General features: G+C 48.2%; 4 protein-coding genes and 1 pseudogene across 4 annotated transcripts in view; all 5 read right to left on the bottom strand.

The window, feature by feature from the left end:
- Positions 1–45,064: 45,064 nt before the first annotated feature.
- LOC100827261 lies at positions 45,065–47,226 on the bottom strand (annotated as a pseudogene).
- A 3,196-nt stretch (positions 47,227–50,422) lies between these two features.
- On the bottom strand, positions 50,423–55,651 carry LOC100826958 (protein CHROMATIN REMODELING 35). The gene is made up of 5 exons (XM_024458771.1): positions 55,605–55,651; positions 54,596–54,662; positions 52,922–53,182; positions 52,485–52,656; positions 50,423–52,182 (listed from the first exon to the last, which is right to left on the bottom strand). Exons 1-5 carry the CDS (start codon positions 55,649–55,651, stop codon positions 50,423–50,425), a joined length of 2,307 nt encoding a protein of 768 aa, XP_024314539.1.
- Positions 55,652–57,167: 1,516 nt separating this feature from the next.
- On the bottom strand, positions 57,168–58,942 carry LOC104581296 (inner centromere protein-like). The gene is made up of 2 exons (XM_010232928.2): positions 58,368–58,942; positions 57,168–57,489 (listed from the first exon to the last, which is right to left on the bottom strand). Exons 1-2 carry the CDS (start codon positions 58,755–58,757, stop codon positions 57,364–57,366), a joined length of 516 nt encoding a protein of 171 aa, XP_010231230.1. The 5' UTR covers positions 58,758–58,942; the 3' UTR covers positions 57,168–57,363.
- A 3-nt stretch (positions 58,943–58,945) lies between these two features.
- Positions 58,946–65,426, bottom strand: LOC100826644. The gene is made up of 10 exons (XM_010234881.1): positions 65,372–65,426; positions 64,835–64,908; positions 64,551–64,619; positions 60,667–60,824; positions 60,434–60,569; positions 60,090–60,349; positions 59,799–60,002; positions 59,619–59,711; positions 59,437–59,538; positions 58,946–59,287 (listed from the first exon to the last, which is right to left on the bottom strand). The coding sequence occupies exons 3-10, from the start codon at positions 64,558–64,560 to the stop codon at positions 58,946–58,948; spliced, it is 1,305 nt and encodes a 434-aa protein (XP_010233183.1). The 5' UTR covers positions 64,561–64,619; positions 64,835–64,908; positions 65,372–65,426.
- A 3,933-nt stretch (positions 65,427–69,359) lies between these two features.
- The window catches only part of LOC100837253 (SNF1-related protein kinase regulatory subunit beta-1), a 3,129-nt gene continuing 1,714 nt past the window's right edge, over positions 69,360–70,774 (bottom strand). The window contains exons 2-4 of the mRNA XM_003568158.4: positions 70,388–70,572; positions 70,134–70,296; positions 69,360–69,969 (exon numbers count right to left, since the gene is read on the bottom strand). Coding sequence (XP_003568206.1) covers positions 69,643–69,969; positions 70,134–70,296; positions 70,388–70,572 — 675 coding nt within the window. The 3' untranslated portion in view covers positions 69,360–69,642. The remainder of the gene's footprint in view (positions 69,970–70,133; positions 70,297–70,387; positions 70,573–70,774) is intronic.

The raw sequence follows: 70,774 nt of genomic DNA, 5'->3' as shown, positions 1-70,774 counted from the left end.
GTGGTCGAGTTCATCAACCAGTTCAATAGCCTCGCCCACTATGCGCCGGACGAGGTGAACACAGATGCTAAGCGCCGAGAGAGATTCTTGGACGCACTGAACGATGAACTCTCCGTTCAGTTGGCTGTTGCTTACACTCCTACCTACCAGTCGCTCGTTGACAAGGCGATTGTGTTGGAGAACAAGCTCCACCAGATGGAGAGCCGCAAGAGGAGACTCCATCAAGGAGTCTCTCACGCCGGGCCACATCAGAAGCCGCGCATCACCCAGGACGGCAGTGGCAGTTCGTCTGTGCACAGGGCCGGGGGCCACAACGACAGACGCAGTGGCGGGTATGGTCATCTGAACCGCCATACCGGAAACAACAACAGCAACAGCAGCAGCGCCCAGGGCACCACAATGGAGGTGGAAACCAGAATGGCAATCGAAAGGGGCACACCAACGGCAATGGAGCCAGACAGAACCGCAACCCTAGCAGGGACATGAGCCAGGTGGAGTGTTTCAAGTGCCACAAGATGGGGCACTACTCCAGCAATTTCCCAGAGAAGAATGGAGGGAATGGGATTAAGCCAAACCCGTTCCAGAAAGGCAACGTGAACCACATCGACGTGGAAGAGATCACCGAGGAGCAAGGTATAGTCATCGGTACCTTTAGCATCAATTCATTTAAAGCTTTAGTACTGTTTGATACCGGTGCATCTCATTCATTCATCTCAAGAGGATTTGTGCGTCAAAATGGATTACCTATTAGCACACTAGCAAACCCCATGAAGGTAAATTCACCAGGGGGAGAATTGATAGCCGCCTATGACAGCCGCGGGCTAAGTATAGAAATAGGGAAACACACCTTCCCTATGGACCTAATAATAATAGGGTCCAAGGGTTTGGATGTCATCCTAGGAATGGATTGGCTGGCCTAAGTATGAGGGACTCATAGATTGTGTCAGAGGAACCATCACCCTCACCACCCCAGAGAATAAGAGAATCCGTTTCAAGTCTGCTTTTGAACTTAAGAGACCTAAGGTCAATTCTCTTAAGGGGGTTAGCCTGGACGAGGTTCCAATAGTGAATGAGTATCCGGATGTTTTCCCGGAGGAGTTGCCAGGTATGCCACCAGACCGTGATGTAGAGTTTCTTATCGAATTGATGCCTAGAAGTCGACCCATAGCCAAGAGACCATATAAGATGGCTGTGGATCAGTTAAAGGAATTGAAGAAGCAGCTAGCTGAACAGTTAGCAAAAGGTTTCATCCGCCCCAGTTCATCACCATGGGGAGCACCTGTCTTGTTTGTGGAGAAGAAGGACAAAAGCCAACGGATGTGTATCGATTATCGGTCACTAAATGAGGTGACAATAAAGAATAAATATCCCTTGCTTATCATCAACGATCTTTTCGACCAGTTGGAAGGAGCCTGGGTGTTCTCAAAGATCGATCTGCGATCAGGGTATTTTCAGCTGAAAATCCGAGAGATGGATATACCCAAGACGGCATTCACCACTAGGTATGGACAGTATGAGTATACCGTGATGCCATTTTGATTGACCAATGCACCAGCATACTTCATGAACATGATGAACAAAGTGTTCATGGAATTCTTGGACAAGTTTGTCGTGGTGTTCATCGATGACATTTTGATCTATTCCAAGAGCAAGGAAGAGCATGAGCAGCATCTGCGCATGGTTTTAGAGAAGCTGAGAGCGCACAAGTTGTACGCCAAGTTCAGCAAGTGTGACTTTTGGTTGTCAGAAGTCAGTTTCCTCGGACACATCGTGTCAGGAGCAAGAGTAGCTGTCGACCCAGCTAAGGTGACCGCTGTTACAGAATAGGAGTCACCCAAGAACGTTGGAGATATCTACAGTTTCCTAGGACTCGCGGGATATATCGGAGATTCATTGAGAACTTCTCCAAGATCGCTAAACCTATGACTGAACTATTAAAGAAAGAGAAGAAGTTTGCCTGGAAGGAAAAATGTGAAGAGAGTTTCCAGGAGTTAAAGAAGAGATTAGTGTCCGCACCTATTCTTGTGTTGCCAAACCTGCAAGAGGACTTTCAAGTTTATTGCGACGCTTCACGTCAAGGTTTGGGAGGAGTATTGATGCAGAACGGGAGAGTTGTAGCATACGCTTCGCGGCAACTGAAGAGCCACGAAGGCAACTACCCCACGCATGATTTGAAGCTAGCATCAGTAGTGCACACCTTGAAGACTTGGAGACACTACCTGATGGGGAAGCACTGTGAGTTGTTCACAGATCATAAGAGCCTGAAGTATATATTCACCCAGAAGGAGTTGAATCTGAGACAGCGGAGATGGTTAGAACTGATAAAGGATTATGACCTGAGTCTGCAATACCATCCCGGCAAGGCTAATGTCGTAGCCGATGCATTGAGCCGCAAGGGCTATATAAATGGACTGACAGCTGGAGAGTTACCGCCAGAGCTGTGCAAACAGTTCAAGGACCTGAGACTTGAGATTGTGCCTGAAGGATATCTGGCCACATTGGAAGTACAGCCCACTCTACTGGATGGGATCAGAAAAGCACAGAAGGGCGACTCAGAAATAAATGAGATAAAAGAAAATATGGTTGCCGAGAAAGCAAAGGATTTTCGTGAAGATGACCAAGGAACCATATGGTTCGGTAAACGCATTTGTGTACAGCAGGATCCGGAAATCAGAAGGCTGATTTTACAAGAAGCTCATGATTCACCGTACTCAATCCACCCTGGAAACACGAAGATGTACATGGACTTAAAGGAAACATTTTGGTGGTCGGGATTGAAGCGAGACATCGCAGAGTTCATTGCCTTGTGTGATGTGTGCAGCAGTGTTAAAGCTGAACATCAGAAGCCAGCAGGATTGCTAAGACCGCTGCCTATACCAGACTGGAAATGGGATAAAGTAGGCATGGACTTTATCACTGGTTTGCCAAGGACCAAATCAGGGTATGATTACATTTGGGTAGTGGTTGATCGTTTGAACAAGGTTGCACACTTCATACCAGTGAAGACCACATACACCAGCGCACAGTTAGCGAAACTCTACATATCCAGAATAGTGTGTTTACACGGAGTACCCAAGGAAATAGTTTCAAACAGAGGTACCCAATTCACCTCAAGATTTTGGGGACAACTACATGAGTCTTTTGGAACGAGACTGGAGTTCAGCACAGCTTTTCATCCGCAGACGGATGGACAGACCGAGAGAGTAAATCAGATCCTTGAAGATATGTTGAGAGCCTGTGCTCTAGATTATGGATCCAGTTGGGATGACAACCTGCCGTATGCAGAATTTTCATACAACAACAACTTCCAAGCCAGCATAGGAATGTCACCATTTGAAGCTTTGTATGGAAGGAAGTGGAGAACACCATTGTTATGGGATGGTGTAGGAGACCGTAGCCTATTCGGCCCGGATATGATAAAGGATGCCGAGGAAAAGGTTAGACTCATCCGAGACCGACTGAAAGTACCCCAGTCAAGGCAAAAAAGCTACGCAGATTCTAAACGTAGGGAAGTTACCTACGAGGCTGAAGATAGAGCGTACCTCAGAGTTTCACCGATACGCGGGGTAAAGAGATTTGGTATAAAAGGAAAGTTAGCAACCCGATTTATTGGACCTTTCAAGATCCTGTCACGACAACGAGAGGTAGCCTACAAGTTGGATTTACCGGAAGCACTATCCAATGTCCACAAAAACTTCCATGTATTGCAACTGAAGAAGTGTCATCCTGAGATGGCCATCACACCACTAAGGGATACAATACCTCTAGAGGAAGTCCAACTGCAAAGTGACCTCACCTATGAGGAGAAACCTATCAGAATCTTGGATACAGCTGAGAGACAAACCCGATCCAAGACCATCAGGTTTTGCAAAGTTCAGTGGGAGCATCACACTGAAGAGGAAGCCATTTGGAAACGCGAAGATGATCTTCGAGAAGACCACCCATACCTCTTTGCTAGCCACACCGAATCTCGAGGACGAGATTCATCTTAAGGGGGTTAGGTCTGTAACATCCCAAAAATTCAAATTCTTACATGTGCATTGCATCCATGAGCATCATGCCACAATTGCATATTTGAATTCAAATTTGAATCTCAAAAGGCTTTGGAAAGATTTAATTTCAATTTAAACCCTAGGGTTTTCACCCATTTGAGCTTTGGATCTTCAAACCAACAAGGTTTATTTATAAAAGGGGTTTCATTGCATAAATGAGCTATCCCATAATTTTTGGATAATTTTTGGAGTTGAAAAACTATTTTATTTAAATAGTTATTTAGCCCTAAAGGCATTTATAGGGCAAATGTATTTTTGTATATTTTATTTTGAGGGGAAACTACTCCCAAAAGTTGAATCATAATAAAACATGATTTTACAAATTTTTTGGAATTTATTTGCACCAATTTGGAGATCAAAATCAAACGATATCAAAGAAATAAGAAAAAGGGAAAAAGAAAAGGCTAAAAGAAAGAAAAAGGGGAAGCGCAGAGAAAGAAATATTTTGAATCAAATTGTTTTGCAGATGCAAATAAAACCTTATTTTAGGGTTTTAAACCTTTTGTATTTGCCTTCTGAATAAAACCCTAATGCATTATTTTTTTTAATTGCCAATGCTTAGGACTAGTTGGTCACCCAAATAAAATCAACCCAATCATGTCACATCGTTGCATTGCATCATAGCATATATTCTTTTGTCATGATTGAATTGTGTGTTTATGTGTGTGTGTATTGTTTGTTACGTATAGTTTCTCGGAGAGCGAACCTTGTGATTGTGACGAGTGTTTGAACTCCAACTGCTACCAAGGCAAGTTCACTTTGATCATTATCCTATTATTATTGTTTTTAAAATACTTATGCATTAGTGTTGCTTGGAGAAATGCATTGATAGGATTATTACTCGTACTTATGCTAGCTATGATTGACCTACTAGCAATAGGGTTATCTTTGCCATGAATCCTCCACCAATAGCCATCGTGATTAGTATTGCTTAGCCACGCTATGTTAGTAAACGTGGGAGGGAGTCTCAATCACTGTGAAACTGATTATGTGGAGTAATTTTGGAAACTTGGCAAAAACAACCCTAATGAACCATCCTGCGCGGGCTGCTTTGAGGATTTGAGATGTTATGCGACGTCATGTCCATTTCTATGGGTCCGTCTGAGTCAAGTCCCCGTGGATTCGGGGGCGGATCGTCCATGGACGTCTCCCCGTGGATTCGGGGAGCGCTTGCGTGGCAAATGTAGAATGCCACCCGGGGTAACCAGAGACTGGACTAATTTTAGTGTTTAGTAGCTTTCAGTACAACCACATGCTAAATGGGCTCTGGCAGCATGGATGTAAGAAATATGAACCCGGATCCGAGGATGACATCGGTATGTGGCCGTGTAGGTGGGAGCGCGTCCCTCAGGTGGTCTGGGGAATTATGTTCTGAAAATTCTGGTAATCGATGCCGCCGCTACTCTACCTTGAGGACAGCAAGGCATTAACACGTCGATTTCTTGTGGGTAAAGTGTACCACCTCTCGAGAGTGTCAAACTAAGTACTTAGCCGTGTCCCCGGTTACGGACAATTATGACTAACTAGATTTGGGGGCTGTAAGGAAAGTCTCACTCATTCCAACTTCTTAAATAAAATGAATGGTTTGAACTTGAGTTTAGGAGCATTGATGTTTCTACTCGATGTCCTTAGATTAATAGGAGCATCGGTGTTTCTACCCGCTGTCCAGTAGTTAACAATATTGTAACATTCAATTGTAGTAGGATAAACTATATTTTGCTACCACGCCATAAAGCCTGAACCCCACTATACCTCAATTGCATATACTTGGTAGGATCTGTTATAACTTCCAGGTGAACTTGCCAATACATTCAATGTATTGACCACGTAGTGGCTGCAATTAATAATGCAGGTGAATCTGACGAAGAGTGAGGTTCGTCGATGTCTTTTGGGTCATGTGCTTACATTCCAACATGCTCTCTCCTCTTGGAGTAGTTGAGGCCATTTGCTCCACTTTTTCCGCTGCAGTTTGAGAAACAATATTTTGTTATCTTGGAACTTTATTTGTTATGCTGACCCAAGGGGTCATGCAAATTTGTAAGTACAATTAATTCTGGATGATACGATGTAATAAAGTACTTTGGACCTTTGTATCTTGGTATTACAGCTTGAAACTGTGTGTGCTAGTGAGTCGATCCAGGGACTAGCACAAATAAGCACAGAGATCGAACCTTGTAAGGGGAAAGATCGCTTCAGATTAGCACGCTCTTACTTCCAGTTGCAATAAGAGGTGCCTTGCAGCCATGGGTCAGAGAGACGGTCATGAAGCTTTGTGACTTCTTTGACACAATCGGGCAAAAATCCATCACGGTGGAACGCTGCCTCTAGCTGAAGGATTCAATGATACAAATTTTGTGTGAATGTGAGATGTTCTTCCCTCCAACATTCTTCGATATCATGGTACATCTGATGGTCCATATCACCGACGAGATAATCCTACTAGGGCCCTCATTTCTGCACAACATGTATGGGCCCGAACGATACAACGGGGTGCTGAAGCGGTATGTTCGTAACAGAGGGCATCCGGAAGGTAGCATCATGCAAGGATACCATGCAGAAGAGTGTGTGGAGTACGCCACTGATTGGTTGGCGGATCGCAAACCCATAGGAGTACCTGAATCACGACATAAGGGCAAACTAGAAGGTGAAGGTGGGCTTGGCGGGTAGGTTCCGGATGTGTATTCATCGGGGAGAGAGGACGACTATATGAGACGACATACAATGGTGCTGCAACATATGTACGAGGTCCATCCTTTCATCGACATGCATGTGGAAGAACTTGAAAACCGGTACCCTAACAGGAGTGCTGAGTGGACACACAAGACCCACAATACAACATTCGCCATGTGGCTCAAGAGTTTTTGCTATGCCAGGGTGGCGGCAAATGAAGAAGAAAGGACCGCTCAAAAGTTCTCGCGGCTACCCGACGGCTGCGTAGTGACTTACCAGTCGTACGCAATGAACGGGTATACGTACTACACCAAGGATCAAGATCGTAAGAGCAGTTACCAAAATAGCGGTATAGTGTTGGTTGCTGAGACTAGTTCTGATAACCAAGGCACTACAGAATCGTACTATGGCGTGATCGAAGAGATCTGGGAGCTTGACTACACCTTCACCACCATCCCCATGTTCCGTGTCAGATGGGCACGTGATGTCAGACAAGAAGATCATAGATTCACAACAATGACCCTGCCTCGTGAGGTTCCTCGTCATAAAGTGGACGTGAAGAAAATCCCGGCAAGATGGGAACCATGGCAGTTTGCTTCAAAATGCAAACAAGTTTTCTTCATCGATGACCTGACAAGCAAGAACCGTGTTCTCGTAAGGAGAGGGAAAAGAAGCATAGTTGGCGTCGACGGAGTTACTTCACAACAAGACTATGAAGGTTTTCCTGATCCAACGTCAAAGCAAGAAGAAGAAGAAGCATCACGAACAACCCAGACAAGGAAGAAGTCAAGACCTGAGGCAAGAGAGGAGGCATACGCTAGAAGCGGCCACATCGAGACCCTAACATATAAGAGGAAGGAGAAGACCAGAAAGAAGAAGAAGGACAAGATTGTGGAATAGTTGAATATTTGTGTATCTTTTCGTAGTTGATGTTTAACGATGCTTTTGAATGGAAAATTGTAACTTGTATTATGTCAAATTTGAAATCAAAAGTCTTAAATATGTTCGGAATTTGAAATAACTTGTTCAAATTTGAAATCAAAAATATGTTCTGAATTTGAAATATCTTGTTCAAATTTGATAGCAAAATGTCTTAAATAACTTGTTCAAATTTGAAATCAAAAATACGTGCAGAATTTGAAATAACTTGTTCAAATTTGATAGCAAAATGTCTTAAATAAATTGTTCAAATTTCAAATCAAGTGTCTTCTTGTTCAAATTTCAAATAAAATGTCTTAAATATGTTCTAAATTTGAAATAAATTGTTCAAATTTGAAACCAAATGTTTTAAATATTTTCTGAACTTCAAAATAACGTGATCAAATTTCATGGAAAAAAATTACCCCACCTAGTCAACACGGCTTTTCGGGTTCGGGTTCAGGCCCAGTTCGGTAAACCAGGGAGCTGCCTACTACCTACTAATGCCGGTTTGACCGGGCACATAGGGCTTTGACCGAGCCCACGAAGTACAATCGGACCGACAACCGGGCCCACAGGCCAGGAATAGAGCACAACCGGGCCCACATGCCAGGAACAGAGCAGAGTACTACGGGGAATTGAATCGGAAGTGACGACCGAGTTGAAGATTCCTATTTATGATGGTCGAAACGGCTGTAAACAAGCGAGGTGAGACTAAACTCCCAACTCGCTTCGTGGAAGCTCGCGCTGAGGAGCACTAGTGGCGGTGAAAACGGAAGAACCGCCACTAGTGTGGAGCACTGGTGGCGGTGCAGTGAACGGAACCGCCACTCGTACTGAGCACTAGTGGCGGTGCGGGCAACTACAACAGCCACTGGTATGATTTTTCTTTTCTCGCCTATTTTTCTATCATTTTTCTTTATGCTATTCTTTTCTTTTTATTTCAATAATAGGAAGTTTGAGAGAGAATTTTGGTATAAATTCGTAAGCCGCTGATACGCTTTAACCACTAGTGGCGGTGAGTGCGCGGCAAACCGCCACCGCTATCGAGCACTTGCAGCTACACCCGCCACTGGTATTATTCGTAGGATCATTAGAGACCCTAAGTTTGTGTACCACCTATCAATGGCGGTTCTCACGGCAAAAACCGCCACTGGTGATGAATTTCCAATAAGCTATTAAATTCATATTATATTCTCTGGGTTTTAAATAAATACACCACCTCTTATTTTATGTGTATAATAAGATTGTTTATCCTCAATAAACTTTTGAATCATAAATTCAAATGTTATATACCCTAATTTCTATGATTAAGTGTCATTATGTGTGGCTCTTGTGCTATACAAATTCTATAAAATTCATTTTTTCTCAAAAAATTGTCAAATTTGGTGTGGACACTTCCCTATTGCTATAGAACACCCATAAAAAAAATTCAAGTTCAAACAAAAAAAAACATGTCACATTTGGTTCATGGGGTTGAATGGCTTCTGAGAGATCTACCCTAGATGGTTCCAAACCGATAAACGAAAGTGAAAAAAAAATGTCATACTAGTGGCCCACGGGGTCCCACTGATACGGGACGCGTGGGTTGCCAGTGACGAAGCCCCGTCAGGAAGGCACCCGGGAAGCGGCGAGTCCGGGAAGCCTGCCTCAAGGAGGCAGCCTTTGGCGAAGTTAAACCTAAGGGCTGAGTACAAGATACTCTCAGGAGCCCCGGTCCCGGGAAGCCGAAGGAACGCCTCCCGGCAACTAGCAGGTGCGCTAGCCGAGAGGGTGCGCCCCAGCATTCCCGAGTGATTAGAACATGGCACAGCATTCACCTAAGTAGCCAACCCGGGAACTCCCCGGGTGATCTGTACGCACTCAAACTTGTGAATACAACTCAAAAAAGGACGTAGGGTATTACACCTCCGGGTGGCCCGAACCTGGGTAAAACTCTTTGTCTACACTTCGTGTCTATCGCCACGCCGGGTGATCTGTACGCACTCAAACTTGTGAATACAACTCAGAAAAGGACGTAGGGTATTACACCTCCGGGTGGCCCGAACCTGGGTAAAACTCTTTGTCTACACTTGCGGACTTCCTCCATGTACGGTGCCATCTACGGGCAGTCGTAGTCCTTGTTAACCTGGTTGATCACGAGTTGGGAGTCCCCGCGAACAACTAGGCGCTTGATGTCGAGGGCGATCGCTGCCCGCAACCCGGTGAGCAAACCCTCGTACTCCGCCGTGTTGTTGGTGGAGTTCGGGAAATCGAGTTGGATAGCGAACCTCAACTGATCCCCCGTCGGTGACTCGATGATGACCCCGGCGCCAGCTCCCTGGAGACTGAACGCGCCGTCGAAGTAGAGGACCCAGTGGCCTTTATCTAGCCTGCCTGGCAGGCTGGTCTCCACACTTCCTCCCCTACACTCGTCGACATCCACTCGGCGACGAAGTCCGCTAGGGCCGCACTCTTAACGCTCTTGGAGTTGGTGAAGCGCAGATCGAACTCAGACAGCTCCATCCTCCGCTCGGCCACCCTCCCAGTGGCCTCACGGTTGGTGAGGGCTCGCTCGAGGCAGAACCCTGACACCACCGTGACGCGGTGCGCCTGAAAGTAGTGGCGCAGCTTGTGGGACGCAAGCAGAATCCCCAGGAGGAGCTTCTGCACTTGCGGCTCGGGCGTGGAGGCGGGCGGCGTACGGGGGGACCTCGGGCGTCGGGGAGGACGCGGGTGCGCGCGGCACGGCACGGCAGTGCTGGTGGCGCGGTCGGCGTGGGCTTGAGCGGTCGGAGTCCTCGCCTAGGTCGAAGACGAGTGGGTGGCGTGGGCTCGGGCGGTCGGAGGCCTCGCCTAGGTCGAAGACGAGTGGGCGGCGCGGGCGGCCGACTCCGGCGAGCTCGGGCGGTGGTTGGCGGGGCGCAAAACGAAGGGAAAAGCGCATCATAAGATGCACGAGAGAGAGGGAAGGAGAGGGAGGGCGGTGGCGTCGAAGATGGTTCACCGGCGTGGTTTGGCGCGGCGCGAGAGTGGCGGCGGCGGCGAAGCTCTTCGGCGAAGAATCGGGGCGGCCTGGCGACGTGATAGCGAGGGGGAGCAGAGGGGAAGAAGTGAGGGGGTCGCGGGCCTTAAAAGAACGCGAGCGGCTCGGTTTGGGAAGGTCGGGAGGGGCGGATCCCGGTGATGGCACGCGGCGGTCACGCGCGGGGACGGCGGCGCGATTTCGGGCGCTTGCCCGAGGTAGGGGACGACCCCGACAGGTGGGCCCCACCTGTCGGTGGCTCGGGCGCGCGCGCGCGGGCGGCTCGGTCGGTCGGGCTGGTTCGGCCGGTTCGGCCCAAGCGGTCGGACCGGTCCGGTTCACCCTTTTTTTTCTTTTCTTTTTCCCTTTTCCTATTTCTTTGATAACTTTTGATTTTGAACTCCAAATTGGTCCAAATAAATCCCAGAAAATTTGTAAAATCATGTTCCACCATGATACAACTTTTGGGAGTATTTTCCCCTCAAAATAAAATATAGAAAAATACATTTGCCCTATAAATGCCTTTAGGGCTATATATCCATTTAAATAAAATACTTTTTCAACTCCAAATAACTAACCAAAAATTATGGGATGGCTTATATGTGCATTAAGCCCCTTTTATACATAAAACCTATTGGTTTGAAAATCCAAAGCTCATATGGGTGTAAACCCTAGGGTTTAAAATGAAATAAAGAATCTTTCCAAAGACTTTTGAGATTCAAAATTTGAATTCGAATATGCAATTGTGGCATGATGCTCATGGATGCAATGCACATGTAAAAGTTTGAATCTTGCAGAACTTGATAGTCTTGGATCGGGTCTGTCTCTCAGCTGTTTCCAAGATCCTGACCAGTTTCTCCTCATAGGTGAGGTCACTCTATAACTGGACTTCCTCGAGTGGAATTGTATCCCTCAGGGGTGTGTCGGCCATCTCGGAGTGACACTTCTTCAGTTGCGATACATGGAAGACATTGTGGACATTGGACAGTGCTTCCGGTAAATCCAACTTGTAAGCCACTTCTCCTTGGCGGGACAAGATCTTGAAAGGCCCAATGAAACGGGGTGCTAGTTTTCCTTTTATACCAAATCTCTTTACCCCGCGTATCGGTGAAACTCTGAGATACGCTCTATCTTCGGCTTCGTAGATGACTTCCCTACGTTTAGAATCCGCGTAGCTTTTCTGCCTTGACTGGGCTACTTTCAACCGGTCTCGGATGAGTCTAACCTTTTCTTCGGCATCCTTTATCATATCTGGGCCGAATAGACTACGATCTCCTACACCATCCCATAACAATGGTGTTCGGCACTTCCTTCCATACAAAGCTTCAAACTGTGACATTCCAATGCTGGCTTGGAAGCTGTTGTTGTATGAGAATTCTGCATATGCAGATTGTCATCCCAACTGGATCCATAGTCTAGAGCGTAGGCTCTCAACATATCCTCAAGGATCTGATTAACCCTCTCGGTTTGTCCATCCGTCTGCGGATGAAATGCTGTACTGAATTCCAGTTTCGTTCCTAGAGACTCATGTAGTTGTCCCCAAAATCTTGAGGTAAATTGGGTACCTCTGTCTGAAACTATTTCTTTGGGCACTCCGTGTAAACACACTATTCTGGATATGTAGCGTTTTGCTAACTGTGCGCTAGTGTAAGTAGTCTTCACAGGTATAAAATGGGCAACCTTGGTCAAACAGTTAACCACTACCCAAATGGAATCATATCCTTATCCGGTCCTTGGTAACCCGATGATAAAATCCATGCCTACTTTATCCCATTTCCAATCCGGTATAGGCAATGGTCTCAGCAATCCTGCTCGCTTTTGGTGTTCTGCCTTAACTCTGCTGCACACATCACACAAGGCAATAAACTCTGCTATGTCACGCTTCAATCCGGACCACCAAAATGTTTCCTTGAGGTCCATGTACATCTTTGTGTTTCCAGGGTGGATTGAGTACGGTGAATCGTGGGCTTCTTGCAAAATCAACTTTCTGATTTTCAGATCTTGCGGTACGCAAATGCGTTTTCCGAACCATATGGTACCGTGGTCGTCCTCACGAAAATCTTTGGCCTTTCCGTTAAGCATATTCTCTTTTATTTCCTTTATTTCTGAGTCATCTTTCTATGCTTCTCTAATCTTATCTAGCAGTGTGGGTTGCACTTCCAAAGTGGGTAAATAACCTTCCGGTACTATTTCCAGTCTGAGGTCTTTGAACTGTTCGCACAACTCTTGTGGTAATTCTCCAGCTGTTAGTCCATTTATATAGCCCTTGCGGCTCAATGCATCGGCTACTACATTAGCCTTGCCTGGATGGTATTGTAAATTCAGGTCATTATCTTTTATCAGTTCTAACCATCTTCTCTGCCTCAAATTCAACTCCTTCTGAGTGAAAATGTACTTTAGACTCTTGTGGTTAGTAAACAGCTCACAATGCTTTCCCATCACATAGTGCCTCTGAAGCGACCGCCCCCATACAAGGGTTCGATCTCTGTGCTTTAGTGCTAGTCCCTGGATCGACTCACTAGCACACACAGTTTCAAGATGTAATATCATAGAACAAAGGTCTCAATATTACAACGTTTCATCCAGAATATAAGAGGGTACTTACAACTCGCATAACCTCACGGGTTAGCTGGAAATAAAACAACTGTTTAGCAGCGGAAAGCGAAAGATACAAGGGCACATCAACACCACGGTGAGAGCGTGTTGGAATGTAGGCCCGTAACCCAAACAAGTAGAACGCACATCTTACTCGTCGTCGGAGCTTCCTGCATCATTAAAAGATGCAGCCACTAGGGTCAATACATTGAATGTATTGGCAAGATTCACTAGGAGTTATATCAGAACCTACCAAGTATATGCAGTATTTGGCAAGGTAGAGTTCAGGCTGTTTGCGTGGAAGCAGAACATAAATTACCCTACTACAAAGGAATGTTATAATAATGTTAACTAATGGACACGGGGTAGACACACCCATGCTCCTATTAACCTAGAGTACATTGAAGTGGATTCTTCAAGTGCTCCTACCCTGTTCAAACCATTCATTTTATTTAAGAAGTTGGAATGAGTGAGACTTTCCTTACAGCTCCACATCTAGTTGCTCAAATTGTCCGTTGCCGGGGACACGGCTAAGTACTTAGTTTTGACGCTCTTGAGAGTTTGTACACATTCCCCACAAGAAACCGACGTGTTAATCCCTTGCTGTCCTCAGGGTAGAGTAGCAACGGCATCGATTACGAGATTTTCAGAGGTAATTCCCTAAACCACGAGAGAATCACGCTCCCCCTACACGGCTACCTCAGTACAATTCCTCGGGTCTAGGTTCATACAACTTACTCTTGTCTCGCCAGAGCCCATATAGCATTGTGGTTGTACTAGAAGCTTCTAAATAGGAAACTAGTCCAGTCTCAGTTACCCCAGGTGGCATTCCACATTTGCAACGTAGGCGCTCCCCGAATCCACGGGAGAGACGTCCATGGACGATCCATTCCTGAATCCACAGGAACTCGACTCAGAGGGACCCATAGAAATGGACCTGACGCCGCTAATCCTCAAAATCCTCAAAGCAGCCCACCCAGGATGGTTCATTTAATTAGTTGTTTTGCCTTACATCTAACAAAAACATTTCATATAGCCAAAGGCATAACAATATCATAATGTAGTTATTTCCCCCACGATACTACCATAGCTTAGCATTCAACTACAATCGCTGGCAATTTGGTAGCAAGGTAATGGCGAGGGTAAACTATACTACCTGGGATTTATAGCTAGCATAGAGGTACGAGTAATAGTCCTATCAATGCATCTCTACCAACAACACTAATGCATAAGTCTTTTAAAACAACAATAATAATGGGATATAATCAAAGTGAACTTGCCTTGTCCAAGGTTGTGGTAGTTCTCGCACTCTTCGCAACAACAATGATTACACTCCACACAATCTAAAATAAAAGGAACACACACAATAAACACAACATTCAATACAAAAACCATGCCATGATGCACATGCTATGCTGATGCACACAAAGGTTACTTCTAACGTACAAAGTTTTGTTTCTGTTTTGAAAGGCTCTCAAAAGATTTGGACAGATTATACAACATCAAAGTGGTAATTAATATGCAAGAAACATGGATAGGGTTTAAAACAAAAGATTGTGCGGCTTTTGTAACATAGAGCAATATTTAACTTGCATGCCATGATTATACACAAAATAATTTCTTCTCTGGTCCTAATGGATAGAGAACAACTTTAAATAATTTTACAGCAAGATAACATGCTCAAAACTATTTTGAAACAATTCATTTGAAATTTGAACCATATTCAACCCTTCTGTAAATAGCTACTGTCTAAGTTCTTCAAAACTGAAAATAAACCGTGCCAAAATATTCTACACGTTACGACGATTCCAGAAAGGTGCGGAACACAAATTTTGGACAAACGGTTTGAAAGATATAAAGGTTTGAAGTTGTAGGGTCTTTTCTGCAAAAGTGCATTATCCACTTCGGCCGAAAATAAAATAAATAAAAAACCCTGCCACGTGGCAGCGCGGGACTGGCCGGTTTCTAGGGTTCCGGCCGGCGGCTAGCTCGCCGGCGTCGGCGCGGGGCGGCGCTGGCAGGGGCGGCGCGGGCGAGCGGCAGGGGCGGCGCGCGCACGGCGGCGGCGGGCGGCGCGGGGCAGCGGGTCGCGCGGGCTGTGCGGAGGCGGCGCGCGGGCGGAGCGGGGTGGCGCAGGCGGCTGCGCGGGCACGGACAGCGCGCGGAGGGCGGCGGGCGGCGCGGTGCACGGGCGCGGGCAAGGGTGCGGCCGGCGCTGAGGAAGATGACCGGCGCGGCGGCCGGAGGCGGCGGCGGCGGCCAAACGCCAAGGCGAGCGCGTCACGACGTTCGGGACGGGGAGAGGAGAGAGGCTAGGGGAGTGGCGCGGGAAGAACCTCATCGGAACGGCGGAGAAACGCGAAGAATGGCGGTGGCAGCAACAAACTCCGGCGAGCAATTACTTTCTAACCGGTGCGAAATTGAACGTGGGGTTTGGGGGAAGTGGAGGAGAAAAGTGAGGCCTTCGGGGTGACGCGCAAGGATTTGGAGAAAACGGCCTGAGCGCGGAGAAATCGGAGGTGGAGTCATGGGCAATTCGCGGGCGTGCGTGGCCGGATTTCTCGGACGGAGGTTGAAGATGACGCGTGGGTCCCACCGGTCAGTGAGAGCGGGCGGCTCGGGCGGGGCGGAGCCGGTCCGGTCCGGTCCGGTCCGGTTTGACCTGGTCGGTCCGGTTCGGCCGGTTTTCCCCGGTTTTTCCTTTTCTTTTATCTATTTTCTGTTTTTGAACCTCAAAATTGATTCGAAGCTTCAAATCACTCCAAATAAAATGCAACAAAATTTGTAAAATCATATTTTCATATGATCTAACTTTTGGAACAAGAATTTTTTCAAAATAAAATATTTAAAAATACATTTGCCTATAAAATGGCTTTTAGGCCTCTTAGGCTATCGAAACAAATTATCTTTCAAAATACTTTCAAAAGCCAATCTATGGGATAGCTTTATATATGCATTAAATCCCTTTTTACCACAATACCCTATTGGGTTAAAATGCAAATACTCAAAAGCAAGATCAAAGCCCAAAATCAGATAAAAGCATTTTTTGCAAAATGGTTTTCTGGGCAAACTTTAGGGTTTTGAAAGTGATCAAATGCAAGGGTGACATGATGCTTATGATATGCAATGCATATGACGAATTTTGAAAATTGGGATGTTACAGAACTAACCCCCTTAAGATGAATCTCGTCCTCGAGATTCCTGTTGGTTAGCAAAAAGGTGTGGGTGGTCTTCTCGAAGATCATCCTCACGTTCCCACGTAGCTTCTTCTTCGCTGTGATGATTCCACTGAACCTTGCAAAACTTGATTGTCTTGGAACGGGTATGTCTTTCAGCTGTTTCCAAGATCCTGGTTGGTTTCTCTTCATATGTGAGATCGCTTTGAATCTCAACTTTGTCAAGTGAAACTGTATCCCTTAGTAGCGTATCGGCCATTTCTGGGTGGCACTTCTTTAATTGCGACACATGGAATACGTCGTGGACACTTGTCAACTTTTCAGGTAACTCCAACTTGTAAGCAACCTCTCCTTGGCGTGCTAAAACCTTGTAGGGTCCAATATAGCGTGGCGCTAGTTTTTCCTTTAATCCCAAATCTCTTAACTCGGCGTATCGGAGAAACTCTGAGATACGCTCTGTCACCAACCTTACAGGTGACCTCCCTTCGTTTGGAAATGGCATAACTCTTTTGTCTGGATTGAGCTATCTTGAGCCTGTCTCGAATCAGTCTGACCTTCTCTTCAGCATCCTTTATCATGTCGGGTCCGAATAGACTGCGGTCTCCTACACCATCCCATAGCAATGGTGTCCTACACTTCTTGCCATACAACGCTTCGAACGGTGCCATTCCAATACTCGCTTGGAAACTGTTGTTGTATGAGAACTCTGCATATGGTAGATTCTCGTCCCAGCTAGAACCATAGTCCAGAGCGCAAGCTCTTAACATATCTTCAAGAATTTGGTTCACTCTTTCTGTTTGTCCATCTGTCTGTGGATGAAACGCTGTGCTAAACTCTAGTCTCGTGCCTAGAGACTCGTGCAATTGCCCCCAAAATCTTGAGGTAAATTGGGTACCTCTGTCTGAAACGATCTCTTTAGGGACTCCATGTAGGCATACAATCCTAGACATGTATCGTTTGGCCAACTGTGCACTTGTATAGGTAGTCTTTACTGGTATGAAATGAGCAACTTTGGTCAAACGGTCGACTACTACCCATATTGAATCATATCCTGATCTCGTCCTTGGTAAGCCGGTGATGAAGTCCATGCCTACCTTATCCCATTTCCAGTCTGGCACTGGCAATGGTCGTAGTAATTCAGCTGGTTTCTGATGTTCAGCCTTGACTCTGCTACAAACATCACACAGAGCGATATACTCAGCGATGTCTCGTTTCAATCCCGTCCACCAAAACTTTTCTTTCAAGTCCATGTACATCTTTGTATTACCGGGGTGGATTGAGTACGGTGAATCATGAGCTTCCTGAAGTATTAGCTTTCTGATCCCGGGGTCTTGTGGTACACAAATACGCTTCTCAAACCATACGGTACCTTGATCATCCTCAACGAATCCTTTTGCTTTCTCAACAGCCATATTATCCTTTATCGTTCTTATTTCTGAGTCTTCTTTCTGGGCTTCTCTAATTCTGTCCAGTAGAGTGGGTTGTACTTCCATGTTGGCTAAGTAACCTTCTTGAACTAACTCCAATCTGAGGTCCTTGAATTGCTCACACAATTCAGCAGGTAACTCTCCAGCTGTAAGTCCATTAACATATTCCTCTGGTAGGTCAGGCAAAACAAGGATGGGTGCCGACACTAGTCTTTTCTTCAATTCCTTGAAACTTTCTTCACAAAATTCATTTCAGGCAAACTTCTTCTCTTTCTTTAAAAGTTTTGTCATGGGTTTCACTATTTTGGAGAAATTCTCAATGAATCTCCGATAGTAACCAGCAAGTCCAAGGAAGCTGCATTCTTCTCCGACATTCTTCGGTGCCTCCCATTCCGTAACTGTTGCAACCTTAGCTGGGTCAACGGCTACTCCGGCTCCTGACACTATGTGTCCAAGAAAGCTGACTTCTGATAACCAAAATTCACACTTGCTAAATTTGGCGTACAGCTGGTGTGCTCTCAACTTCTCCAAAATCTTGCGCAGATGCTGCTCATGCTCTTCCTTGCTCTTGGAATAGATTAGTATGTCATCGATGAATACTGCTACAAACTTGTCCAAGAATTCCATGAACACCTTGTTCATCATGTTGATGAAGTATGCAGGTGCATTGGTCAAACCGAATGGCATCACGGTGTACTCGTACAGTCCATACCTCGTGGTGAATGCCGTCTTGGGTATATCCATCTCTCAAATTTTCAGTTGAAAATATCCTGATCGCAGATCGATCTTTGAGAACACACAGGCTCCCTTCAGTTGATCGAATAGATCATTGATTATGGGCAAGGGATACTAATTCTTTATCGTCACCTCATTTAGTGAACGATAGTCAATGCACATCTGTTGGCTCTTGTCCTTTTCTACAAACAGGACAGGTGCTCCCCATGGAGATGAACTGGGGCGGATGAAACCTTTCGCTAACTATTCAGCTAGCTGCTTCTTCAATTCCTTTAATTTCATCCACGGCCATCTTATATGGTCTCTTGGCTACGGGTCCACTTCCTGGCACTAACTCAATAAGAAACTCCACATCACGGTCCGGTGGCATGCCTGGTAATTCCTCTGGAAATACGTCTGGGTATTCCTTCACTATTGGTACATCGTCCATGCTAACCCCCTTAAGAGCATAAATCTTGGGTTTCTTAAGCTCATGGGTGGACTTGTACCGGATGCGTCTCTTGTCTGGGGTTGTGAGTGTGACAGTCCTCTGGGCACAGTCTACTAATCCTTCATATAAGGTCAACCAGTCCATTCCCAAGATTAGGTCCAGTCCTGGGGAATCTATAATTATGAGATCAGAGGGAAAATTGTGTCTCCCAATACTTAGGGGTAGCTGGCGACAGTGTCGGGTTGCTAGTATTGTTCCACCCGGTGAGTTCACTTTCATGGGTCTAGCCATGGTCTTAGAGGGTAATTTGCCTCTTTCTACTAATACTCTTGAAACGAATGAATGCGATGCTCCAGTATCAAACAGAACTATTACTTCAAAAGCATTAATGTGGAAGGTGCCAAGTATGATACCTGGTTCCTCGGTGATTTCTTCCACATCCACGTGATTCACATGGCCCTTCTGGAATGGATTGGGCTTGTTCCCAGTACCATCTTGGTTGTCCGGGCAGTTGGAGCCATAGTGTCCCATCTTGTGACACTTGTAGCACTCCACCTTGCTCATGTCCTTATTGGCGTTGTGGTTCTGACCATTGTTGTTCTGGCCATTGCCGTTGTTCCTGCCATTCCCGTTGCCATTGATGGGCCTTGGGCGAGCGAACTGGTGCTGTTGCTGATGCTGGTGCTGCTGATGGTGCCGGTTCACATTGCCACCCTAATGGTGGTGTCCTTGGCTTCCCTGGCGGTGGTGGTGACTATTTCTTCCACTGCGGTGGTTGTTCTGGTTCCCGTTCCTGCTCAAGGAGGAACTGCCACTTCCATCATAGGAGGTGCGCTGCTTCTGGTGCGGGCCAGTGTGAGAGCCTCCTTGGTGAAATCTCTTCTTGCGGTTTTCCAACTGAGTGAGCTTACTCTCCAGAATGATGGCCTTGTCAATCAAAGACTGGTAGGTGGGGGTGTAAGCAATAGCAAGTTGAACTGACAGTTCGTCGTTCAGACCGTCCAAAAACTTCTCCCTGCACTTGGCTTCGGTGTTCACATCATCCGGTGCATAGCGGGACAGTTGGTTGAAAACATCTATATATTCTGACATAGAGCGGCTTCCCTGTCGCAGCCTGTGAAATTCTTTCTTCTTCAGGCTGAGCACTCCCGCAAAGATGTGGGCGGTGCGGAAGGCTTCCTGGAACATGTCCCAGGTGACATCCTCGATGGGGGTGGTGATCTGAAAATTTTCCCACCACGACGCTGCGGCTCCTTCTAGCAGATGAGCTGCAAACTGCACTTTCTCTTCCTCAGTGCAGTTGATGGTGACCAAATTCTTATTGACTGAACGAAGCCAATCGTCAGCCATAATAGGCTCAGTGGAGCTGGAAAAAGTGGGCGGGCGCAAACGTAGAAATCTGGTCAGCATAAACACTTGGGGTGGGTGGTGCTGCTGGTTGTTGTTGTTGTTGTTGTTGGCCAACTGTTGGGTGATCATCTGGAAGAATTGGGTCTGGGCAGCCAATAACTGCTGCATGATGGCAGCATTCCCTTCTGCGTCGGCGTTGTTGGCAGGGTTCCGGCGTCTCGGAGGCATCTGTTTAGGGTAGCATAGATGAGGAAACAGATAGAATAGAGTTAAGGATAACTAAACCCCCAAACAAGATATAACTCAAGCATATATCAATCATCCACTCATCAATCATAAAAGGTTTTGAAAAAAAAAAAACTTGTTTATGGTGGGACATTGCCTATAAAGAAAAGAGTACGAGGAAAAAAGCAATCTACCTACATTGCCATACACATAGATTGTATGGTCAATGACTAACTCGCAACACTGATAACAAAAAGAAAAGATAAATCTGGTAGGCATCAACAGAACTAGGGGAGTGTGGCTGTCGGTGTGGTCCCGTTCGCCTTCATCTTGGAGCGGGTGTTTGTAGCAGGGGTATCCATCTCGTGGACCTCCTGGGGCTCCTCCTCCTCAGTCGGTTCCTCCTCCTGAGGCTCCATGTCCTGATCCTGTGGTGGAGGTTGGACCTGGACAGGCGCCGGTGCTGCAATTGGTGCGGCTGCGGCTGCAGCTGCGATGAATGCCTGGAACTGCTCGCAGTAGTAGCGAGCCTGGTCCCTCTCATACTGCAGCTCCTCGATGGCGTCTCCCATGTTGAGGACAGTGTTCTCCAACACGGCCTTGTCCTCCAGCCACTGGGTCTTTGAACCGATCTCTGTGCTTACTGTGCTAGTCCCTGGATCGACTCACTAGCACACACAGTTTCATGATGAAATATACAGAAGCAAAAGTCAAAGTACTTTATTACATCGCATCATCCAGAATTTAATAGTACTTACAACCTCGCATGACCTCTGGGGCCAGCATAAAACAAATACTGTTTCAACATCATAAAACAATGTTTCAAAATACTGCAGCGGAAAAGGGTAGAACATAAGGGCCACACTACTCCAAGGTGAGAGCATGTTGGAATGTAAGCACATGACCCATGACAAAACGACGAACCTCACTCATCATCGGATCCACCTGCATTGTTAATTGCAGCCACTACGTGGTCAATACATTTGAATGTATTGGCAAGCTCACTAGAGTTATAAAGGACCTACCAAGTACATGCATAGTTTGGTTAGGTCGGGTTTGGCTATTTTGAATAAAGCATCGTTATTCAAATCCTATCATTTTTAGACAAATAGTTTTGAATTCTATTGGACACGGGGTAGAAACACCCATGCTCCTATTAACCTAGGCACATTGAGTAGAAACATCAATGCTCCTACCCAGTTCAAACCATTCATTTTATTAGGAAATTTGAATGAGTGAGACTTTCCTTACAGCTCCAAATCTAGTTGCTCATAATTGTCCGTAACCGGGGACACGGCTAAGTACTTAGTTTGACACTCTCGAGAGGTGGTACACATTACCCACAAGAAATCGACATGTCAATCCCTTGCTATCCTCAGGGTAGAGTAGCAACGGCATCGACTATATGAATTTTCAGAGCATAATCCCCCAGACCACCTGAGGGACGCGCCCCCACCTACACTGCTACATACCGATGTCACCTCGGATCCGGGTTCATATTTCTTACATCCATCCTGGCAGAGCCCATAATACCATGTGGTTGTACTGGAAGCTAACTAAACAGGAAACTAGTCTAGTCTCTGGTTACCCCGGGTGGCATCCCACATTGTGACGCAGGCGCTCCCCGAATCGTACGGGGAGACGACCATGGGCGCTCCCGAATCACACGGAGAGACGACTCAGCGGGCCCCATAGAAATGGACCTAACGTCACTACATCCGAAAACTCAAAGCAGCCCACCCAGGACGGTTCATTGAATTACTTGTTTTGCCATACACTAGGAAAATCATATTGTAATTCAATAGTATCACATTGTAATAATACCACCCTCGTATATTATCATAGCATAGCATTTTACTACTACGATGGCAATTGGTTGTGAAGTCATGGCCAAGGGTATCCTATACTACTAGGACGGATCATAACTAGCATAGATACAATAATAATCCTAACCATGCAACTAATAAAATCTAGTGCATAATAAAATAATAGGATGATGGTCAAAGTGAACTTGCCTTGATAGTAGTTGGAGTTCAAACACTCGTCACAATCGCAAGGTTCGCTCTCCGAGAATACTATACAATCAACAAACATATACACACACATAAACACACAATACAAACACGACAAAAGAATATGTATGCCATGATGCGATGCAAAACATATGACATGGGTGGGTTGGTTTTATTTGGGTGATCTACTACTCCAAGGCATTGATAATTAAGCACATGCAATTAGGGTTTTTAAATAAATTGCAATGGCTAGGGTTTAAACCCTAAAATGAGGTTTTATTAGCATCAGCCAAATAGATTAATACAAAACATTCATTTCTCTGTCCCATTGGACAGAGGACATTAAAACAAAATTTTGGGCACTGGTTTCATTCAAAAAGGACTTTTAAATAATTAGTTATGATTTAAATGGTATAAAACCCTAATCTCTACATTGAATCTGATTCAAATATTCAAATTAGGATTCCAAAAAGGTGTGGATCATTAAATTTGGCCAAACAGATTTAAAGTTATGATCATTTGAAGTTACAGGGGTCTATCTGCAAAAGTGTCATTTAATTAATCCGAGGGATTAAAATTAGATTTTTATTTTATAAAAAATAGATGCCACGTGGCGGCTCCTGATTGGTGCGTACCGGTTCGTTTAAGTGAAATAAAAGGGATCTAATCTACACCGTTGGAGATGGATGGACGGACGAGATCGATCGGGGGAAACTCACCGGCGAGGTTAGGGTTCCGGCGACGGAAACTGGCGGCGATGCGGCTCGGGCGTGGAGGCGGGCGGCGTTCGGGTGGACCTCGGGCGTCGGGGAGGACACGGGGAGGCGCGGCGCGGCACGGCAGAGACGGGGGCGCGGTCGGCGGCGCTCGGGGACGGCGGAGTCGGCGCCTAGGACGAGACGGGCGGGCGGCGCGGCACGGCGGACGGCGGCGCGGGCACGGGCAGTCATCGGCGGGGAGCTGCAGCGCACGGGAGTGAAGATGGCGCGCGTCAAACGAAGCGCAAGGGGAAGACGCTTCAGAAATTTGTGAGCTCGGGCGGTAATGCTCACCGGCGAGGTCGGGACGGCGCGGTGAACGGCGGCGGCGGCGGAGCTTTTCGGCGAGGAATCGGGGCAGCCTGGCGGCGTGATAGCGAGCGGGAGCAGAGGCAAAACGAGGAGGGGGCCTCGGTGCTTATAAGGACGTGCTCGCCTTGGTTTGGGAATGTCCGGAGGGGCGGATCCCGGTGATGGCGCGCGGCGGTCATGCGCGGGGACGGCGGCGCGATTTCGGGCGCTTGCCCGAGGTAGGGGACGACCCCGATAGGTGGGCCCCACCTGTCAGTGGCTCGGGCGCGCGCGCGGGGGCGGCTGGGCCAGCTGGGCTGTGGCGCGCGCGAGGGAGTTGGGCCGGCTCGGCCCAATTCGGCCGGGCCGGTCTGTTTACGCTTTTTTTTTCTTTTAGGCCTTTTCTTTTTCTGTTTTTCTCATTTCTTTGATATCTTTTGAGTTTGAACTCCAAATTGGTCCAAATAAATCCCAGAAAATTTGTAAAATCATGTTATACCATGATACAACTTTTCGAAGTAGTTTCCTCTCAAGATAAAATATATAAAAATACATTTGCCCTATAAATGCCTTTAGGGCTATATATCCATTTAAATAAAATACTTTTTCAACTCCAAATAATTATCCAAAAATTATGGGATAGCTCATATGTGCAATAAACCCCTTTTATATATAAACTTTAATGGTTTGAAGATCCAAAGCTCAAATGGGTGTAAACCCTAGGGTTTAAAATGAAATAAAGAATCTTTCCAAAGCCTTTTGAGATTCAAAATTTGAATTCAAATATGTAATTGTGGCATGATGCTTATGAATCCAATGCTCATGTAAAGGTTTGAAATTTTGGGATGTTACAGTCTTCTCTCCCATCAGGTTACCAACCTGTTCCTCAGCTAGGTCGGCCCTGGTCATCTCGTGCTCGAGGCAAGACTCCAAGTCCACGGTGTTTATCTCCATGTTCTCGAAGTGGGTCGTCACTGGGGTCACATCCTCGTCGTTGGTCGTAGCCACCGCCGAGCATGCATGATTCCGCCTCCCAAAGAGGAGGAAGGGGGAATCCTTGGGGAACTCGTGCCGATAGTCCCAGCACACCTGTGCGAAGGCGCACTGCATGGCGAACTGAAGGCCCTGCTCGAAGGTGGGGTAGCGGCTGATGAAGGTGATCCGGCGTAGCTAGCGCGATCTCACGCCCCCAGATCTTCGCCTCGATCTCCCACTGTGGCTGCCATCCCTCGGGTGCGGCGGTCTCAACTCGGCCTCTGAACCTGGGTGATGGCAGATCCAGGAACGCACACAGTGCCGCCAAAGGGGCACTGAACAACTGGTCGTCGTCCGTGGAGGGGTAGTAGACGCGGGTGAACGGCGGTACGTTGCCGAACGGTGTTGGGCTTCCCATCTATAGAAAATAAAGAAGGTAGATAAGGGAGTATCGGTGACATGATTAAATGGTCGAATGTAAGTAAAATAGAATAAAAGTGGTAGAGTGGGAATCAAGTGATGAACATTAATATCAAGGGTGGAAATGTAAATATAAAATTGGATGCATAATATTATGTGAATAACATGGCAACATGATTATAATGGTGTATACTGTAAGAATCGAATATGCATCTGTGGTATAACATAATAAAATGCATATGTGGTAATAAGCATAGTATTCGGTGTATATATGGGATAAAACAATAAACATGCCATGCATATGCAAGATATAAATGCAAAGATTTAGATGTATAGGGATAAGAGAGTAAAATATATATGTATATATATATATAGATCTGATAGGGATAAGAAATAATCCTAAGTTTTGGTCTTTGGTCTGTCTTATTCTAATCCAAACTAGGGTCACGTTCCTACAGGCAACACATTGCTCTGATACCATCTGAAGCGATCATTCCTCTTACTAGGGTTCGATCTCTCTGTTTACTGTGCTAGTCCCTGGATCGACTCACTAGCACACACAGTTTCATGATGAAATATACAGAAACAAAGGTCTAAGTACTTTATTACATCGCATCATCCAGAATTTAAATAGCACTTACAACCTCCCATGACCTCTTGGGCCAGCATAAAACAAATACTGTTTCATCATCCTAAAACAAGGTTTCAAAACTGCAGCGGAAAAAGGGTAGATCATAAGGGCCACACTACTCCAAGGTGAGAGCATGTTGGAATGTAAGCACATGACCCACGACAAAACGACGAACTTCACTCATCGTCGGATCCACCTGCATTGTTAATTGCAGCCACTACGTGGTCAATACATTTGAATGTATTGGCAAGTTCACCAGAGATATAACAGATCCTATCAAGTATATGTAGTATTTGGCTAGGTGGGGTTTGGCTATTTGCATATAAAAGCCTCATTGTTTAACCCTATCATTTTTAAACGAATAGTTTTGAGATTGCATATAAAAGCCTCATTGTTTAACCCTATCATTTTTAAACGAATAGTTTTGAGATCTATTGGACACGGGGTAGAAACACCCATGCTCCTATTAACCTAGGAACATTGAGTAGAAACATCAATGCTCCTACCTAGTTCAATCCGTTCGTTTTATTAGGAAATTTGAATGAGTGAGACCTTCCTTACAGCTCCAATATCTAGTTGCTCATAATTGTCCGTAACCGGGTACACGGCTAAGTACTTAGTTTGACACTCTCGAGAGGCGGTACACTTTACCCACAAGAAATCGACGTGTTAATCCCTTGCTGTCCTCAGGGTAGAGTAGCAACGGCATCGACTACAGGAATTTTCAGAACATAATCCTCCAGACCACCTGAGGGACGCGCCCCCACCTACACTGCTACATACCGATGTCACCTCGGATCCGGGTTCATATTTCTTACATCCATCCTGGCAGAGCCCATAATACCATGTGGTTGGACTGGAAGCTACTAAACAGGAAACTAGTCCAGTCTCTAGTTACCCCGGGTGGCATCCCACATTGTGACGCAGGCGCTCCCCGAATCGCACGGGCAGACGACCATGGACGCTCCCGAATCTCACGGAGAGACGACTCAGCGGGCCCCATAGAAATGGACCTAACGTCACGACATCCGAAAACTCAAAGCAGCCCACCCAGTACGGTTCATTGAATTACTTGTTTTGCCATACGCAAGGAAAATCATATTGTAATTCAATAGTTTCACATTGTAATAATACCGCCCTCGTATATTATCATAGCATAGCATTTTACTACTACGATGGCGATTGGTGGTGTGGACATGGCAAAGGTATCCTATAGTACTAGGACAGATCATAGCTAGCATGGATACAGTAATAATCCTAACAATGCAACAAATAAAATCCAGTGCATAATAAAATAATGGGTAAATGATCAAAGTGAACTTGCCTTGATACTAGTTGGTATTCAAGCACTCTTCGCAATCACACAGTTCGCTCTCCGAGAAAACTATACAATCAAGCAAACATACACATACATAAACACACCATACAAGCAAAAGAATATGTATGCCATGATGCAATGCAAGACATGTGACATGAGTTTGGTTTATTTTATTTGGGTCATCTACTGATCCAAGGCCTTGAGAATTAAGCACATGCAATTAGGGTTTTTAAGCAAAAGCAAAGGCTAGGGTTTAAATCCTAAAATGAGGTTTTATTGGCATCAGCCAAATAGATTAATTCAAAATATTTATTTCTCTGTCCCATTGGACAGGGGACAATAAAACAAAATTTTGGGCACTGATTTCATTCAAAAAGGACTTCTAAATAAATAGTTATGATTTAAATGGCATAAAACCCTAATCTGTAATTTGAATGTGATTCCAAAAAGGTGTGGATCATTAAATTTGGCCAAATAGATTAAAAGTTATGATCATTTGAAGTTGCAGGGGCTCTTCTGCAAAAGTGCCTTTTATTAATTCCGGGGAATTAAAATTACATTTTCATTTTATTCACGTAGTGACACGTGGCGGCTCCTGATTGGTGCATACCGGTTCGTTTAAGTGAAATAAAAGAGATCTAATCTACACCGTTGGAGATGGATGGACGGACGAGATTGAACGGGGGGGCTCACCGGCGAGGCTAGGGTTCCGGCGACGGAATCCGGCGGCGGCGCGGCTCGGGCGTGGAGGCGGGCGGTGTACGGGTAGACCTCGGGCGTCGGGGAGGACGCGGGTGCGCGCGGCACGGCACGGCGGTGCTGGTGGCGCGGTCGGCGCGGGCTCGGGCGGTCGGAGTCCTTGCCTAGGTCGAAGACGAGTGGGCGGCGCGGGCGGCGGACTCCGGCGAGCTCGGGCGGTGGTTGGCGGGGTGCTGCAGCGCGCAAAAGGAAGGGAAAAGCGCATCATAAGATGCGCGAGAGAGAGGGAAGGAGAGGGAGGGCGGTGGCGTCGAAGATGGTTCACCGGCGTGGTCGGGCGCGGCGCGAGAGTGGCGGCGGCGGCGGAGCTCTTCGGCGAAGAATCGGGGTGGCCTGGCGGCATGATAGCGAGGGGGAGCAGAGGGGAAGAAGAGAGGGGGTCGTGGGCTTTAAAAGGACGCGAGCGGCTCGGTTTGGGAAGGTCGGGAGGGGCGGATCCCGGTGATGGCGCGCGGCGGTCACGCGCGGGGACGGCGGCGCGATTTCGGGCACTTGCCCGAGGTAGGGGACGACCCCGACAGGTGGGCCCCACCTGTCTGTGGCTCGAGCGCGCGCGCGCGGGCAGCTCGGTCGGTCGGGCTGGTTCGGCCGGTTCGGCCCAAGCGGTCGGACCGGTCCGGTTCACCCTTTTTTTTTCTTTTTCCCTTTTCCTATTTCTTTGATAACTTTTGATTTTGAACTCCAAATTGGTCCAAATAAATCCCAGAAAATTTGTAAAATCATGTTCCACCATGATACAACTTTTGGGAGTATTTTCCCCTCAAAATAAAATATATAAAAATAAATTTGCCCTATAAATGCCTTTAGGGCTATATATCCATTTAAATAAAATACTTTTTCAACTCCAAATAATTAACCAAAAATTATGGGATGGCTTATATGTGCATTAAGCCCCTTTTATACATAAAACCTATTGGTTTGAAAATCCAAAGCTCATATGGGTGTAAACCCTAGGGTTTAAAATGAAATAAAGAATCTTTCCAAAGCCTTTTGAGATTGAAAATTTGAATTCGAATATGCAATTGTGGCATGATGCTCATGGATGCAATGCACATGTAAAAGTTTGAAATTTTGGGATGTTACACACCAGCCCCCGTTGGATGCGAGGGGAGGGCCCGAGAAGGAACGTTCCTTTGCGGGCAAATAGCCATTTCGCCGGCCTATATTTTTGAATAGGTTCGGTCGGCCATGCGGGCACAACTTAGTCCCATGTTAGGAGAGGCTTCGAGGGGGTCGTCAGCCAAGTGCTTGGGCCGAGCTCGTCTTCCCAAGTCACTTATAGCGAGAGATCTTTCGGGGCCGTCTCGGACTTGGGCCAACTCGTCTTCCCATGTAGCGAGGTTAGGATACCCTCAAGACTCTAACCCCATCCCTCTACTTCGAGTCCGGACCATACTAGATGTCCCGGAACCTCGAAACTAGGCCACCCATGGTGCGTCCCCGAGGTCGAGTCGAGACTAGGCTCGACCCAAGCACTCGAGAGCAGGCCCCTTGGGACACTCTAGCCCTCTCCCCTTGGGTTTGAGCTTTGCATCATCATTGGCCGATAGGACTTCTAGTGCAAGGCTTTTGTCATGGTCGCGCTTGGCGCAAGATGGTTGCCGCATATTCCCGAGTAGACCTTGGGTAGGAGTTTGGCTCCTTGGTCGAGGGCATGCATTTAAGCAAAGCGGCAACACCCTTCTTGTGTGGGACACCGTCGAGTAGGACGTACAACCCGGCTTTTGCAAGCAGAGTTTTGGCGTTTTGGCCTTCTGCTTCTTTGTCCACCTCACCTTTCTAGGCGTGGATAATTGGAGTCATCCAAGAAGGTGGACTATCAATGACCATGCCGGTCATTGAAGATTCGTCATGAGTTTCGGCTTCTTCCTTTATGGACGGGGCACGAGTCACTTCGAAGAAAAGCACCGGTGGCAGCGGTTCCTTGGAACCATCCGTCCGGGCTAATCCATAGGCAAGGTGATTTTCTCCCCGTGGGACGTGTCGCGCCTCCATGCCCAGGAAATACCGTTCCTTCTTGCGAACTTCTTCGATATAGTTCTTCATCATTTCATCAACGCATTTATATGACATGCCCATTTGGTTTGTCACCAGTTGGGAGTCTCCTTGAATGAGAAGGCGTCGAACTCCCATGGCCTTGGCCAATCTAAGTCCGAGAAGGAGCGCCTCATATTCTGCCATGTTGTTGGTGGCATTAAAGTCGAGGTGGGCGGCATACTCCAAAATCTTGCCTTCGGGGCTGATGAGCACGACTCCAGCCCCCGCACCGTCGAGTCGCTTGGAGCCATCAAACCTCATTATCCAATGTGGTTCGGGGGGCTCGGTCTTGGATGTGATTCCTTCGGGTGGGACTAGTGGAGCGTGCCACTCGGCCACGAAGTCAGCCAGGACTTGGGATTTTATGGCCGTTCTCGCCGTGAGTTTCAACGAGAAAGGAGCCAATTCCATTGCCCATTTGGCGATTCTTCAGGTGGCCTCCTTGTTGCCGAAGACTTCCTTGAGTGGGAAGGTAGTTGGCACCATGATGGTGCGGCCCATGAAGTAATGACGGAGCATTTGAGAGTCCATGAGGAGGGCGTATGCGATCTTCTTGATCTGGGTGTATCGACCCTTTGCTCCTCCCAAAGCTTCGCTCACGTAATATACCGGGCGTTTTGACATGTCTTCTTCCTTCACAAGTGCTGCACTTACGGCGACTAGGGTCGTGGCAAGGTACAGGAGCAAAGGCTCCACCTGCTTTGGGCTCGTGAGTAGTGGAGGGGTCGACAAATAGGTCTTGAGCTCTTCGAAGGCCCTATGAGCTTCGTCGGTCCACTCAGAGTTGTCGAGGCTCCTCAAGGCTTTTGAAAAAAGGAAGACCTTCTCGACTGACCAGGCGACGAATCGTCCCAAGGCCGCCATTCTTCCCGCTGGGCGCTGCACATCTTTGACGGAGCGAGGAGGCTCCATCTCTAGGATGGCCCAGATTTTTTCCGGGTTGGCCTCGATCCCTCATTGAGAGACAAGGAAGCCCAAGAGTATTCCTCCTCGAACTCCGAATGCGCACTTCTCCGGATTGAGCTTACGCCATACTTGAGGAGATTGTCTAAGGTCTCTTGCAGGTCCTTGGGATGGGTCTTCGCAATTTGACTTTTGATGACGGAGTCGTCAATGTTAAGTTTGGTGTTCCTCCCCAATTGTTCTTTGAGGATGAGGGTGACGAGGCGTTGGAAAGTTGCGCTGGTGTTCCTCAAACCAAAAGGCATCCTGCGATAGTAGAAGGTGCCGATGGGAGTGATGAAGCTGGTCTTTTCCTCATCTTCCTTGGCCATGTGGACTTGGTGATATCCTGAATAGACGTCCAAAAAGCTCAACCTTTCGCATCCCGCCGTCCAGTCGACCAGTTGGTCGATCCAAGGGAGCGGGTTATCGTCCTTGGGGCACGCCTTGTTTAAGTTGGTGCAGTCGACACACATTCGCCACTTGCCATTGGCTTTCTTCACCAAGACCAGATTGGCTAACCATTCGGGGTGCCAAACCTCTCGGATGAGCCCTGCGTCGGAGGGTTTGGCGATTTCTTGCTTGATGACTTCGCTTCGCTCGGTAGAGAGCTTTCGAGGCTTCTGCTTCACGGGAGCTTTGTCGGGCCTTGCGGCGAGGCGATGCTCCATGATGTCGCGTGGGACTCCTCCCATGTCAGAAGGTGACCAAGCAAAGAGGTCAGAATTCTTTCGAAGTAGGCCGACGAGTTCTTCCTCGAGTTCGCTCGGGAGGTCGGCTCCGATCTTCACTGTGCGCGTGGCATCATCTTGGGAGACGCGTACTTCCTTAAGTTCTCCTTCGGGGAGGGGCTTAGGGATGTAGCACTCCGGTTGATTAGTTTCGGATGCTCCCGTGTTCGAAAGCATGTTAATACTCTTGGCTGATTCTCCCTCTTCGGCGCACTTGGTCTCATGCCGGTAGAGTGTCTTCCTATCGGAAGATTGCTCGCCACGGACCGTTATCACACCCTTCGGGCCTGGGATCTTCATGCACAAGAAGTTGTGGTGGATGGTGGCGCAAAGATGGTTTAGCATCGTTCTCCCGAGGATGGCATTAAAGGAGGCCTCCATATCCACCACGTTTAAGCGCACGAGCTCGGTTCAATGATTTGTGGCGTCTCCGAAGGTCGTGAGGAGCTCAATTTGTCCGAGCAGCTGAATGGACTTCCCTGGCACGAAGCCGGTGAGGGGATAAAGGGATGGTTGCAGCGAGCCGTTCTTGTATCCCCTTGTGGTTCCATCAGTTTCTTCAATGTGCTCAGATATAGGATGTCGGCGGAGCTTCTCCCATCCACAAGAATCTTCTTGAGCTCACAATTGGCGACGATCGCTGTGACCAAGAAGGCGTCGTCGTGTGGGAAGCGTATCCCCTTGGCGTGTTCCTCGGCAAAGGTAATTGGCACGCTCGCCCACTTGGGTGGTAGTGTCGGGGTGAAGGTTCCCACGATGTTGACTTCACGAGCATACTCCTTGCGTTGCCGCTTCGAGCCACGTCCCGTGGCGGAGCCCCTGAGTATCACTCCGACGTGATGCCTGGGTTCCTGAAACGGGAGGTTATCCTCCTTAGGTGCTGGGTCAGCGACAAGGACGTTGGCCGGGCGTGGAGCCTCGGCTGTCTTCTCATCCTTGCGCGGGGCTTGCATTCGTGCCTGGAACTCTTCGCGAGCCGCGATGAGAGTGTTGCACTCCTCGGTACTGTGGCTTGCCGAGTTGTGGATGAGGCATCTTCCAGTTCCTCCCACGGCAGGGCGAGGTGGCTTCTTGGGTTGCCAAGTCTTTTGGGACGATGCTTGTCCTTCGACGGCGAAAATCTTCCGGGCTTGGTCGCCGGGGGACTTTTTCCCCCAACTCTTCTTCTTCTTGGAAGACGAAATGGGCGCAGGGGGTTTGTCGGACGAGAGAGTTCCTTCGGGAGCGGCGCGTGGCGCGTCCTTTTTGGCAATGTCCCCGTCTTCGCCCCGGGCGTATTTTTGCAAGATTCGATAGAGCTCCTCGGTCGTCTTTGGAGGGTTGCGACTTAGGGCCCGGTTCACTTCTCCTTGGAGAAGGCCTTGCATGCATGCGTCGATCACAGTGGTCGACGGAGGGTTGACGATTTGGCTTCGTACCTTCACAAAGCGATGGAAGAAGCTTAGGAGGGATTCCCCCGGCTTTTGTTTCACGGCGTATAGCTCGTGAGCCTGCACGGCTTCTTTGAAGTTTCCCTGAAAGTTGGAGATGAAGACCTCTTGGAGGCGCTCCCACGAGTGCACGGACCGCCCCCAGTGTAAAACCAAGTTTGCACCATCCCGGTGAGCGCGAGCGGAAAGAGGTTGCACATCTCGACGGGACCGCCCCCAGTGTCGCACCAGTGGCACCCGGGGTACCACCGTTGCATGACGCGTGGGCCACCTCGCTTGCTCTCCGGGAGGATCGCACCCCAGGCAGCACCCCGCGAGCTGCCTGGCAAGTCACCAGCACGGCAGGGCTAGCCGGGCTGCGGGGGTTTCCCTGGAGGGCAGCAAGAGAAATCCCGCCTGGGCGCTTCCCGGGAAAGTTACTTGCTGGGAAGGGAGTTCCCGGGCACAGGCGCCCGTAACAGGAGCGGGACCGAGTGGGCAGGACAGTGACCCCGCGTGGCCGCTCAGCGGGCTCCCTGTGCACAGGGTTCGTCAGGACAAGGAGTGAAGCACACTCAATCATTAAATGCACCAACAGAAAGGGGATTCCCTGTCCAGTCAGCCTCCAGTGATTGGCCCGGTGTAAATTTTAGGCACGTAGGACCCTAGTTGCAGGGCTAGCCATCCTGCATGCAAGCCAGTGCGGCAGGGCCGAGCTACCCTGGCTCCCTGTTTGCCATTTCTCACCCTTGCACTGAGGCACCTGTGGTATCCCCTTGAGTATAAAAGGAGGACCCCCGCCAACGGTCAAAGAGGGGATGGACTCTCGGTTCACTACTAATTCTAGCCAAGAGTAAGTAGCACTTAGCTAAGAAGAGAGAGAGCACCCGGGGACTCCCCCCGGCAACTTGTAAACCCTTGCTCATCGGTTAATAGCAAACTCTGAAGCAGGACGTAGGGTTTTACACCTCAGGGTGGCCCGAACCTGGGTAAAAACAATCTTGTGTTCATCGTGTCTCAACGCTTGACATTGGTCCCGCCGACGATCGCCGGAGCAATCCCCGTCGCCCACAGCCGAACCTAAAAGGGGGTGCTCGCGCATCCCCGGTATCTGAGCCTCATGCTATGACATCTGGCGCGCCAGGTAGGGGGCGCGTGAGGAGAGCTCACCGGTGACCGCCGGCGCCGTCGTCTACAGCACCATCGGCCTCGTCTTCTCTGACAACAGAGCCAGTCGCCATGCCTTTCAAGCGGGCTGGTGACTCTCGGATCGACCCGCGTGGCGCCCCAGTGGTGCACACGCGGTCGCACGACGCGCAACCCGCGTCGCAGGCTCAGGAGAACCCTGAGCCCTCTCGGGCGCAGCAGTCGCAGCTGCCATCCCCACCTCCTCGGCCGTCGGCGGACAACCGGCTGAGGGGGCCAGCAGCTCCCAGCGTTGGAGCTAGTCGCGCGAGCGGCCACGATGCCGCCCGTGCCGGCCCGCGAGTTCACTTGCCGGCCGGAGACGCGCCGCGGCAGCTGTGCCACGAACACACTGCGTCTCGAGCGATGCCGTCGGGATCGCATCCTACTCACCCGGGTGCGCCGGGGGATAGGGCGGAGGGCAGCCGGTCGGAGAATCGATTGCCCCCACCCCAAACCCCGGCAGAAGCCATAATTGCAGCGCTAGTCATGGTGCGGTACGAGCCGCAGCAAGGCACGCCGGCACACGAGGCGTGGAGTGCATAGTTGGACGCGCTCCTCGCACTCGCCACCCAGTAGCCACAGGGCGAGGGCGCCCCGGCTGGCTCAGGCCGCGGGCAGAACCCGGGGCGCGAAGACATTGGGGATGCACGCCATCGGCGGTGACGACAAGGTCAGGGCTAATTGGTTCCCGATGGTCCTCATCGGATCAGCGAGAACTTGGCTCCTCAACCTGCCTGTCGGGTCCATAGCCACTTGGGCGGACCTGCATGAGCAGTTCGTGAGCGCGTTCCAGGGCGGCAACAAGCACTCGGGAACCATGGCGGAGCTACACACCATGGTGCAGAAGCCAGGACAGACGCTGCGGAGCTTCGTCAACCGCTTCTCCAGTCTCTCCTACTCCATTCCAGAGGAGGAGGCTGCCGCCATCATCAACACCTTCGCCATGCATGTCCACGACCCCAAGATGCGGGAGAAGCTGAGCACGCATCGGATCCGGACGACGTAGGAGCTTTACGCCTTGGCGCACAAGTGCGCCATGGCCAAGGAAGGGCGCTTAGCGCCCGAACTTGCCGCTAAGGCTGCCGCGAGCCCCGCTGAGGGCTCGCAGAAGAAGAGCTCCCGCAAGCGCACCGGGAAGCAAATCCTCGCCACAGACTCGGGGGCTGCCTCGAGGTCTACGAAGAAGGCCTCGCCCGCTGTCGGGTCTGGCGGCAAGCCGGGCGACGCGTCTCGCTACCCCATCCACGCCAACGCTACCCACGACACGTAGGATTGCCGCATCCTGCAGGGTATCAAGCAGAGGCGCGAGCAGCGCCACGAAGAGCGCCGAGCGGCCGGCGCCTGCTTCGATTGCGGCGACATCGGCCATCTCTCCCGAGATTGCCCCAACGACTGCGGAGCGGGGCCGAAGCCTACCGGTGGGGACGCTGGCGGAGAGGGAGCCCATGGGGGACGCGGCCAGGCCCGTGCCGACAGGGAGTGCCCTCCCCGGAGACGAGACAAGGCTCGCGCTGAGGAGTAGCGCGAGTCCGACTACAGCGGGGGCGACGAGCCCGGCTTCCAGGAGCCCCGCGGCGTCACCTGCATCCATGGGGGAGCTTACGCTCTCTCATCTCATGTCGCAGTAAAGCGCCTCACCCCGGAGGTGTGTGCGTTGTTGCCGGACACGGAGGCGCAGCAGCCTTTGAAGTGGAGAAACTTCAGCTGCCCTTGGAGCAGTTGAAGCCCACTGACCCGTTCCGGGGAGTGAACAGCGGGATCATGCGCCCCTTGGGGCGCATCACGCTACCGGTTACCTTCGGGTCCCGGGAAGCGTTCAGGACCGACCACCTAGTGTTCAATGTGGCGCACACCCCGTTGCCCTACAACGGGATCCTTGGTCGACCGGCGCTGATCAAGTTCATGGCGGCGAGTCATTGCGCCTACGGCGTCATGAAGATGCCGTCCACATATGGAGTCCTCTCCATCAAGTGCGATCGCAAGGACGCAGCCTGGTGTGTTGGCAAGGTCGTCAAGGCCACCGCCGCAGCCGATTCCGGTGACGAGGACGTCGCCGGAAGCGAAGGCTCGTTGCCGGGCGATCACCCCGTAGCGAAGAAGGCCCGCGCTACCCCCCAAGAGCTTGCCGGGGGAGGCGCAGGCACGAGCTTGTGCCCCGACAAGGGCCAGAAGCTCAAGGAGGAGGCCGTCAAGGTGAAGCAGCTGCCCCTCCAAGCCGGAAACAAGGAGCGCACCGTCACCGTCGGTGCGAACCTCAACGCCGAATAGGAAAGCGCCCTCATCACTTTCCTCCAGGCGAACGCCGACGTGTTCGCCTGGGAACCGTCGGACCTCCCCGGAGTTCCTATGGAGGTGATCGAGCATCGACTTGCGGTGCGTCCGGACGCCCGCCCCGTCAAGCAGAAGATCCGCCGGCAAGCACATGAGCGCAAAGATTTCATCAAGCAACAGTGGACAAGCTTAAAGCTGCGGGGGCTATCAGGAAAGTACTGTACCCCACTTGGGTAGCTAACCCTGTAGTAGTACCCAAGGGGGAAAGTAAACTTCGCATGTGTGTAGATTTTACTGATCTTAACTGTGCGTGTCCTAAAGATCCTTTCCCTGTACCTCGCATTGATCAAATAGTAGATTCCACTGCCGGTTGTGATTTGCTGTGTTTTCTGGATGCTTCTTCCGGCTACCATCAAATTAAGATGGCAGTCGAAGATGAAGAAAAAACGGTGTTCATCACCCCGGTTGGCTCTTACTGCTACAGGTACATGCCATTCGGGTTGAAGAACGCGGGCTCAACATTCCAGCGTGCTTTACGCGAGTGTTTGGGATCCCAGCTAGGCCGAAACTCTAAGGCCTACATGGATGATGTCGTCATCAAGTCAAAGCGCGAGGACTCACTGATTGATGACCTGCGGGAAATGTTTGATAACCTCCGCAGGATCAAGCTCAAATTGAACCCAGAGAAATGCACCTTTGGTGTAGACTCGGGGCAGCTTTTGGGCTTCTTGGTTTCGCCAAGGGGGATTCAAGCCAACCCAAAGAAGATAGAAGGTATCGAGAAAATGGAGGCTCCCCGCGGGGTGAAGGACGTGTAGCGCCTCAACGGCTGCGTAGCCGCGCTGGGACGCTTCATCTCGAGGTTGGGCGAACGCGCACTGCCTTTCTTCAGGGTAATGAAGAAGAAGGGCCCAATTGATTAGACCCCGGAGGCTGAGGCGGCGTTCCAGGATCTCAAGCGGTACCTGCAGTCGCCGCTGATCCTCGTCGCCCCCAAGCCGGGCGAGCCACTGCTACTCTACCTAGCGGCGACTGACCAAGTGGTCAGCTCGGTCCTAGTTGCCGAGAGGGAAGAAGACCCCCCAGGGGCTGAGGTTGCGGGGCAGGGGGCTGAGCTAGCCCCGGCAACCGCCTCGGACCCAGGGACCGCCGTTGAACCGGCGGCGTGAACACCGCGCAAACGGCTCATGCAGCACCCTGTGTACTTCGTCAGCACGGTGTTACGCGACGACCGCACGCGGTACCCGAAAGAGCAGAAGCTCTTGCTGGGTATTCTGCTTGCATCACGCAAGCTGCACCACTACTTTTAGGCGCACCGCGTCACGGTGGTGTCGGGATTCTCCCTTGAGCAAGTCCTCACCAACCGTGAAGCCACCGGAAGGGTGGCCGAATGGAGGATGGAGTTGTCGGAGTTCGACCTGCACTTCTCCAACACCAAGAGCATCAAGAGTGCGGCTCTGGCTGATTTTGTTGCGGAGTGGACTTCGACGGGCGTAGAAGAAGAAGAGCCGGAGACCAGCCTGCCCGGCAAGCTGGACGAAGGGCACTGGATCTTGTACTTCGACGGTGCGTTCAGCCTGCAGGGAGCTGGCACCGAAGTCATCATCGAGTCATCCACAGGAGACCAGCTGAAGTTCGCCATCCAGCTCGACTTCCCCAACTCCACCAACAACACGGCTGAGTACGAAGGGTTGCTTGCCGGGTTGCGGGCGGCGATCGCCCTTGATATCAAGCGCCTGGTTGTTCGCGGGGATTCCCAACTCGTGATCAACTAGGTTAACAAGCACTACGACTACCCGCTGATGGCAGCATACGTGGATGAGGTCCGCAAGCTGGAACGCAAGTTCAAGGGTTTGCGGTTCAAGCACGTCAAGCGCAAGTATAACTTCGCGGCTAACGAGCTGTCCAAGTTGGCAGCAGAGCGCCGGAAGGTTCCGGCGGGGGTGTTTTGGCACAGGCAGACTGCGCCTTCGGTTGCCCCCAAGCCGGCCGCTGGGGAAGCCCCCCTGGCACCCGAAGAAAACCCCGCAACAGCGGAGGTCCATGCCGCAGATGTAGCGGCATGCATGAGCAAGAAAACCCCACCTTGGGCAGTGGATATCACCCACCACCTGAAGGGAGAAGCCCTCCCGGAAGGTGACGTTGCCGCGGAACGCGTAGCCCACAAGCCAAGATGTACACCCTGGTGGACGGGAACCTCTACCGGAGGCGTGCAAATGGAGTGAAGCTCCTCTGCGTGCCCCAAGACGAAGGGCGCGCACTCCTGGAAGACATACACCGAGGCACATGTTTCCACCATGTGGCCTCCCGGGCTTTAGCTGGCAAGGCCTTCCGGCACGGCTTCTACTGGCCTACAGCACTAGCCGATGCTGAGCAGCTAGTCAAGATGTGCGAGGCGTGCCAGTTCTACGCGAACAAGAGTAACCAGCCGGCGCAGGCCCTGCAAGTCATTCCATCCTCCTGGCCGTTCGCGTTCTGGGAGCTAGACATCGTCGGCAAGTTGCCGAGAGCGGTTGGCGGCTATGAGTACTTGCTCGTGGCCATCGACAAGTTCTCCAAGTGGGTGGAAGTGGAGCCAGTGCGGAAGGTGACCGCTCAGGCAGCCATCAAATTCTTCAAGGGCATTGTGTGCCGGTTTGGTGTGCCTAACGGCATCATCACCTAATATGGCACACAATTTACGAGCGCTGTGTTCCAAGCCTACTGCGAGGACATGCTCGCCTGAGGAGCAATGGACAGGCGGAGCGAGCCAATGCAGAGGTGTTGCGGGGGCTCAAGACGAGAACCTTTGACAAGCTCAAAGGCCACGGGAAGCACTGGGTCGAAGAACTCCAGCCCGTGCTGTGGTCGATCAGGACCACACCTAGCCAGGTAACGGGTGAAACTCCTTTCGCCCTTGTCTACGGGGCAGAAACGGTGCTGCCCCTCGAGCTCAAGCATGGATCCCCTCGAATACGCGCGTACGGCAACCATAGCCAACACGAGCAGAGGGTTGACGATCTAAACTTCATCGAACAACTTCGATGCCGGGCTGCTGTGCGGGCTGCACGCTACTAGCAGGGACTCCACCGTTACAATAACAGGCGGGTCCGTCCCCAGGAGCTCGAGATCGGAGACCTTGTCCTGCGCCGGATCCAAGGAACGAAGGCCGGGAACAAGCTGGCTCCGAAATGGGAGGGCCCCTTCCGGGTAGAGCAGGTAACCAAACCGGGGGCTATCCGGCTGGAAACCGAAGAAGGCTTGCCGGTGCAAAACAGTTGGAACCTTGAGCACTTGCGTAAGTTCTACCCATGAAGCGGCGGAGCCCGACCCACAGGTGATGCTCCGGCAGCATGCCTCTCGAACTAGTGTAGCCAGGCAACCCCCGATTGTAAACCGCTAGTTTCTATGAATAAAAATAAGTGCTTTCCTCTGAGTTTCAAGTTGTCTCAATTATTTGCATGTTTCTTCCTTTTGTGTCCTTCTTAGGTGCACAGAAGTCTTGTTCCATCCTTGGTTGTGAGCATGGGGCTGCCGGAGTCTCGAAAACAAAAACCCGTTGTCGGGTCGCTCCGGCGTGGGCCCATGCCATTGCCGGGCTCCCCGCAATGCGCATCGCGCAGAAGCTACGTCCTAGAATGGAAGAGTGCTCACACCCAAGTTTGGCATCGACCCTTCTGTGTCCGAGGGCTAGGAGGCAGGAGGGTTACCTGTGCTCTATCTGTGTTGCGTCTTTTTTCGTGCATTTCAAAAAAAAAATTGCAGCATCTTGGGCTCGGTAAGAATCTGACATGCAGGGCAAGGACGGAATTGGGCGCACTGTGGTGCTAGTGGACCGCTCACGGGCTGTGTCATTTAGCGGTGCCCAGTAGTGCGTGGCGACCTCACTTCAAGGTCCTCACCGCACTTCGAGGCTCCTGCTGCAGGAGGGAGCCGCCACGTGTGCCGCGACGACTTGGCGCGCATGGTGGCAAGGCCTTGGCCGCACTTCAAGGGGTGTGGCACCATGTGTGCCGCGGTGACTCGGCGCGCATGGTGGCAAGGTTCTTCGCCGCGCCTATAAAAGGGCGTGGTGGCCATGGAGCAACTCAGAGCGAAACCAAGAAGATAGCTTCCAAGGTGAGGGAGGCCACGGAGGCACGGTGGTGGTGCATGCCATCAGCGCTCAATGCTGATGGGTGCACTGCCGCCGTGCCCTTGCCGCACCCCTCCCACAGGTGGTTCCGAGGCGAGGGCTGCTGCGGAGACGCTGTGGTGGAGCCGCCATCAATGCTTGGCGCCGACGGCGGCCCTGCCACAGCGTTCCTGCCGCATCCCTCCAGCAAGCGTTCCAAGTGCGAGAACAGACAGCTAAGTGCATGGTCCTGATCACCTAACTTTCTGACGCTTAGCATTGGCTCGCTGGTGTGGCTCGAGCCCTCCGTGTGGCTGGGGTGTTAGAAGGACCCTTGCGGGGGGAGTGCGCTCCTCGTGCGGCTCGCGGGTCCGTCCCGTGAGCGGTGCTTGGGGGTAGCTATCCCGCAAGCGGAGTGGCTCGCCGCAGCTACTTGACCCCAGGTCGGCACTGCGGGTCCGTCCCAGGTCCCTGGTCCGGTTAAGTGTGTCGCGCGCGAGTCCCTGGCAACACAAGGCGTAGCACACGAAGGCCAGTAGATCCACCCCGTGAGTCAATCCCGGGAACAAGAAGCAAGTACCAAGTAGAACCGGAAAACAAAATTCATAAAAAGTAGTGAACGATTACACGAGCTAATAAAATGTTAATTGTTCGAACGGCACCAAGCGCGGTACTTGCAGGAATCAAAAAAAAAGACATAAAGATAAAACAAGGACCGGCAAGGGGCTGCGGCGACTAGTTGCCGGGGTCTTCGGCTGGGAGCTCCGCCTCTGGCTCTGGCTCCGGCTTCCTCTGCATCTGGTCCGCCACCTCCTTGACGATCCTGCTCAGCGCCTTGCAGTGAGTAGGGCCATCCTCGCTGTCCGACCAGGCATCCAGCAGCATCTCAAAGGGGAAGTCCGGGTGGTGGAGGTGCACCCGGGGGAGGATCGTCTCGGCGATCTCCCTGGCGCATGAGGCTATCTCCCCATCGCAGAACTTGGAGATCCACACGTCGAGTGCCCCGAGCTTCCCCACCATGTCGGAGAAGAAGGGGATCAAGGTGCTGACGTCCGTGCCGTCCACCTTCGCGGCCTGCATCTCGAACCTCGGCAGAAGGTCGGGCCAGCTGAGCTCCGACTCTCCTCCATTGTCCTCAGCCACCCGCTTCCCTCGGGTTGCAGGTGGAGGGGGACGCGGGGCCCGAGCGGGGGAGTCAGACATCAGCCCCCACTCGTTGCAGGGTGGGTAGCCGCTGATAATCTTGTGCAACCCCGGGACACCGGCATGGAGGGAGGGAGCCCCCGACGGCAGCTCTGTGAAGGCGGCGTCTTCGCCGGTGATCCCCTTCACCCACGCCCGGATTGCTTCCGGGGCCATGCCCCCGTGCTGGAGGCGGGTGGTGTCCCCGGGCCCCGTGTACATCGAGGGCGGGAGCGCAGCTGCAGCGGCGCGATACGCCGGCTGATGTAGGTGCGCGCTACGTCAAGGTCGGTGAGCCCTGCTAGCCGCAGGGCCTTGATTCTCTTGACGATTGGGAGGAGTTCGGCATCGCGGCTGTAGCAGTTCCGCCAGGTGTCGTTGGGCACCGGCAGCTCGGTGGGCGTGTAGATGAACTCCTCGGATTCCTCCACACGAACCCAGCACCAGTCCGCGCGCCACTCCTTCTCGATCTTCTTCTCCGACCGGACGATGAAATCCGATTTCATCCGGTCGCGGGCGCGGAAGACCACCCCCGACGACATCGCCCCCGCCTGCTCGACGCGCGGGTAGAAGTAGTGCCGGAATAATGCCATCGACGGCATCACTCCGACGAACCCCTCACAGAGGAACTGGAAGACGGCGAGGAGGAAGAGGGAGGTGGGGTGGAGTTGCGCCACCCGAAGCTGATACGCCTCCATGAGCGTGCGGAGGAACAGGGAGAACGGAGGCACCAGCCTGGCAAGGATGAAGCGCGCGAACACCCGGAAGTCATTCTTCTGGTGCTCGGCGCTGGTGGGGAAGATGAGAGTCTCCCCGTACTCGTTGAACCGCAAGGTGGCGGCGTGCCGGACCTTGTCCAGCCCCTCGCTGTTGTAGCCGGGCCGAAAGAAGGCGTGCGTGGCCCTCAGCGCCCACCTCTTCTGGTCCTTCTCCGAGGCGGGCTTCTTGGGAGCCGTCTCGCTCTTGCTAGCCGCGGGCTTCTTGGAGCCTTTCCCTTTCTTGGGAGCGGTGGGCGCCATGAGGAACGCGGGCGGAAGCTAGCAGGATTCAGGGGCGCAAGGGAGCGTGAGGATGGAGAAGAAAGGCTGGGGGGCTAAGTGTTTTCTCCTCAGCGCAGCGGTGAGGTCTTATAGCACCCCGGCGCTAAGCAACGGTTGCATCCGCACCCTACGGGTGCGCTGGGGATAACTACACTTCAAGAGGATAGCGCAGGGCGTGGCCTTAACCACCCGGGTTTAAGGGGGAGGTTAGGGCGAAAATCTCTCGCCCACTACTCTGCCCGTAATGGCAGAATCCTTGAAGCAGCACATAGACGAGGACCCGAAGCCCGGCAACCGACCAGGGAAGAGTCCACCCGAGAATAGGCATTGCCAGCGCACGTCCGGGGGCTACTGTCGCACCAGTGGCACCCGGGGTACCACCGCTGCATGACGCTTGGGCCACCTCACTTGCTCCCCGGGTGGATTGCACCCCGGGCAGCACCCCGCGAGTTGCCCGGCAAGTCACCAGCATGGCAGGGCTAGACGAGCTTTGGGGGTTGCCCTGGAGGGCAGCAAGAGAAATCCCGCCTGGGCGCTTCCCGTGAAGGTTACTTGCCGGGAAGGGCGTTCCCGGGCGCAGGTGCCCGTAACAGGAGCGGGACCGAGTGGGCAGGACAGTGACGCCACGTGGCCGCTCGGCGGGCTCCCTGTGCGCAGGGTTCGTCAGGACAAGGAGTGAAGCACACTCAAGCATTAAATGCACCGACAGAAAGGGGATTCCCCGTCCAGTCAGCCTACAGTGACCGACCCGGTGTAAATTTTAGGCATGTAGGACCCTAGTTGCAGGGCTACCCATCCTGCATGCAAGCCAGCACGGCAGGGCCGAGCTGCCCTGGCTCCCTGTTCGCCATTTGTCACCCATGCACCGAGGCACATGTGGTATCCCATTGAGTATAAAAGGAGGACCCCCGCCAATGGTCAAAGGGGGGATGGACTCTCGGTTCACTACTAATTCTAGCCAAGAGTAACAAGTAGCACTTAGCTAAGAAGAGAGAGAGCACCCGGAGACTCCCCCCGGCAACTTGTAAACCCTTACTCATCGGTTAATAGCAAATTCTGAAGCAGGACGTAGGGTTTTACACCTCAGGGTGGCCCGAACCTGGGTAAAAATGATCTTGTGTTCATCGTGTCCCAACGCTTGACATTGGTCCCGCCGGTGATCGCCAGAGCGATCCCCGTGGCCCACTACCGAACCTAAAAGGGGGTGCTCGCGCATCCCCGGTGTCTGAGCCCCGTGCTACGACACCCGGCGGCCCATATGGTGGTGGAGTAGACATCCAAGAACTGACGAGGATTTGATTCCCCATCGTACTGTCATTACATAAAAAAAATTATTAATTGGACCAAATAATTAAGAACAAATTATGAGCCAAGTTATCTGAAAAGTCAATCCGTTTTCAACGTATTAGTACGCTTTAATGTTTGGACCCGCCCATTCACTGTAGTCATGCATGCTGCTCGGTGAGGTCCCACAGAGGTAGTGGAGGACACTCTAGTACTTTAGATGGCATTGACTAAGGGCATGTTTGGATTACGTCCTGGTACGTGCTAGCCTAACCTAAGGGTCCGGACATGTGCATGCTAATGTTTGGTTTGAGACCAGCCAGGCGGCTGCCGGCTGAGTCAGGCCACAAAAATTGCTGGCCTGAGCTCACCCGTTTCCATTGTCACCACCTGCCTGACAAGGCAACTATTTTTGTCAGGCATTTTGTTCAGAACTCTATCAAAACAGACCCTAATTCGATGGGATGAAGTGAGTTTCAGTAATTCTTTTAGGATGATATTGCACAAAACTCCGATTACTAACACCGATTAAATATGAATACACGATCTGACCCGACAGGGGATTTTCAGGAGTTCCTTTAGTTTGTGCCTCCTCTCTTTTTTCTGCTGTTCTTTGTTTTCTTCAATAGGAGTTCCTGTAGCAGGAATTCTCAACAGCCTGAAAAACTCTGAGAAAATGACCGAAGGATAGTTTGCAAAATGGTGGGCTAGAAGCATTGCCGTTAATACAAACTCTAGAACACAAACAGGTCCAAAAAGGAAAATAAATTACATTTAGGACCATACAACTTGTACTAAATCCGAGCCAATTAATATGGAACAAAACGAGTTTTATGATATATCAATGCCAAAACTGTCGTCAGTGAGCATAGGTGCTCGGCAGAGGAAATTGAAGACGATGCCGAGACTCTGCAAGCGCATGGTTGCTTGAGCTTCATCGTCTCCCTGGTGCTGTTCAAAACTTCAAATGCCGATAAAGCCCGCGTCACATATATGTATATTGGATAGACCAGCTTCATTCCTTGTCTTCTACAGCAAACTGGCACCTCAACTTTATCCGATGAAGACTAAATTTCTGATTCCTCAAATACTATGTGCTCAGCTTCTTTTATACACTGCCGTGGAAAAATAATCATGGGGATAAAGCAAAGTTTGGTTAGCTAAATATAAAGCCAGGTAGGATTTGCTTCCGGTTTCCTGCACATCACAAATCACAAAACAAGGCCACACATTTTTCCAACTATCTCTCGGTTCATTTTCTCAGAGTTAGTCAGGCTGTTGAAACTTCATGCTACCACAAGAACACCTTATTGAAGAAACAAAGAACAAGAAACAGAAAAAGAGAGGAGTCACAACCTAAAGGTGCACGAGCAGCATCAGACAACATGGGCTCTTGCATTCCCCTTATGTACATTGCCAGCTACACACTCTTAGTCACTTCCATCAGTCCTAGCCAGACACCAATTCTTTCTTCTTCCGCCCACGGCATCAAGTCACCTCCTCAACAGCGGTTTGTAGAGCACAAAGTTCACATACTTGGACTGGATCCTGTGGGTGACACCGAGGGCGAGCAGGGACTGTGACCCCCACCCTTTCTCGATCGATGAACAGATGGTCGAGGACGACGTGCTGCGGATTCGGTTTTGGAGCATGTTGATCAGCGTTATCAGCGTTACCAAGGACAGACATCAGAAGCTGAGGTGGGAGGGCTGGGAACTACAGATCGTAGCTGTGTTCAGGTGTTGGAGGTGCGTCGAATTCAGCCATGCTGTCTAGACTCCCCGGGACATAATCCTGCTCAAAACAGAGTTGTTTCAGGAGAAACCAAAAACCACTAGTCTGGAGAATCCTCTATAGAAGGCTAGAGGAGAAGAATTGCACATTTTCCTTTGAGTAAATTCACAAAACCACACATATTGGGACAGTCTTCTGACGGAGGCACCATTTTTTCTTATTTGCCTGGAATTAATACGACACATTTTCAGTCACAATGTAACAACAAGTCCGTAACGACGCAATTAACCGAGTTGACAGGGTTCCTTACAGGTCGGGACCACATGTTAGGTAACACGTCGGACGAGCCCAACCCGACCCGTTAGCCCGGTAACCACACCCTAGGAAGATGCTTTCTCCATCAATGGCTCCAGGAGCGAGGGGAGCTTCCCGAGCTCCGGCGTGATGGGGCACTCGCGGGCGGGCGGCGGCACATGAGCATGGGGCGGGGGCACGCTCGGGCGGGCGGCGGCGGCAGCGCGCGGGCAGACTGGGGCGCGCGCGGGCAGGCAGCACAGCTACGGCACGCGTTGGCGTGCGGAACGGCGGCTGCAGGTTTGTGCATTGGCGGCCTCGCGAACAAGCCACCGTGGCCGAGCTGCATCTGGCCGAAGACCACGGGCATGAGGAAGAAGAAGCAGCGGGAGATTCGTCGGAGAGCAAGAGGAAAACGGACGGACATAACGGACTAGCGGGTTTGACCATTCATCTGACATGTGGGTTCGAGCTGTAAGGAAAATTGTCACCTCGCTTAATCGCGTCATTACAGGCTTGTTGTTACATTGTGACTGAAAATGTGTTTTTTTTGGACAAATTAGTAAAAGTGTTGCTTGCGTGAGAAGACTGTCCCGATACGTCTGCTTTTGTGAAATCTACTCTTTTCCTTTCTTTATGGCTTGCCCATTTAGGCGTTCACCAATTTATCGCTGAAATAGACACATATAATCCTTACTGACCTGGACATCAAGGAGGTTGGCCACCTGCCCTCTCTCATCAGTCACGTGAGGTAGTTCGGGGACATATCTCGGTTGCCCCTCGACAATGATCCTGTAATGTTATACTCCAGATGGCAGAACTAATAAGATGGCGTGATCTTTTCCAGACCTCTGTAATGCCTTCCTGAAAGTTGGATTCCCGGGTCATCGCCAGATCCATGAATTTCTAGCATCTATCTCCCAGTTTCCTACACATCATATATACTACTCCGTACATCACAAAACAAGGGGCACAAGACCAGACATTCTCTCCAGCACTCGCTTCATTTCTCAGAGTGTGTGAGTCTGTCGAAACATCATGCTACAAGAAAGAGCAGCATCAAACAACACAGGCTCCTGCATATATGCATCCCCCTTGTACATTGTCAGCTACACACTTATCTTATTCACTTCCATCAGTCCTAGCCAGATACCAGTATACGCTTAATCACACAGATAACAGATGATGAGCACTAGTGCACTACTGGTTGCCACGGAGAATTACACTACCTGAAAACCTTTCTTTGCCGGAGACCTCGGTCTTTGCCGACAGCATTTTTTCAGGCCTCCGGCAAAGAAGGCTTTGCCGGCGGCAAAATTAAAAAGCCTCCGGCAAAAATACAAAATTCCTATGGCAAAGAGCCAAAAAGGCCTCCAGCAAAGAAGGTGACCACGTGGACTTGCTACTGCGGCCAACGGCGCCGTGAACACGTGGCCTCTTTGTCGAAGGCTAGGCAAAAAAAAGCCTTCGGCAAAGAGTGTCTATCTCGTCCTTTTTGTCTCCATTTCTCTCTTGTTTCAAATGATGATGTATAACTACTTTTTGAGTTGAAAATTTTATTGTACTTTTATTTGACATTGACGACGAGTAATGTGAATTAAAATCATAACTTTATATGTAAAAATAATTATTTATCATTTTATAGAGCCGTTTAATAGGGAAAAGTGAAACAATACCAAAACTTTGTCAAAAATTCACAAAAATTGGCATGGTACCAAGTTATAGGTATATAACACTAGGATAAAAGTTACAAGTCAATACACAAAATGAATATGCTACGTACTTCACAAAATGAACGATCTCAAGAGTGAACATCCAAATTTGAATCCCGAACAAAGCTTTGCATTAATTTGACCCATTTTTGAGTTGAGATTTTTAGTGTAGTTTCATTTGTCATTAATGATTACTACTATGAATTAAAATCACCACATTTTATGTAAAAAATTACTTATCATTTTCTATAACCGTTTAATAGGAAAAAATGAAATAATACTAAAACTTTGTCAAAAAAGAACCATTTTTGGCATGGTGTCATTTTGTGGGTATATTAACTTGGAATAAAAATTACAGGTCCATACACAAAATTAAAATGGTACATGCTTCACAAATTGCAACATCTTCGTATAAGTTCCCAAACTTAGCACCCAAACGTCCAATTTGAGTTCCGAACCAAATTTTGCAATAAGATTTTCCCTTTTTAAATTGATTCTTTTACTGTGGTTTCATTTACTGCTAAGGATGAGTAATGGGAATTAAAACCACCAACTTTTATGTAAAAGTAATTATTTATCATTTTTAGAGCCGTTTTATAAAAAAAATCAATAATACTAAAACTTTGTCAAAAATTAGCAATTTTTGTCATGGAGTCATATTATGGGTATATAAGGCTAGGATAAAAATTTCAAATCATTACACAAAATCAAAATGGTACATTTTTCACAAATTGCACGATCTCGAAAATGAACCTCCAAATTTGAGTCCCGAACCAAGTTTCACAACAATTTGTCCATTTTTTGAGTTGAATTTTTTACTGTGGTTTCATTTAGCTTTAATTATGAGTAATGTGAATTAAAATCAACACCTTATATGTAAAAATTATTATTTATCATTTTCTAGAGCCGTTTAATAGGAAAAAATGAAATAATACTAAAACTTTATCTAAAATTAGCAAGTTTTGGTACGTTACCAAGTTATGGGTATACAAGCCTGGCATAAAAATTTTAGGTCAATGCACAAAATTAAAATAGGACAAACCTCATCAAATATATACATGTAGAAAAAAAAGAAAAAAATCTTTGCCGGCGGCCTAGCCTCCGGCAAAGACTGTATTACCTTTGCCGGCGGCCTAGCCTCCGGCAAAGCTTCTGGCCACGTCAACCACGCCACGGATCGATGACGTGGCGCGCTCCTGGCCGTTTATCTCCCCCGATCTCTTATCTCTCCCGACCTCTCTTCCCAGCCACATCTCTTTTCTCTCTCTGTCTTATCTCCCCCTATCTCTCTGTCATCTCTCTCCCCCACGAGCTCTCCTCTCCGTTGGCTCCTGTGCAGGCGGGCAGCCTCTTCCCCGTGCCACCGAGCGCCGGCGACCTGCGTGGCTCCTCCCCTCTCTCCAACAGCAGCAGCAGCCGGATAGAGGAGGCCCCCTCCTCGACGGGGGGCAGGAGCTCTCTACCCTCTGCTCTCTCTCTCTCCTCGACGACCGGCGGCGCGAGGCAGCAGCGGCGGCGGTGCGGCAGCAGCGGCGGCGTGGCAGCAGCAGGAGCGAGGAGGAGAGGCGGCGGCCTGCAGCAGCGAGGGGCAGCAGTGCGAGAGCAGCGGCGGCGCGAGAGCACCGGCGCGTGAGGCAGCAGCGGCGGCGGGGCTGCAGCAGCAGTGGCGGTGCGGCAGCAGTGGTGGCGTGGCAGCAGCAGCAGCAGCGAGGAGGATAGGCAGCGGCGAGGCATGAAGCAGCAGCAGCGCAAGGAGCAGCAGCAGCGCGAGAGCAGCGGCGAGGAGCAGCAACGGCGGCGCGAGAGGTAACGGCGGCGGCCTGCAGCAGCGAGGGGCAGCAGCGCGAGAGCAGCGGCGGCAAGGAGGAGCAGCGGCGACCTGCAGCAGCACCGGCGGTGTTACTTCTTTTTTTTTTTAATTACGGTTTTTTTTCTTTGCCGAAGACTGGCTGCCGGCAAAGCCATCATGTGCCGTTTTGTCCCGTTAGCTACTTTTCTTTGCCGAAAGCCGTAAAAAGCCTCCGGCAAAGACTTTACCGAAGCGTCCGTAAAAAGGCCGCCGGCAAAGAAGCCTTTGCCGGTGTGCCTTCGTGCCGACGCCCTTCGCCGCCGGCCCCGAGGAAAAGCCGCCGCCAAAAGCTTTGCCGGAGGCTTCGGGCTGTCGGTAATGTAGGATTCTCCCGTGGTGTTAGCTGTTAATCAACAAACGCTTGGGGCTGCATCCATGCATCCAAACAAGTAATTTGAGTACCAGCATCTTTGTGCACAACAAACATTTTTTAACGTACAATGGGGTGCAAAGGTAACATCAACAGTTACACTGTTTACACATTGTTACACGGTAAGGTACACAAGTACAAAGTTGCTAATCTGGAAAGTCTTGACCAAGAAATGCGACAAGGATCAGTTCGCGAATCGCTGTCCTGAGTCTCATATACAACAAAAGGGGTCACTGATAAACATAAGTTCAGCTGTCCACATGAGCCGATACACGTACAGGCTGGGGGGTTTCCCTCCTTTTCGAAAAGAAAAGGCCTGTCAAAATGAGTTGGAAAGTGGTGCGAATAACAGGAAATTCCTTACTGGCACAGGACTCTCTCCAGCCACCACAACGGAGCCACTACACCCTGTAGAAGGAAACATTAAAAGTCAATGAAAAGAAGGAAAATTAGGTATTGCAATGTGAAGAATGATTATACAGAGGAAGCCCCTTCAGAGCAAGGCGGATACGTACATAGTGTACAGCAGACAACCAGCTTTCACCTTGTATACAAAGCTTTGATATCCCAGCGCATCGCATTATTGTGCAGAAATTCATCTTGACAGTTACTTATATAAACTCGGTTCAGTTCGAAGTTTTCAGCAGTGCACTGTCGCCCATTCCATTCAAACATCAGCTTTGCTATGCCTTCTTTCCTCAATGCAATTTCATGAAAGTTTTCCTCTGGAGAATCAGCAGCTACAAGCCTGTAGACAAATACTTTCTTCTTCTGTCCAGGCCGGAAGGCACGCCCGATTGCTTGACGGGTAACAGATGGGTTCAGGTGAACATCTAGGATGACAACTCTGGATGCACCTACAAGGGAAATGCCCTCCCCACATGCCTTGATAGAACCAAACAAAACTTTAGAATCAGCAGAGTTGTTAAACTTGTCCATGGCCAATTCTCTGTCTGCTGCACTAGTATCACCCGTTATTGCAAATATCTCCTTTCCTACACGCCAGCCAAACATGTTGACCAACAACCTTTCCAAAAATTTCATGGGGAGTATATGCTGACTAAAAGCAAGCAATTTCTCTCCTGCAGAAGAAGCTAGCTTCAGAATATTAATGAAGAAATTGGCCTTCACACCATCACTCAGCTGCACAGACTCAACCAAAGTATCTACCGTTGCATCTGTCAAGTTTTTAGCTCTGTCCGCAGCACCAGCTTCTGACATTTCAAACAGACAAGGATGCACGTATAGTGCAGTTCCTACTGCACTACTTTTAAGATACTCATAGGCTTCTAACTTCTGGATGGATTCTTTTTGCATGGGACTGAGTTTCAAAAAGACGCTGAAGTCTATTAGGCCAGGTAACTCATGCAAGATATCACCCTTGTAGTAGTGAATCACACCTTCTGTTAGTTCTCTGAGACTTCTAATAACATGTTTTTTTCTTGTGAAGTTCACATCATGCAGCAGGGTCTCTTCGACTGACTCAGCAAATACCTTGTCAAACTTACGAGGATCTTTTGGAATCTTCTTACCAGATATTGCTACCTGACTCATACTACGTCGAGCGATGGGACGAGTTGATCCCGTATTGAGAAACTTTGGGCGCACAAGGTTCAATATGCTGACCACTTCCTTAACATGATTCTGGAAAAGAGTGCCAGACATGACCACCTTACGTGGCGTTTGTACTTGGCTCAGTGAATCTTGCAGATTGGTCTCCTTATTCCTAGGTGTATGACCCTCGTCCATTATCAGTAGGTTCGGCGCCATAAGCAACATGTCCCGGCACGCAGCTCCAGCAATTTCATCTCCATTAAAGCAAATGATCTTAGAGAACTGCTCATATCCAAGAAACAGAATGCTCATATTGGATTGCCAAGAGTAGAGTATTTTCAGCTGATCTTCTCTTTTTGTAGCATTAACAGAATAGAAATCATACAGTGGTATGTCCTCCACTTGCCACCGTTGAAATTCCCTCTTCCACGTACCAACTATGCCTTTGGGAAGTACAACAAGAGGCCTTGCAGACGGATGCTTCGCAAGGAAGCTCTGAATGAAACATATGATCATAAATGTTTTCCCCGAACCAGCGGCATGAGCTAGAATGCATCCTCCAGGTTTGTCACAGACTAAATTCTTAACCAAGAAGTGGAATCCTTCCAACTGATGCGGCCTGATATGTTGTGCATGTCTTGGATGAATGGCAACATCTAAAGCAGTGAGATCTTCATATACTGTAACATTACCAAGGACAATCTCACTAGAACGTGTTTCTTTGAAATATGACCTTGACCTTGATGCTTGACATGAGGTAAACATTATGTCAGTTAAAATTTTCGATCATAATTAAATTTGAATATCATGATCCCCATGTAAAATGTTGGAAAATATGTCTGAGATAGTTTCATATTTGTTGCTAAACCTATGTCTTGTGCAATGTTGCAAACTAACTCATGTTACCAACATCTCGACAATGCCACATCATTGCTTAAAATAATTATCAAGAATCCCCCCACCCCCCCCCCCCCCAAATAAAAAAATTACTCGCATATAGAGGAAAAAATGTTGCCAAATGATCTCGGGGTTATATTGAACAAATTACATACCTTTCTCCACTCAAAATCAAATATCATGTCAGCCTTTCTCACAATCATACTGCAGATACGGCAGACATGGCCTAGATCTTCATGAATCTCTATTTGATGATTGCAGTCAATCTTCACCTCTTTTTCACTCACTTCTTTTATATTGGGTACATCTTCAGGTGTGTCAAGCTGGGCATTAAAATATAACTAAATCACCAAAGCAAACAACATGAATAGGTAAAAACAATTTAACCGAATTCACTTATAATAGTCTAGCCTAGCAGAGAAGATCATTGCACTAACCATAAAAAATTCTTTGAGCAAACCAGCATTCAATGTTTAAATAAGTGATGAACATGGAATGCAGTTACAAGCAGAATTGATAGTCTAGAAAATGAAATATTGTAGTATGCTGCAAAAATTAAAGTCATAAATATAATATTGCAGCTAGTACCTTGGAGTTTTCCAGTGCCATGTCGAAGGCATTCCAAATATCCTGGTGACCATTACTTTCCTTCTTGGGTTTACCATCTTCCATAGGCTCCTCTTCCTCCACAGGGTTGTAGGTGTTTGAAGGCAAATCAACTGCTGCTGAATCTCGTTCGTTTTCCCTTTTTCTTTTTCTTGGGGCAGTTTCAGCATCTCCATCCACGTGGGAGCCAGGAAGAGCAGGGGAAGTTTGTGTTTCTGCTATCTTCTCCACGTCGCTAGCAGCCTACATTAATAGAGGAGTTAACCACTGGAAAACGAAACCTTTCAGCTTTGAATTGGAATAGATTTAGAAAAATATACCGTCCATTATCCCTACAAGATAAGATGCTATTTCATGCAACTAAGATGGATTGAACAATAAGATGAATGGACACATACTGAAAACAAAGATCACAGATTTACAATGCCCTTTAGTGATACCAAAGTACAGTCAAAAGGTTGATGTAAGGTACTAATATTTCCAGTACATGAACGCCGAACAAAAAAAAGAATACAGTACGTAATAGTTAATTAGTTTTAAGTCAAAAATTGCAAGTGAAACGATACATACCTCCAGATCTTGAATATGTTCTCCTCAGTCCTTGTATGCAATATGACTCTGTCAAACCGAACTGGTTGTTGCCCGCTGGTTTGCAAAGGATATGCCTAATAACCATATATTAGCAATATCACCTACATTAATAACTTGCTGAAACTGAAAGTAATAATGTTGTTTTCTTTCTATCATGCAAAAGCTACCCAAACAAAGATCAGTTAAGGGTATGTCAGGATATGGTGTTTGAATGTGTGAGGATGACACCCGTTGTGTGATGATAGCATCCAAATGTATCAGGTTGGTGTCCAAATGTGTACGCGTAGGTACTCGAAAGCATGAGGGAGTTACGCAATTTGTGCGTATATGTGATAGGAATATGTGTGATATTCCACACTATTTTAGAACCATGTCTTCGGATATATAGCCATTTAGGACTCAAGTCAATACATGCACATTCGGACACCACACTCATATATTTGGATCCTTTACTCACACAATGGGTGTCACCCTTACACATTCGGTACCACCCTTGCTTACCCTTGATTAACAACATTATCTATAACATTAATTACAAAAAACAAATTGTGGGTGTAGAGCTACATGAACATTTTTATTGATCAAGTTATATTCAGGCAAGCTTTTTTTTTACGAAAACGGCAGCGCCGATTTTATTAATTAAGAGTTGGAAATTACACAAGCGCTTTCGCGCAAAACGAAAAGAAAGAGAGATAACAAAGCATTTAAGAAGGCTTACACGACGATCAACGTCACAAGGAAAACACATGCATCGCTAGAGGAGCACACTTAAAGCAATCGAAGGACCACGCGACACTAAGACAGTGCAAAGCACACAACAACCGTGCCACTTAGCTGCCATCACTATATACAGCCAACGGGAGCAAAACAAATCAACGTGTGTAGCCGGCATGGTCGAAGGACCCCACCGCCGAGACCATCGTCGGAGGACGTTACGAAGTCGAGACCACCCGCACACGAACCTTGACGAGAGGTGGCTGGGTGGCGGCAGCTAGTGTTTGGAGTCCCCCGGGTCGCCTCGAGCGAGATGAGCGGGGTCGGGGATCCAAAATGAAACTGGACTACCTTTTTGCTTTCACACGTACAACGCAAGAAGTAGGTCGCCACAAAATTAACACTCAGTGCCTCACATCTAGACCAAGAATAATTAATCACAAAGAAAAAAAGAACATGTGTACTAGATGTCTAGATGTGACCTGCAATACACCATCAAAATGCCAAGATGATAAAGTAGAAGAGCTATTTCATAAGCCAGTGAACAAATACGGCATGCAGCAGCCGGCCAGCAAGGCCACATTCCACCATCCTTTTCTTTTCAACCAGCTACGCTACCCCTTTTCCATTCATAACAAACTGAAATATTCAGTTCATACAAGACAGCAGGAGGCGGGAAAGAAGGGGAAACGCAAGTTAATCGGTACAGTAGCTAGGAAACCCGCCGTCAAAGCCCGCAACCAGTATGTGCTGACCGTGGGGGCAAAAAACTAGCACCACCAGAGGGCGGGAAGCGCTTCTGCTGGACTACGGGCGGTAGCCTGTCAAGATCGATGTATGGAGTTCAATCTGCACTGCAGTAGATCTCACGTACATACATGATCTCTGCTGCCTTCCATTTCTTTGTGTCTTTTCATCAACAGAACATAGGTCATGGATGCAAGGGTCCATACGCGATACGAGCGTGAGTGCTGATGGCTAATCGATCATCAAATCCATACTCTTTCTACAGTAGCTTCTTACTGTATTTCAACTCTGAAATCAGGGTAACAGGCTTCTGCGTACACTAAACCCCTCCAGAAATGGAAGTAAATTCACCCCGGATCTAATCCCGACGAAACCCTAAATTCCAGCACGCCATGAATCCCAGCCCAAGATCTGACCTAACCACGCAGATTGAGCAGCAAACCTATCGCCCCAAAGCCCCGATCACTCCACCGCTCCTAACGACGAAACCTGTAGATACAGTATATATATTATCGGCAACCAATCGCCGGCGCAGACGGAGACACGACCAGATCGAAGCACGGGAAAGGAGGGGCCGGCGGGAGGTGCATGGAGGAGATCGAGGAGCACTCACCGATGATTCCGCCGGAAGATCTTCGTGGCGGCGGCCGCGGCGTCCATGGCAGCGGCAAATGGTTTTCGCAGGGGGAGGGAGCGGGAAAGCGGCCAGACAGTCTGGTCTGGAAGTCGGGCACTGGCTGGACGCTTGGACCCCAGTCGTTTCACTCTAACAGTCTCCTCGATGAGGCCCCACGCTTTGGTTTAAGCCAAATACACGGTTACCAAACGCGACACAGGGAATTAACGGCCAAACAAAACATCAATCAAAAAGCACATATGGAGTATTAAACAAGATATCTACAAGCTAGACGACGGTGGATTCTCATCGATTGGGATAGATAGTCGTGGCGGCCTGAAGGACATGCGCAGTACCAGATGGAGCTGCGCATGCTTAGCGTCACTGCATCGATTAAGTGTAGCGGCGAGGGCTCTATGTGTCGGTCTATACCACCGCACTACATGGAGACGTATGAAGCAGACCTGCATGAGATTAAGGAGGGAATGTTGCTGGCGATGAGGCGATCATGTTTATGGTTGCACCACCGATTCTAAACACATATCGTACTCTTGTCGTGAAGTATAGCAAGGTCTATCTTTCAATACACTATCATCTTCTCATGGAGCCAAAGGTGATGTTTCAAGGCCCTTGGGAGCTTTTACTCGTGAAAGTTATTCAAATTATAATAGGTTTGCAAATTTGTTAGCTAGTCATGCTAATAGGGGTAAGATCGCAAATATGTGGCTCAGACACCGGGGATGCGCGAGCACCCCCTTTGAGGTTCGGCAGTGGGCGACGGGGATTTCTCCAGCGATCGCCGGAGAGGCCAATGTCAAGCATTGGGACACGATGAACACAAGATCGTTTTTACCCAGGTTCGAGCCACTCTGAGGAGTAAAACCCTACGTCCTGCTTCAGAGTTTGTTATTAACCGATGAGCAAGGGTTTACAAGTTGCCGGGGGGAGTCTTCGGGTGCTCTCTCTCTTCTTAACTAAGTGCTACTTGTTACTCTTAGCTAGGATTAGTAGTGAACCGAGAGTCCATCCAACCCTTTGACCGTTGGCTACACTACACGACGTCCCAGTTTTGGAGACAGCCAAACTGCCGGGAAAAGTGACCTTTGCCGGCAGATAGAGTGCCCCGAAACTAGTTTTGCCGGCAGGCAGGGCTGCCCCCTCAATCGCTGCCGGCAAAAGTCTTTGCCGGCAGTTAGACTTTTGCCGGCAGTTCCTCTGCCGGCAAAAGTGTCCTTTGCCGGCAGTTCTTCTGCCGGGAAAAGTGGCCTTTGCCGGCAGTTCCTCTGCCGGCTGTTTTGAACTTTTGCCGGCAGTTTCTCTGCCGGCTGTTTTGTATTTTTACCGGCAGTTCGATTGCCGGAGGTAATAGTTTTGCCGGCAGATGGTTGCCATTGAAATATACAGTTTTCCCGGCAGACAAATTGCCGAGCATAGTTTTGCCAGCAGTTTACACAGTATGCATAAAAATACGAAATTCACAGCTGTTTCAATTCCACAATCCGAAATTCAAATAGGCTTTGACAGACAATCAAACAAGAACACATTAAATTTGCTCACATACAAAATATCTCAAAGTTCCGATCAACACAAATGCACATCACAACATTTTGTGTTCTGAAGAACATCATATATTATACAAAAGGCATTCACTCGATCACAGGTAGCTCCATCATACCCAGAAGTGGAAAAGACACATGTAGTATATCTAGAAACCCAAAAAGATAGCTGGTTATGTTCTAAAGGCCTAATAGTCCATCTATAAACCCAAAATGATGACTTGTAGAGTTTGCGAACTCCATTCACACATGTAGACGTCATCCAGAATGTGCGCCGCCACCGACATCCGCTCGAACGGGTTGCGGAACCACATGATGTCCACGTCCTGCAAGCATAACATAGGTATGTTAAGATTTAGGGTTATTAGGATCGCAAATGCTAAAATGCAACATAATTGTAAAAAAATGCTTGAAAACCGACTACATATAGAAGTTTCAGTGCTCATGTGCTGCATTTTTTTTGGCCTGACACGCCCCCACATTAGAAAACATCTGCTAGTTGTTTGTACGTGACTAAAACATGACTCACACCTCAAAATTTCGCACATTGACGAACTGACAGAGGCTTGAGGGATCTTTCTCTTTTGCCTCGGTTTGGAAAAAAAAAAAGAGGATGTTTCTATCAATGCCCACATCGGACCGTTTCTGAACAGACAGTGATTATTCCTCCAACCAATTCACACCAAAAAACAACAGAAAGTAGATAAAACTGTTGGGGGTTCAGGCTCCTTCAGGCGGTGTTGTTGGCTTTCCCATGGACCTTGGGTCCACCTTCATCTACATGTATACAGATAACACAAGACACATTACTATGTTCAAATAGTTAAGACATACTCAAGATGGAAAGATATATTGCTTCAAAAGGATTCAACCTACATGTTTATACAACCAAGTGATAGATCGCCCTTGAGCTTGCCCCATGGTAGTTAACTTCCCAATCGCATGAGGCAAGATAGCATCCTTTTTGATAATATAATTGATGACAACTTCACAACATTCAGCACCCAGTTCCCTACCCCCTACCACTTTCTTTCTATCAGTTGATAGAACCGTAGCTTTTGCAATAGGAGTAGCATGGTTTTGATAAACATTGTACAATATCATATCTTTTCCTTGCTAGAGAAAATGAAAACGGAAATTAAGATACTAATATTCATACACATGTGAGGTTAAGAAAGCGAAGAGGTTTGCAGCATCACCATACCAGATAATTTCGTTGTGTAACAATAGTTGGGTTCTTCTTTTTCTGCTGGTGGGCTGCTACTGCCTTGTTCTGCTTCACTGCGGCTTCTTTATTCTTGGATGGCTCTAATTCGTGGTTCTTTTTCTGTTGGAGGGCTGCTGCTGCCTTGTTTTGCTTCAATGCGGCTTCTCTATTCTCTAATAGCTCTAATTCCTGCTTCTTTTTCTGCTGAAGGGCTGCTGCTTCCTTGTTCTGCTTCAATGCAGCCTCTTTCTTCTCCAAACACTCTAGTTCCTGCTTCTTTTTCTGCTGGAGTTGATCAGCTTCCTTCTGCTCACGAATGGCTGCTTCTTTCTTTCTCTTCAAAAGATCAGCTTTCTTCTTTTCAAATACTTCCTGTGCTTCCATCATCTCTCGCTGGATCTGTTCCTCTTGTTCAACATTGTAAACAATGTGTTCTTCCACAGCAACAGACTCACCAACACTATCAGCACGTTCAGTTGGAATAACCTGAAATAGACAATCAAGATTTATTATTGTCCAGTAGCAAATGATATTGATAAATATTTTCAGAGAATAACTGTAGATGCGCAATCAACCTATGAAGTAAGATTTCCAACAATCAAATTCTTGAGTTGGCTAAGTTCTTCCGTAAGGGCATCAATCCGAAGCTGTATACCGTGTTGAATATCATCAACTTGCTCCTTTAGAGCTTCATTAGCACGCCAAGCTTGTTTGGTCTCTTCCTCGGCCAATTGCAGCTTGGTAGATTTAAGCTTTTGACCTCCAGGTATGCGAAGATCTGCAGGACTCGGGCCTATACCGATGCAGCGAACATAGCCATTTTTCTCTCTGCCCAGCACATGTGACAGAATGTCACCTTGCTCAATTGTTTTCTCTAATAGTTCTGGATTTGTATCAATTGCCATCTCTATATCTCCCTAAATAAGCATACATAAAAAGGAAACAAGATTTATATGAATACGAGATGTACGTATTGCTGCTGCATATGGTTTGTATGCTTAAGAAGAAAAACTGAATGTGCTATAAGATTATTTTTTTCAATAGGATTTTCCTTGTTAGTACTTACAATTACTTTGGCAGCTGCATCATTGATAGGAGTTCCATCTTTTTTTGAGTGTGTTCTAACAAACAATTCATCTCTACGAGGGTAATAACCATTTTCCTTGAACTGCATTATTCATTTGAGAATACTATTAGCCAAGACATTATCTACATAGTGGTAAAGTTAATAAACTAATAAAGGTATACCATTTCTTCTGAAACACGGGCATAGCTCTTGCTTCCTGCCTTGTGCATTACACATTGCTTTGATCGGTTTTCTATGCCTTGTTGACTACGTTTCTGTGACAATAGAAGAAATTACTTAATTTTTATTTCCTAGTTTCAGGAGACGGAATTAAAACGAAAGATGTGTGTAATATGGTGTACCTTAGCTTCTTCGCTTCTCCAAAACTTGATGAGCTCTTCCCAGTCTTCAGGGCTTATTCTGTCATCCCTAAGAGCTTTCATTTCCTCATCAGTTTTGCTGTCCTCAAAAAACTTCTCTTTCAGATTTGACTTGAAATCTCTCCATTTCTTGTGAGCACTTCCCATAACCCAGTCCTTGAGCTTATCATCCACGACATAGTATTTCTGGTTCCAAACATGAAGGTTGAAGGTTAGATGATTTCTAGCAGGAAAATACACATGTAATGCAGCTACTATATCGACGACGTTTACCCTTAAAGTTGTCATCAACCCAGTCTTCATTGTAACGTTCACTTCTCTCCAGTCCTTATATTTTACAGGGATATCACGTTTCACAACTGTACAAAGGAAATTAGAAAACTCTAAAGCATTTTCACAAACTGGCTGTCCTTTCGCATTATATTCCACTGGAACCGGTGGCTGGCCTTTTCTATCATAGACACTATGCATCCTAGTGCGCTTCCAAACATCCCTCTTTTTCTGTTGTTGGTTATCCTCTCCTCCAGCACCATCTGCCACAGTTCAATTACATCGTTCAAAATGTTAGTCCCAAAAATGCAGGGTATAGTGCTCCATATTTGAAAATGTGGTCCTACCTTCATTCCCAATCTCTACTCCATTATCTGACATACATGGTCTATCAAATTGAGATGGTGCATCAGATTGCGATATTCTAGCAGACTGAGACCTAAGCACTCCATTTGTGGCTGGTATAGTCTCCTCTAGTCTTCTCTGCAAGTAACCAAAAGATTCAACATACATGTTCACAGAGATTTAGTTAGAGACGAATATAGAAAAATATAGACAAATATTTAGTTCTTTGCATCACCTTCTTTCTTTTGGTTCCCTCACGCGCAATAGTGTTTAAATCTTTGACAAGGGTAGGAATCCCATATGTCCTCAATACTTCATTGTTTTTTCTGATTTGCTCTGCCCTCTCATCGTGATAAGAACTAGCCCCTTCTTCTTCTCTTTCCATTTCGTTTTCTGCATAAGACAATGAAAGAAAATTAGAACATACATATTTAATTTCATTGTAAGAAGCAAGATTTAAACAACTGGAAACAACACACACTTTGGTTTCTCTTTTGTAGATACAAGAATTCCATCTATATCTGTCCTAGTTGGAGGTATATCTCCTAAATTAACATGAAGGGTTCTGATATCATCCAGATTAGGCATTGTAGGTGCATCTGCCTCCTCGGCGATTCCATTTCCCAATTCAAACATATCATAGAAGTCTCGTGGCCTTGGTGATCGATTAACAGCACACCAATCTTTATCTAAAGGGTCTTCAACATAGTACACTTGTGTTGCTTGAGATGCCAAAATAAATGGTTCATCGGATAACTTATCCCCTGTGTGGATTAGATGCTTTAGGTTGACATGTGTGATGCCCAATTTATCAGTTCGAACCCACTTGTCCTCCACACGGTTGTCAAACCAATTACACTTGAAGAGCACGATATTCCCATTGTGCTGGTAATCTAGCTCTACAATCTCTTGTATGACCCCATAATATGATCTATTTTCATATGAGGAAGATGATACTTGTGATACTAGCGCCACCCCACTACTTTGGGTAGGCATACCATCATCATATGATTTTGTATGAAACCTATACCCATTAATTGTATAGCTACCATAACTCCTTGCAACAAATAAGGGCCCAGCAGCCAATGTTTGTATCTCTTCAGAAACTTCCTGACCACTATCAACTAAGTGTGCCACGTGCAACTTAAACCACTCATGGAACTTGTCATAATGAATATGTTCGATATCCTCCATAGTTCAATGACTAGTTGAGAGCAAGTAATCCATATGTTTTCTGCACAAGATGATCAAATATGTAACTCAATATTTCAATCAGTTAGTTTCATACACTAAACAGGGACCTATGTTATCAATATATATAGTACCATACCTCACATAGGGATTTATGTTCTCATAATTGAACAAGACGTATCTATGTGCCTGAATCCATGCCTTCAGATCTAAAGTAACCGTGCGCTTTTCTGAAAGATATCGACCCTTGTTGTTAAAGAATGGCATTCTACTTGTCTCTGGCTTGGTAAAATCCGTTCTAGCTATTCTACTGAATCTAGTTTCACATCCTTCTAACCAGCGAGAGCAGAATGTAAGACACTCATCAAAAAGGTAGCCTTCTGTAATAGACCCCTCAGCATGGCTCTTGGTGCGAACATAACCCTTTAACTTGGACAAAAACCTAAAAAATATTAAAGTTCAGAACAACATGTCAATTTTATTTGTTAGATACAATTAAAGTTATATGATATGCCTAGTGAAGTTCAAAAAAAGACATTTCTATTGGATACATGTTGTTGTACTTCACAGGCCCCCCTAGCCTCACTTGGGTTGGAAGATGAACCATCAAATGAACCATCATATCAAAAAATGATGGCAGAAATACGGTCTCAAGAATGCACAACGTCTCGGCTATTTCTTCCTCTAGCTTCTCCATATCACTAATGCGAATCACAGGGGAATATATTTTCTTGAAGAACGTACTCACACGGATCAATGCTGCACTTACTGCCTCCGGCAAAGTTTTCCTAACAGCAAGTGGAAGTAATTGCTGCAGTAGAATGTGATTGTCGTGGCTCTTCAGCCCAACGATCTTTTTCTCCTTAACATTGACCCTCTTGCATATATCTGATGCATAGACATCAAGGAACTTCACTCCTTACAAAACTTGGCAAAATAATCTCTTTAGGTCATGGCTCATTGAGTACGGAGTAGGAGGCAAATCAAATGTGTCCATTCCAATAGGTACAGGATGAAGATTCCCTCTAATTTGAAGATCCTCAAGGTCCAGGCGAGAGTTATGATTATCTTTGCCTTTTCGGTCGATGCCCAGAAGTGTGTTAACAATGTTGTCACACACATTCTTCTCAATATGCATGGCATCAAGGTTATGAGGCTGCAACAAGTCTTTCCAATATCTCAACCTAAACCATATGGACCTCCTTTTAAGAATTTGTGGTGGATCCCCATGCTTATGCTTTTTAGTAGTTGGTTTCCCAGAAGGATCCTTTCCAAAGACCGTCTCCATGTTTTCTGTAAGGGCCAGCACATCATCTCCTGTAAGTGATTCAGGGGCTGTCCTATCTTCCACTTTGCCATCAAAATATTTCTTATCTGTTGTTCTATATCGATGATTTGGATTTAAGAACCGACGGTAACCCATATAGCAGGTTTTCTGGCCTTTCTTCAACCAAAGAGAGCAGGTTTGTGAATGGCACTTTGGACAACCAAATTCACCCGAGGTGACACAACCAGCTAAAGTAGCCATACCAGAAAGATCGGTAATGGTTGATATGACAGCAGCACGCAACTAGAAGTATTCAGACTTGTAGGTATCGAAAGTTCTGATTCCCTCCTCAAAAAGTAATTCTAGGTCATCAATAAGTGGTTCAAGGAAGACATCTATTTCTCTTCCTGGCGACCTTGGACCAGGAATTAGCAATGAAAGGATGAAGTTTGGCTGCTTCATGCACAACCAAGGAGGCATATTGATTGGAATTGCAATAACGGGCCAAACACTATAGTCACAACTCATTGTTCTAAAAGGATTGAAGCCATCGGTTGCTATAATAAGCCTAATGTTGCGACTATCTGCAGAAAAATCTGGATGTTTGGCATCAAAACACTTCCAAGCGGGTGAATCAGCAGGATGTCTTAGAAGTCCATCCTTGGTCCTTTCCTCATCATGCCACCTACAATTTCTTGCACTCAACCCTAAAATGAACAGCCGTCTAAGTCTCTTAGGAATCGGAAAATACCGAAGAACACTTCTTGGGACTTTGTGTACATGTCTCCCATCAGCTTTCTTCTTCACAGATTTCCAGCGAGGGGTTTTGCATATAGGACAACTATCTGCCTCTGCATGCTCCTTCCTATACAAAATGCAGTCGTTCTCGCATGCATGGATGCTAACAGAATCAAGCCTAATGCATTTGACCATTTTTTTAGCTTCATGGAAGTTTTTAGGTAAAGATGCTTTAGGGAAGGCCTCTTTCAGCAATTCTAGCAGCATGTCAAAACTTTTATCACTCCAACTACCAAGAGATTTGGTGTGGAGTAACCTAACAGCGAAGCATAGCTTTGAGAAGCAAGTGCAGCCGGGATAAAGCGGTTCTGCATTGTCACGTGCTAACTGTTCGAATATTTCACTTTCATCATGCTCAATAGGATCCTCATTTTCACTATCACTAAACCCCCCTACCTCATGTCTCATGTCTCCAATCATGCCAGCCATCTCATCATATTCTTGAAAGAAATCCCTATCCTCAGCCTCGTCGGCTTCATCCAAATCAGCTTGATCTTCCTCGGCTTGACTAACATTAGATGGAAGTTGAGATGATGCCTCCCCATGATATTCCCAGACTATATATCCCTTCACAAACCCATCGCAAATTAAATGCTCACGAACAATAGCAGCCTCATGCCAAGAAAGGTTAAAAAATTTCTGCAAGGACATAATATCGTGGTTCCTCTTGCTGAATGTGTAAAAGCAAACTCTAAAAACCCATCTACTCCATCGGAAAAAAAAATTGTGTGTGTACCCTCATCCATCCAGCTCTTGTCCATTTTATCTATTATGCATTCACGATTCAGCAACCCATAAGCAACAAATATCACCATTCACATGAGCAAAGGTAGATGCATGACAAAGAGGGGTTGAACATATACCTCTAATCATTGGTAGAAGCTAGGTGCAGTATCCTCTCCTAAGGGTCGCAATGCACACTTCGGCTGTGTCTGAAAACATGCACAAACAAGGATTATTCAGACTACTGCAATGTATAACCTGGATGCATTATGCAATTGAAAGGAAATAGAAAACCACCATATTGCAATTGAAAGGAAATAGAAAACCACCCAGGACCCAACAATTCATTGCATACTTAATTTGACCCTAGCAGGCTGGCAGCTCATCATACAAATGAAAAAAGTGTGAGAACAATGATGCTTACATGATAAAACAGTAGCACGGGTATCCCTTCTTTGTTGCTTCCACCTTAGCACCCAAACCTAGCTTGTACTGCTCCTGAAAGTGCACAAAATTAGTTAACAACAATGAAAACAATGGCCGAACAGATTACTTTAGTAACAACACAAAACAAGCGGGATAAACAAAGAGTTTATTACACTGTTAGGTAAATCACAAATGCAACCCTATAATGCAAAATGTATGGCTTATATTTCTGATAAACAAAACTGATGAGTTTTACTAAGAACACAAAACAAAATGTTCCATACATTTTTTGACTGAACATGCAGGAACACTGCCATAGCATTTAGTTTCAGGAACAACAGTTACAAAGGGAGGTAAAAGGAAACAAAAAACTGTACTTTCACTAGCATAATACAAGAACACCATGTAGCCTGGCAGAGGCCAAAACGTTAACCTATCTTGTTAGGGCATTTTCCAAGTCAAGAATCTCATCCCTAATCAGCCAAACCGCAGCTATAGGGGGAGTCAGAAGAAAAACAAAGAGATGTGTACTGACCTGGACGAGCGTTGCAAGGGGCTGAGGAGGGGCGGAGATGTGTGCTGACCTTCTCGTGCTGCCCGTGGCTACCTGTACTGCTGATTGCAAGGGGCGGAGGAGGGGCGGAGGAGTCCAGGAGGACCGAGCGGCGGGTGGAGGGAGGCGGCGGCGGGCGAGTGGAGGGAGGCGGCGCGCGGATGGAGGGAGGAGGTGCGCGGGTGGAGGGAGGCGCGCGGGTGGAGCGAGCCAGGGAGGGAGACTGAGGCGCGCGCAGGTGGAGGCGGCGGCGGGCGGGTGGAGGAGGCGCACCTCGCGGGTGGAGGGAGGCGCGGCGGGTCGAGGGAGAGGAGCGGCGGGTGGCTGCGGCTAGGGGGAGCGGCGACGGAGTGCGGCGGCGGCGGAGGTGGATCTGCGCGATGGGGAGGGAGAAAAAGGCATCTGCGGGGAAACTTATTTTCCTTGCGCGCGTGAAGTTGCCGCCAGCTCGTTGGGTTTTCCCGCGCGGCCGCGCCATATATATTTCGCTTCTCCTCATGTGCATGTGCCGGCAGCAAAGGTGCCACCAAGTATCTTTCCCGGCAGCTAAGCTGCCTCTAAAATTTCCGACTTTTGCCGGTAGATGCCTGCCTGCGTTTCCCAACTTTTGCCGGCAGATACATTGCTGTCCTATACTTTTGCCGGCAGGTAACCTTCACCGGCAACTAAATTGCCACCATATGTCCATCTTTGCCGGCAGTTTTGGGCCACCAAATTTGGGACGTGGTGTAGTGCTAGGGTCCTCCTTTTATATTCAAGCGAATACCACAGGTGCCTCGGTGCATGGGTGACAAATGGTGAATAGGGAGCCAGGGCAGCTCGGCCCTGCCACGCTGGCTTGCATGCGGGATGGGTAGCCCTGCAACTAGAGTCCTACGTGCCTAAAATTCACACCGGGCCAGTCACTGTAGGCTGACTGGACGGGAAATCCCCTTTCTGTCGGTGCATTTAATGCTTGAGTGTGCTTCACTCCTTGTCCTGACAAACCCTGCGCGCGGGAGCCCGCCGAGCGGCCACGTGGCGTCGCTGTCCAGCCCACTCGGTCCCGCTCCTGTTACGGGAGCCTGAGCCCGGGAACGCCCTTCTCGGCAAGTAACCTTCCCGAGAAGCGCCAAGGCGGGATTTCTCTTGCTGCCCTCCAAGGCAACCCCCGCAACCCGGCTAGCCCTACCGTGCTGGTGACTTCCCGGGCAGCTCGCGGGGTGCTGCCCGGGATGCGATCCTCCCGGGGAGCAAGCGAGGTGGCCCACGCGTCATGCAGCAGTGGTACCTCGGGTGCCACTGGTGCGACAACTTCGTTGCAAAATAATAATTATAATCAACAAGCACATATTAAAAAAAATATGAACAAGACAAGCAATCTTGATATACTTTGATGAGAGAGATTTTCCTAAACTCTACCCTTCGGAACGAAAAAAAGCCACCAGAGTTGTGGTCTTAGCCGGTTCCTCTCATCTCCGACTGTCAATTCGGCATTGGGAGACGAGAAAATCCACAGATGAACGTATGCCAAGTGGCTTTATGTACCTCATTTGTGAGATATTTGTGTTTTTAGCGACGGTGGCGATCCAGGCAATGATGTAAGGAATAATGGTCCGCCCGCGATATTCCCGCTGTAGCATAGTCATTGCAGTCTACTCCATAGAGCTAGTGCATCTCATAGTTTGTAATTTTGTTTTGGTCCTCTTCCTCTTCGATTGGATGAAGAATCAGCGATTCGACTTGCCTTACAAGGGCTATGTCCCCAGACCCCAGCCATACTGCGGTCAACAATCTTAGGTTCTGATCATTTGGGGCGACAAGTCATGTGGCTAATCAGAATCTATGAGGTTCGCACGATTTGTGGTGGTATGGTCTTCTGCAGTTTCGTTATCAGAGACATGGAGATATGTCAAGGTACGGATGACGGATGTAATGGTTTTGACTTTGAAGAATTTTGATGGAACTTGTATTTTCATTTGATAGATCATAAAACAAGCACCAGTCGATGGCCTTGAGGAGGAGGAGGACAGACGCTTGGGAAGAAAAGGTTATCGGAGGAGCCTACCAACGATTGGGATGATGAGGCAGGGGAAAGGAGTTCGAGGGATTCTCGGCAGTGGCAGGCCCACAACGATCCACACCCTAGGCAAGAATTGTTGCCTATTGAGGAAGCTTTAGTGCGGCGCTACAAAGAGAGGTAACTGCTAATTAGCGTCACTGCATGAAAGCCTAGGGGAAAATAAAAAATAGAAGGAGAAAAAAAGGAAAGGGAAAGAGAAACAATAATAATAGTTCGATTGGACCAACCAGAACACTAGTATCAGTGTGTCCCAAACAAATATCCTCAAGATCGATACAAAGCTAAATCTTCACCGATTACTACCACCCTACACCAAAGATCTTGCGAAGTGGGTGACATCGGTGATGATGATGGAGATATATGTGATGGTGATGATTCTCCCCATCAATGGTTTGGAGTTGCTGATGCCAATCCATGGTGATGATTTAGGTGGAGGAGCCGGCGAAATTGGCAACCTAGCTGCAGCCCCTTCCCGAAGGAGAAGAGACTTTCGCCTTCCATCAGGTACCGAACACCCGGGGGGGGGGGGTCGATTTGGCATGGCGCCACCCTAAACCGCCTCAGCCACCTGGGCCTCTTCGAATGGTGCCCTCCTCTTGTGCGATGTAAATCTCCATGCTATTTTTAATTTCCATAAATTCATTATTTTCTGCATAATATAACAGATGAGTAATTGTATTCTGCCAAAAATGACGTTACATTAACATTTTTTATTAATTGGACCAAATAATTAAGGATAAATTATGAGGGAAGTTATCTGAAAAGTCAATGCGTTTTCAACTTATTAGTACGCTTTAATGTTTGGACCCGCCCATTCACTGTAGTCATGCATGCTGCTCGGTGAGGTCCCACAGAGGTAGTGGAGGACACTTTAGTACTTTGGATGGCGTTGACTAAGGGCATGTTTGGATTACGTCCTGGTACGTGCTAGCCTAGCCTAAGGGTCCGGACATGTGCATGCTAATGTTTTGGTTTCAGACCAGCCAGGCAGCTGCCGTCCGAGTCGGGCCACAAAAATTGCTGGCCTGAGCTCACCCGTTTCCATTGTCACCACCTGGCTCAAGGTAACTATTTTTGTCAGGCATTTTGTTCAGGACTCTATCAAAACAAGCCCTAATTCGATGGGCATGAAGGGAGTTTCAGTAATTCTTTTAGGATGATATTGCACTATACTCCCATTACTAACACCGATTAAATATGAATACACGATCTGATCCGACAGGGGATTTTCAGGAGTTCCTTTAGTTTGTGCCTCCTCTCTTTTTTCTGCTGTTCTTTGTTTTCTTCAATAGGAGTTCCTGTAGCATGGATTCTCAACAGCCTGAAAAACTCTGAGAAAATGAACCGAAGGATAGTTTGCGAAATGGTGGGCTAGAAGCATTGCGGTTAATACAACTCTAGACCACAAACAGGACCAAAAAGAAAAATAAATTACATTTAGGACCATACAACTTGTACTAAATCCACGTCAATTAATATGGAACAAAACAAGTATTATCATATATCAATGCCAAAACTGTCGTCAATGAGCATAGGTGCTCGGCAGAGGAAATTGAACATGCCGAGACTCTGCAAGCACCTGGTTGCTTGAGCTTCATCGTCTCACTGATGCTGTTCAAAACTTCAAATGCCGCTAAAGCCCGGGTCGTCTGTTTTGTTTTTGTACGGTGAACATCCACGTCACATATATGTATATTGGATAGACCAGCTTCATTCCTTGTCTTCTACAGCAAACTGGCATGCACCTCAACTTTATCCGATGAAGACTAAATTTCTGATTCCTCAAATACTATGTGCTCAGCTTCTTTTATACACTGCCGTGGAAAAATAATCATGGGGATAAAGCAAAGTTTGGTTAGCTAAATATAAAGCCAGGTAGGATTTGCTTCCGGTTTCCTGCACATCACAAATCACAAAACAAGGCCACACATTTTTCCAATTATCTCTCGGTTCATTTTCTCAGAGTTAGTCAGGCTGTTGAAACTTCACGCTACAACAAGAACACCTTATTGAAGAAACAAAGAACAAGAAACAAAAAAAAGAGAGGAGTCACAAGCTAAAGGTGCACGAGCAGCATCAGACAACATGGGCTCTTGCATTCCCCTTATGTACATTGCCAGCTACACACTCTTAGTCACTTCCATCAGTCCTAGCCAGACACCAATTCTTTCTTCTTCCGCCCACGGCATCGTCAACTCCTCAACAGCGGTTTGTAGAGCACAAAGTTCACATACTTGGACTGGAACCTGTGGGTGACACCAAGGGCGAGCAGGGACTGTGACCCCCACCCTTTCTCGATGAACAGATGGTCGAGGACGACGTGTTGTGGCTTGGGTTTTGGAGCATGTTGATCTGCGTTATCAGCGCCACCAAGGACAGACATCAGAAGCTGAGGTGGGAGGGCAGGTGGCTCCTTCGCGAACTCCTCATCGGCTGGGAACTGCAGATCGTAGCTGTGTTCAGGTGATGGAGGTGCATCAAATTCAGCCACGCTGTCTAGACTCTCCGGAACATAATCCTGCTCAAAACAGAGTTGTTTCAGGAGAAACCAAAAACCACTAGTCTGGAGCATCCTCTAGAGAAGGCTAGAGGAGCAGAATTGCACATTTTCCTTTTTTATGTCTTTCCCATTTAGGCGTTCACTAATTCTATAGCTGAAATCGACATATAATCCTTACTGACATGGACATCAAGGAGGTTGGCCACCTGCCCTCTCTCATCAGTCACATGAGGTAGTTCGGGAACATATCTCGGTTGCCCCTCGACAATGATCCTGTAATGATATACTCCAGATGGCAGAACTAACAAGATGGCGTGATCTTTTCCAGACCTCTGTAATGCCTTCCTGAAAGTAATCACAAGGAATTTTGGTATTTTAACAACTCATTTTCAAAATTGGACAAAACATTAAACAACAGATTATGTAAAGGGTAAACCTTGATGTCCAGTCATCCCATGATCCTTCCACAAGCACCTCATTTCCTCCTTGTCTCCATGTAATCAAAGTTGGAATTCCCTTCTCCTGGGGGTTATCGTTTGTGGGTTCATCCAAGCCATTTGTCCAAGAATGGTTAAAAACAGTTGAAATTTCAGTCAGCCTCTGCAGCGGAGTTACTGGAACCTGCAAGGTGCACTTAACTGTCAGTGAAAGTAGGTCCAAAAATATGACCAATCATGACACTTGATCCAAATGAACACAGAGTTAGCAACATCCTATGATGAAAGATGGCCAAAGATAATAGATTCCAACTTGGCACAATTCAATCTTTAGAGTAACCAGCTAAATGCTCGTGCGTTGCTGTGGATGTTTTGTTTATTGCATG

This window comes from Brachypodium distachyon, chromosome 2 (assembly GCF_000005505.3).
Source record: "Brachypodium distachyon strain Bd21 chromosome 2, Brachypodium_distachyon_v3.0, whole genome shotgun sequence".
Lineage (NCBI taxonomy): Eukaryota > Viridiplantae > Streptophyta > Magnoliopsida > Poales > Poaceae > Brachypodium > Brachypodium distachyon.
The sequence above is the reverse complement of the archived record's forward strand: the minus strand, read 5'-3'. Positions and strand labels throughout refer to the sequence as shown.

What these genes read in the sequence shown, in the direction of transcription:
- LOC100826958 (XM_024458771.1), bottom strand. Translation starts at nt 55,651, where the DNA reads ATGGACGCCGCGGCCGCCGCCACGAAGATCTTCCGGCGGAATCATCG. An exon ending in ATCTTCCGGCGGAATCATCG is followed by an intron (nt 54,663 to 55,604) that starts GTGAGTGCTCCT and finishes TTCTTGGTCTAG; the next exon opens with ATGTGAGGCACTGAGTGTTA. An exon ending in TTTTGAGTGGAGAAAGGTAT is followed by an intron (nt 52,183 to 52,484) that starts GTAATTTGTTCA and finishes CCTCATGTCAAG; the next exon opens with CATCAAGGTCAAGGTCATAT.
- LOC104581296 (XM_010232928.2), bottom strand. Translation starts at nt 58,757, where the DNA reads ATGATGGAAGCACAGGAAGTATTTGAAAAGAAGAAAGCTGATCTTTTG. An exon ending in TTACACAACGAAATTATCTG is followed by an intron (nt 57,490 to 58,367) that starts GTATGGTGATGC and finishes TTATGCTTGCAG; the next exon opens with GACGTGGACATCATGTGGTT.
- LOC100826644 (XM_010234881.1), bottom strand. An exon ending in CCCGTGTTTCAGAAGAAATG is followed by an intron (nt 59,539 to 59,618) that starts GTATACCTTTAT and finishes TGAATAATGCAG; the next exon opens with TTCAAGGAAAATGGTTATTA. An exon ending in ATGCAGCTGCCAAAGTAATT is followed by an intron (nt 59,288 to 59,436) that starts GTAAGTACTAAC and finishes ATGCTTATTTAG; the next exon opens with GGAGATATAGAGATGGCAAT.